The sequence below is a fragment of the Peromyscus eremicus genome, unplaced genomic scaffold (genome assembly GCF_949786415.1).
Source record: "Peromyscus eremicus unplaced genomic scaffold, PerEre_H2_v1 PerEre#2#chr22_unloc_1, whole genome shotgun sequence".
NCBI classification, from domain to species: domain Eukaryota; kingdom Metazoa; phylum Chordata; class Mammalia; order Rodentia; family Cricetidae; genus Peromyscus; species Peromyscus eremicus.
The window spans coordinates 9,737,335-9,798,282 of record NW_026734286.1 but is presented as its reverse complement, the minus strand read 5'-3'; the positions used below and the strand labels follow the sequence as shown (position 1 = coordinate 9,798,282).

At 58.5% G+C, this 60,948-nt stretch overlaps 4 protein-coding genes across 7 annotated transcripts in view; 3 read left to right on the top strand and 1 right to left on the bottom strand.

The window, feature by feature from the left end:
- The first annotated feature begins 3,801 nt into the window (after positions 1 to 3,801).
- On the top strand, positions 3,802 to 11,285 carry Tle5 (TLE family member 5, transcriptional modulator). Of its 2 annotated transcripts, none has more exons than XM_059251829.1 (7): positions 3,802 to 3,936; positions 5,503 to 5,600; positions 8,442 to 8,505; positions 8,979 to 9,023; positions 9,194 to 9,256; positions 9,740 to 9,814; positions 10,345 to 11,285. In XM_059251829.1, the coding sequence occupies exons 1-7, from the start codon at positions 3,910 to 3,912 to the stop codon at positions 10,561 to 10,563; spliced, it is 591 nt and encodes a 196-aa protein (XP_059107812.1). In that variant the 5' UTR covers positions 3,802 to 3,909; the 3' UTR covers positions 10,564 to 11,285. The 2 variants fall into 2 exon arrangements, with proteins under 2 accessions (XP_059107812.1, XP_059107811.1); XM_059251828.1 differs by having other exon boundaries at positions 10,342 to 11,285.
- An 8,846-nt stretch (positions 11,286 to 20,131) lies between these two features.
- On the top strand, positions 20,132 to 36,146 carry Tle2 (TLE family member 2, transcriptional corepressor). The gene is made up of 20 exons (XM_059251830.1): positions 20,132 to 20,437; positions 20,559 to 20,656; positions 20,994 to 21,057; positions 21,353 to 21,397; positions 23,344 to 23,406; positions 25,690 to 25,764; positions 25,871 to 26,048; positions 26,278 to 26,297; positions 27,034 to 27,144; positions 28,096 to 28,140; positions 28,375 to 28,524; positions 30,267 to 30,405; positions 31,061 to 31,221; positions 31,999 to 32,069; positions 32,207 to 32,456; positions 32,776 to 33,023; positions 33,100 to 33,247; positions 34,010 to 34,160; positions 34,995 to 35,071; positions 35,973 to 36,146. The coding sequence occupies exons 1-20, from the start codon at positions 20,414 to 20,416 to the stop codon at positions 36,078 to 36,080; spliced, it is 2,226 nt and encodes a 741-aa protein (XP_059107813.1). The 5' UTR covers positions 20,132 to 20,413; the 3' UTR covers positions 36,081 to 36,146.
- Positions 36,147 to 36,887: 741 nt separating this feature from the next.
- On the bottom strand, positions 36,888 to 44,555 carry Tle6 (TLE family member 6, subcortical maternal complex member). 2 transcript variants are annotated; one of them, XM_059251901.1, is made up of 14 exons: positions 44,374 to 44,555; positions 43,953 to 43,994; positions 42,164 to 42,229; positions 41,831 to 42,080; positions 41,712 to 41,728; positions 41,440 to 41,521; positions 41,258 to 41,331; positions 41,142 to 41,179; positions 40,288 to 40,546; positions 39,955 to 40,202; positions 38,842 to 38,983; positions 37,902 to 38,052; positions 37,262 to 37,338; positions 36,888 to 37,101 (listed from the first exon to the last, which is right to left on the bottom strand). In XM_059251901.1, the coding sequence occupies exons 1-14, from the start codon at positions 44,404 to 44,406 to the stop codon at positions 36,997 to 36,999; spliced, it is 1,584 nt and encodes a 527-aa protein (XP_059107884.1). In that variant the 5' UTR covers positions 44,407 to 44,555; the 3' UTR covers positions 36,888 to 36,996. The 2 variants fall into 2 exon arrangements, with proteins under 2 accessions (XP_059107884.1, XP_059107883.1); XM_059251900.1 differs by having other exon boundaries at positions 41,142 to 41,331.
- Positions 44,556 to 53,923: 9,368 nt separating this feature from the next.
- Positions 53,924 to 60,948, top strand: part of Znf77 (zinc finger protein 77) — a 7,225-nt gene continuing 200 nt past the window's right edge. The window contains exons 1-4 of one of the 2 annotated variants that reach the window (XM_059252006.1): positions 53,924 to 54,189; positions 55,320 to 55,392; positions 56,769 to 56,947; positions 58,866 to 60,948. The exon at positions 58,866 to 60,948 is cut by the window's right edge and continues 200 nt beyond it. In XM_059252006.1, coding sequence (XP_059107989.1) covers positions 56,841 to 56,947; positions 58,866 to 60,636 — 1,878 coding nt within the window. In that variant the 5' untranslated portion in view covers positions 53,924 to 54,189; positions 55,320 to 55,392; positions 56,769 to 56,840 and the 3' untranslated portion in view covers positions 60,637 to 60,948. Of the gene's footprint in view, positions 54,190 to 55,041; positions 55,393 to 56,768; positions 56,948 to 58,865 lie in introns of those variants that run through there. The other variant, XM_059252007.1, reaches the window with a different exon arrangement.

Here is a 60,948-nt window from a genome sequence, read left to right as displayed (position 1 = left end):
AGCCATGCACTGCCTTGAACCCGAGTCCTCATGGAGTGTGGTAAGCCCTCTGCCACCTGAGACTTCCCAGCTGCAATACTTTCGTTTTTTGACACAGGCTCTCTTGGAGTCCAGGCTGGCTTCAAACTCAACTGAGTAGCCGAGGATGGACCTGAACCCCCGACCCCCTGCCTCAGCCTCCTGGGGGCCACCCGGCAAACAGAAGCCCGGAGAAGGACACATTAGGGACCAGGGAAGACCAGAGGGAGTAAGCCAGGCCTCCCTGCTCCCACACAACCCCGGTGTCTCCGCAGACACACTCAGCCTCCGAATTACACTGTCCCCAGGGAGCCTAGACAAGGCCTGTAATGACAGGTGACTCCCCGGGAATTCACCAGCACAACTTGCAGCCCCTGAGAAGGCTGGATGGGGGGGTCCAGTCCAGCTGTGTCCCCCCACTCCCGGCCGGGCCACAAGCTCCTGAATAATGATGATGATAATAATAATAATAATAATAATAATAATAATAATAATAATAAGTGCAGGGGTGGTGGTGCACGCCAGCACTTTGGAGATGGAAGCAGGGGTATTCGATGTTCAAGGTCAACCTCAGCTACTTAAGGAGTTGGGGTCATTCTGGGCTACATGACACCCTTTGTCAAAAAGAAAAATAAATAAATAAAAATAAAGCCAAGTAGTTTGAGAGTTGGGACCTGTCCTAGGTTTTGGAGATGGACGGAATGAAGATAAGATGAGCAGATTAAATACTTAAATGCACGCGGCACCAACAGGTGGGGAGGGCAGAGATCACAGCCCATTGGGTGCCGGAGAAGCGGGACCCCAAGGGGGCCTGCGAGGGTGCAGTCTGGCTTGCATATGCTGTCTGCAGCGCTGGGGATCCCAGGGCCTGTGCTCAGCCAGAGACAAGCACCACACCACAGCCCGCAGGTTTTTTACATAAGGACTCATGTAGCCCAGGCTGGCTCCAGATTCACTAAGTAGCTGAGGCTGTCCATGAACTTCTGATCCTCCTGCCTCTGCCTGCTAAGCGCTGGGATGACAGGTGTGTGTCACCACTTTCTCTGGCTCCAAAAAAAGAAAATGTCATATGAAGTCCTAAAACTATACCCTGTCCACAATCCAGTTTTTTTTTTTTTTTTTTTTTTTTTGTTTTTTTTTTTTTGGTTTTTCGAGACAGGGTTTCTCTGTGTAGCTTTGCGCCTTTCCTGGAACTGACTTGGTAGCCCAGGCTGGCCTCGAACTCACAGAGATCCGCCTGGCTCTGCCTCCCGAGTGCTGGGATTAAAGGCGTGCACCACCACCGCCCGGCCCACAATCCAGTTTTGACTCTGTCTGGATGACACAGGAATCATCCACGGCTTGTGCAAAGGCCCTGGGGCAGGGTTTTTGGAGGAGCACTGGCCGGGGTGGGAGGGGGAAGACTCAGGCCTTAGGCCTGTGGGTGCCTTCTCAGGTTTAAGGTACCCTGCAGTCAGGGCTCAAGAAATGCTCAAGAGGAAACAAATGGACAAAGGAGCCCCCCCCCACCCCCCACCCCCCCCCAACTCTCACCCTCATCCCACTACTCCTCCCCTCCCCCTTCCCCCTTCCCACCCTCCTCCCCCCATCACTCCCACCCCCCACCCTGGCTTGACCTGGGCCTCACTAACTGGACACTGGTCATCGTGCAGCCCCGAGATCCTCTGTGTCCATCGGGGAGGATCTGGGTGTCCCCAAGGACTCGGAGCTGCAGACCAAGTATGGGGTGGGGAATGGGCATCGGAGGAGCCCAGACTCCCCCAGTCTGGCCTGAGCTGTTCTGTTTCGGGTGATGGCTTGAAGCCCCTGTTCTGGGATTTTTAGACAAGGCTTTTTTTTTTTTTTTTTTTTTTGGTTTTTCAAGACAGGGTTTCTCTGTGTAGCTTTGTGCCTCTCCTGGAACTCACTTGGTAGCCCAGGCTGGCCTCGAACTCACAGAGATCCGCCTGGCTCTGCCTCCCGGGTGCTGGGATTAAAGGCGTGCGCCACCACCGCTCGGCTTAGACAAGGCTTTTTTGGGAGGGTCTCGTGTAGCCCAGGCTGACCTCAAACAAACTGCTTCTCGCCTGCCTCATTTGCTTGCCTCCTACGGTGAACGGCGAGCACTTGCTGTGAACCCAGGCCTTAGCTGGGGTGTCTGGGACAGGTGTCACTCAGTGTGGAGCTGGTGGAAGGCAGGTAGGTATAGTGGTCAGCACCCACAGGGCCGCAGACACACAGAGAATTCACATGGCGCTCCAGCCAGTGTCCCAGAGTCACCTGCCTTCATGCCATCCCTGGAAAGGCTCAACACAGTGGAACCCCCCCTCTGCCACCTGCTGTGTGATTTTGGCCAGGACAACTTCCCTGTCTGCCTCCCGCTCTCCACTCCCTTAGGGACACTGGTAGATCCTTCCTGTTCAAGTGTTTACGCCGGAGCCTGGTGCAGACAGGGGATCTGGAGAGACGCTCAGCAATTATCATGCTGGCTGCCCCTGCAGAAGACCCAGGTTCGGTTCCCAGCACCCACACTGGGCTCAAAACTGCCTGTGACTCCAGTTCTGGGGGCCCGATGCCCCTTCCGGCCTCCACAGGTGCTGCTCACACACGGGCTGCCCAGACTCACACTCAGGGATGATGCACGGAATAAATAAAAACCAGAAACAGGAGTGTCCTGACCCAGGTCTGCCATCCCAGCTTTTGGGGGACTGAGGCAGAAGAACCCCAAGTTCAAAGTCAGACAGGCTGGGTCACTTAGTGAGACCCGTGAAAACAGGGCTGGGGCCTGGCTCGAGGGCCGAGTCCAGACTTAAACTCCCGGGAGTGGACCAGGCCTGGCGGCCACTTGTTCCTCCTCCCTAGCTTTGTGGTCCACCTGAGCACAGCAGTTGATGGCATCTGTCCCTGTCTGTCTCCGGTGTGGGACAGGGGGTCTTGCTATACCGCTCAGGCTGGCCTGGAATTGTAGGAATCCTCCTGCTTCAGCGTGCTCTGAAATGTTGAGATAATGGGTATTAGCCCAGGTATTTTCCTTTTATATATTTATGTTTTATTACTTTTTATTATTTTTGAGAAAGCGCTCATGGAACCCTGGCTGTCCTGGAACTCACTCTGTGGACCAGGCTGGAGATCCGCCTGCCTCTGCCTCCCGAGTGCTGGGATCAAAGGCCTGAGCCACCCCCAGTTCCTGTGGCTCTCTTTAACTTTTTGTTGTTTTGAGACAGGGGTTCATGTAGCCCAGGCTGTACCGGAATTCACGGTGTAGATGAGGCTGGCTTCCACCTGCCTCAACCTACCTTGCACTGGGATTTAGTTTTTGTTGCTGTTTTGAGATCCAGTTTCGATTAGCCCAGGCTGGCCTGGAACTCTTGATCCTCCTGCCTCCACACCCCAGTCAGTGGATGACAGGCCTGGCCCCCATCTGTGGGACGAGGGTCACCGTCCCACAGACAGTGCTGAGCAGTGTGGCACCCCCCCAAGCCGTGCCACCCCAACCCTCTCCGTTCCAGAGAGGATGAGGCACATCATAGGCGCTCCATAAATGCACCTTGGAGCCTGAGCGCCCAGGCTGTGGGTCTGTGGCCCGGGGGCTGTGGCGGGCGGGGGGCTGGGGGGGGCACTGAGGCAGGCCTCGGGCCGAGGCTCCGGGCCGCGGCGGGGGCGGGGCACGCGGGGCCAAGGTCACGGGTGGGGCGTCCGGGCCTGCGCAGTGCCGGGCGCGGCAGGTGGAGCGGGAGCCCGGGCGGCACCGCGTCGCCATTACACAATAGCGCGGGCGGCGCGGGCGGGCGGCGGGCGGCGCAGGAGGCGGGACGCGGGGCCCCGGAGCTGCCGATCGGGGACAAAGCGCGGCCGCCCGGCGCCCCCCGAGCCGCCCGAGCCGGGGCGCAGCCCGCGCCCCCCGCGACTGACATGATGTTTCCGCAAAGCCGGCACTCGGTAAGGGGGACCCCACGCGCTGCACCCCGGAGCTCGCCCTGCACCCCCCAGCTCCGCTCACTGCACACCCCCCCCCAGCTCGGATCCCGCCTGTCTCCCCGCCCGGGGCCTGTCCCAGGGGCTCCTCACGCGCCCCCAGCTCCCACAGGCCTGTCCCCCAGCCCGGGGCTCTGTCCCCAGGGTCTTTGCACCCCACAGCCCAGGCCGTGCGTACACCACCGGCCCGGCGCTGCATCCTTCAGCCCGGATCCCTGAACTTTGATCCCGGCCCCGAGCCTCCCCACCCCCTGCCCATCCCGACTCCAAGGTTCCCCCCAGGATCCGGACCAGCCTGTCTCCCAGCCCAGGGCCCCGCACCCCACTCCAGCCGCATCCGGCCTGTCTCCCAGCCCTGGGGCTCAGGCCCAGGGCTGCAGCACCCCAAACCCAGGCCGCGCATGTCCTCCAGCCTGAGACCTTGCACCCCCACCTCTGGGCTCTGCACCCCCCAGGCCCAGCTCACTAATAGCTCCAGACCGGCCTGCCCCCAAGTCCAAGGCCCTGCACTTCCTTCCACCTCAGATCTGCCTTGTCCCCAAGTCTGCTGCCCCGCACCCCCGAATCCAGGCCCCGCACCCCCTGCCTCTCCCTCCAGCTCGGTCGGGCCTGGCGTCACCATCCGGGCCCAGCGCCACCCCCCAGCCTGGCCCTGCGTCCTCCAGCTGCAGGCCCCGCACCCCAGAGGCCTGCCTCCTCCCAGCCCCCATCCTGCACCCTCAGCACCAGAGTGTGGGGGACCCTGCGCCCCTATAATGCCCAGGGTGCCCCTGCCCGGGGCCCGAGCCCCCCGCAACGCCTGCCCCCCCAGCTCCAGGCGCCGTTCCCCCACACACACACACATCCAAGCCAGGGCCCATTTTGCTTCCCACCCCAGCTCCCAACCTTGCCCCCCAGACGCTAACTCTGCTCCCCAGATGCGAAGATCTTACACCCCAACTCCTGACCCAGTGTCCTCAGATGCCAGCCCTGTGCATCCCCTCACCCCCAGGGACACCCCTCGGCCCGCCCCGCCCGCTTACCCCCGCCCCCCCCCCCGGCGCCCCCCTCCCCCCCCCCTACAAGCTCCCTCCCCGACTCCCAGGCCTGTGTTCTCCCCATGGCTTTGGCTGGGGCATGGGGGGAGCCCCACGAGGCACCCCTGGGGCTGGGCAGCTTTGGGGGGGCCCCCTCCTGGAAGAGCACACCGCTGAGGAAACAGGTGTGATGGGGGTACCCCCAGGAAATGTGGGGTGGTAGCTAGGTGCGTCTTCCAAGCTGGCTTTGAAAGGAGGCCGGTGCTTGACGTGGAGGGGCTTGCCGGGGACCCCTCAGGGGGCAGCTGGAGGACAGGGATGACTCCTCTACACGGGCGCCTGCCCCCCCAAATGACCAGCGCTGAAAGCGCCCCATTGCCTGGGGCCTCCCAGCCCCCTCCTGGCTCCCTCGGAGAGTGCTGCCGGGGCCTGCAGAACTGCAGCCCAGGAAGTGGGGCGTGGGCGGGCGGGGCGCTCACCCTCCCGCACCCCCACCCCCACCCCGCACCCGCAGGGCTCCTCCCACCTCCCCCAGCAGCTCAAGTTCACCACCTCCGACTCCTGCGACCGCATCAAAGATGAGTTCCAGCTGCTGCAAGCTCAGTACCACAGGTGAGCCGGGCCAGGGGGGCCGCCCGCACCTCAGAATATGGGAGTCGTCCTGTACTGCGGCCTGGAGGAAGGCTGGGAAGGGTGGAGGCTAAAGGGTTAGCAGTTCAAGGTTGTCCTCAGCCACTTGGCAAGTTGGAGGCCAGCCTGGGCTACATGCCACCCCGTGTTCAAAACCAAACCAGCAGCCCCGTAGTGTGGAGGAGGAAACCGAGGCACGGTGCTCATGGCTTCAGAGGCCGCGTCCCCAGTGAGCAATCAGCCCAGGTTCGCACAGCCCTGCTCTCTTTCTGCCCAGTTGTGGCGTGGGGGAGCTTGCTGGTGTCCCACAGACCCTCCAGCCGGCGGGCTCCCACAAATCCTTTTCCTGTTTCTCATGTGTGAAACTGATCACCCCGAAGCCCAGAGAGGTCAGCAGTTTTCAAGGGGTTGCACAGCACAGAAGCAGCCTGAAGCTGGGGGGTTGGGGAGAGGGTGGCCCGGGATTCCCATTTGACCCTATACCCCAACAGTGAGTGGGCATGGGGGTGCAGGCCCGACATTCCAGCTCTCAGACACACAGGATGGAGGATGGAGGCGTTCGGAGCCAGCCTGGGGTACAGAGCAAACCTCTGTCTCAGAAAACAAATAATAACAACAACAATATAATAATAATAATAATAATAAAGACTTTGAAAGACCTTCAGATTTCTCCAAGAAAAAGGAAATCTCAGATTTTGTGAAGCTTTTTTTTTTTTTTTTTTTTGGTTTTTTCGAGACAGGGTTTCTCTGTGTAGCTTTGTGCCTGATCTGGAACTCACTTGGTAGTCCAGGCTGGCCTCGAACTCACAGAGATCCGCCTGGCTCTGCCCCCCGAGTGCTGGGATTAAAGGCGTGCACCACCACCGCCGGCGATTTGTGAAGCTTTTTTAAAAAATTTTATTATTTCTACTTTTTGATATTTATTTTGAGACAAGGTCTCATGTAGCCCAGGCTTTCCCCAGCTCCTTTTGTAGCCAAGGATGACCTTGAGCTGACGCAAGGAAAGGGTCCAGAGGGGCTTCCTGTGCTAGGCCTGCGAGCTACCTGCTGGGCCACACCCTCCAGCTTTGCCATTTTTGCAGGCCCCCACTCCCCCACCCCCTCCCCCACCCCCGGAGCTCTGGTCTCCCACTTGGATCCGTGGTCTGCCCAGGGCGAGCCTGGCTGACCAGGATCTGCAGGCCGCTGTGCACCATCCCCAAGGCGAATGCCCTCTCTGAGCTGCTGTGAGCTGGGCCTGGGTTCCCTGCGGTGTGGAGTGAGGGTGAGGAAGTCCCCCGTGGAACGACATCTACACTTTCAGAATAAGTTCCCTGGGGGTCATTTTTGTCTTTTCTCTCTTTCTCTTGCTGCTCACCACTGAGCCACACCCAGTCCAGACTTATTATTATTTATTCCTGTGTGTGTGTGTGTGTGTGTGTGTGTGTGTGTGTGTGTGTTAGTAGCCACCGCATGACGGGGTGCCCCTGCAACCCTCACCGAGTGGGAGAACATAACACAAGCCTGGGCATCCCAGGACTGGAGCTGGGATTCGAACTCCAGTCCTTGTGCGTGAACCGCAGTCGCTTGGACTGGCTGAGCCCTGGTGCCAGCCCATTCAAAGATACTCAGTTACTTTGTGAAAACAGGTTCGGCTGTGCGACCAGGCTAGACCAGCCAGGGTGGGTCCTGGCCTGGTGAGGGCTTGAGATGCCCTGTGGCTGCTTTTATTTATCCGTCTGTCTGTCTGTCTGTCTTTGTTGCTGTTGTTTTTTGAGACAGGGTTTCTCTGTGCAGCCCTGGTTGTCCTGGAACTCGCTCTGTAGCCCAGGCTGGCCTGGAACTCACAGAGATCCTCCTGCCTCTGCCTCCTGAGTGCTGGGATTTTTATTTTTTAGATAGGGTAGAATTCGTGGCTATCCTCCTGTCTCTCTCACGTTCTTAAGGTATTTTTTTTTTCCTTGTTTGTTTCTGGATTTAAAAAGAAACATTTCTTACATTTTTTGGGGGTGCCATGTACAGTGTGAAGGTCAGAGGACAACCTGGGGGGCGTGTCATTTCCCTCCTTCCTCTGTGGGTTTCCAGGCCTGGTGGCCAGCGCTGTCAGCAAGCCACAGGCCTTCTGACCCTGCTGACCCCTCACAGTCCTGGCTACTTCAAAGAGGAAGCAACTGAGGCCCAGAGAGGTAGAGCCGCTGGCCTAGAATCACACAGCATGGGAACTCAACTAGGGAGACATCAGGGCTGGCCATGTAGACGGTTCCTGAAGCCATGATTGTTAGAGGGCCTCTCCGGCTCCGTCCCACTCAGCCCTGGCTACCTCAGTCTCTTCAGTGTCTGTCTGTGTGTGGAGAATGTCCCTGGACGTTTGCCCGGCTGTGTGACCTTGAACCGCTCACTCACCCTCTCTGGGCGCCCACTGAGTCACATGTTAAGATGGAGGGTGAGTTCTGCAGACCTCATCAGTCGCTCACAAAGGCACCTCTGCCTTGGTGGTTGTTATTTCCTTGAGAATGCTCTCATAATTTCACAGTGGGGGAAACTGAGGCAACCCTGCTTGCCCAGGGTTGCAGAAAACCCCAGGGGCGTCCTTCAATGCAGCCAGATGTGGTGTTTGGCTGCTTCTCGGTTTGCAGCTCACAGCTGGGGCTCAGTTGGTGATGCAGGCTTGTCGCCCAGCACGCAGGAGGCTGAGGCAGGGGGATCGGGAGTTCAAAGTCATCCTCAGCTATGTACATAGTGAGTTGAAGGCTAGCCTGGGCTACGTGAGACCCTGCCTCAAAAACAGAAACCAAAAAGTTTTTAGCTGGTGGAGGGTCCTCAGCCTCCCTTGTGTGTCCTCAGCCTCAAGCTGGAGTGCGACAAGCTGGCCAGCGAGAAATCAGAGATGCAGCGGCATTACGTCATGGTAAAGTCCCCTTGGGACCCGGGGGTCAGGGCGGGCGACCCCAGACTCCCCACACACTGCAGGTGCCTGCTACCGAGTCCCCGCGGCCGAGGGTGGCCTGGCTGCCAGCCCAGGTAGTGGCCGAGGTGCCAAACCGCCGCCTCGCACGCACCCTGGGCCTGCCAGGACCCGCTGTCCTTGGTGGCTAGCCGGAAGCAACGGGAAGCCACCGCCAGTCCCCTCCCTCCAGGCTATCGGCTCGGCCTCTCTTAACCCTCCTGTGACCAGAGCCCTCCTAACCCCCACAGGACCTGTAGTTCCCTGCAGGGGAGGTTGCTGGGGTCTTAGGGCATTGTGGCAGGGGTCTTGAAGAACAAATAGGAGCTCCTTGGATGGGGGGGGGGGCGCGAGGAATGCTGGGATGTGTGGTGAGAGCCAGGCCACCAGAAGGCCACACCCCTACGGTCCATGACGCTCTTCTCTCCACCCCACAGTACTACGAGATGTCCTATGGACTGAACATCGAGATGCACAAGCAGGTGAGCCTCGGTTCCCTCCACCATCACAGCAGTGCCCTGTGACTCCCAGAGCATTAAGGCCACTCCTCTTAGCCCCACCCGAGGTGGGCCTGGGTGGCCCGCTGGCATGGCCTCAGCCCCCGTCCCCTCCAAGTGTCCCCCAGGTACTGAGGGGAACTCATGTGTTCCAGGCTGAAATCGTGAAGAGGCTGAACGGGATCTGTGCCCAGGTCCTGCCCTATTTATCACAGGAGGTAAGCAAGCCACCGGCAGGGGGCAGTGGGGTTCCCTCTGCACCTTGCTGGGCGCCCTGGGGGCACAAGCCTTCCCTCTCTGAACTTAGCAGAGAGAAGTGCAGCGGGGTCAGACCCCTGTGAAGGGAGGGGGGCTTACTTGTCACCAGGGCATAAAGGGGACCCGGGTGAGCTGGCAGGGGGTAGAAGATGGGGTACCTGGGTGGGCAGGTGGCTCCTGCAGACCAGCTTTTAGAAGAAATCCCCCAAGCTGGATTCCTAACCCTGCCCACCCCAGGCCCTGCCCACCCCAGGCCCTGCCCTCCCCAGCGCCGTCCCCCTGAGCACCTGGGACAGGCTTCCCTGTGCATTCCAGCGGTCGCCCCTGCACAGAAGCTCCCCCGTCCCCCATTTCTTTGCATCAATCCCTTTCACACTTGATTGTCCCTTTGCCTGAGAGAACAGTCACCTGACCCCTCTGTCCCCTCCCCTTGCCTATTCCAGCATCAGCAGCAGGTCCTGGGAGCCATCGAGAGAGCCAAGCAGGTCACGGCTCCCGAGCTGAACTCCATCATCCGAGTAAGTCGGAGCCCCCAGTGAGCGGGGGACAGGTGACCCACGTGGGTTGATGACAGGAGATGGGGGACCCAGGTGGGCAGGTGACTGGCAGGAGACAGATGATGAGGACACAGATGGGCAGATGATTGACAGGTGATGGGGACCCATGTGGGCAGGTGTCTTGACAGGTGCCCTGGGGGGGGGGCAGATAACCCAGACGAGCAGGGGACAGGTAACCCAGATGGGTAGGTGTCAGGTGATTGGATGTGTAGGGGCAGGTGACCCGGATGGTCTGGTGTCAGGTGACCCAGATGGGCAGGGGACAGGTGACCTGATGGGCTGGTGTCAGGTGACCCGGATGTGCAGGGGACAGCTGACCCGGATGGGCAGGGGACAGCTGACCCGGATGGACAGGGGACAGCTGACCCGGATGTGCAGGGGACAGCTGACCCGGATGGGCAGGGGACGGTGATGGGGACGCAGGTAGGCAGATGACCCGGATGGGCAGGGGACAGGGCCCTGTGCTGACCCCGTCCCCCACCCCGCAGCAGCAGCTCCAGGCTCACCAGCTGTCCCAGCTGCAGGCGCTGGCCCTGCCCCTGACGCCGCTGCCCGTGGGGCTCCAGCCGCCTTCGCTCCCGGCCGTCAGCGCGGGCACCGGCCTCCTGTCACTCTCCGCGCTGGGCTCTCAGACCCACCTCTCTAAGGAGGACAAGAACGGACACGATGGGGACACCCACCAGGAGGATGACGGCGAGAAGTCGGATTAGCTCCTGGGGAGGGGGGAGGGGGAGGGGGGAGGGGAGACAGGCACAGAGAGGACTCAGTGTTCCGAGGGCCACGCAGCACACAGCTCGGTCACTACCCAAGCTTCCACCCCCAGTCCTCGTTCCAGCCTTCTTGCTGTGCACCGTGGGCCTAGGGGACCCCAGAGGGACACCCCAGGCTACAGGGAGCAGGAAGAAGTCCCCCACCTGCAACATTCACCCGGGCCACAGCCGCCAATCTTGGCCCAGAATGTACAGGACGCAACGCTAGCTGTCCCTTTCCACCCTGTGCACCCCGAGTCATCCCCGTCCCCCTTCTCTGTTTCCCACACTGCACACCTGCTAAGTCCAGACCTCCCCCCCCACCCCCAGCTCACCCAGCCCGGTTCCCTTGCCCACAAAAGGGACAGAGAGGAAGCTGTGTGAAGGCTCGGGGACTGCAGTGGGTGTGGGCGCACACAGACTTCCCTTCTTCCCTGTCCCGAATAAACATGAGGGATCTGAAGTTGGTTTGTTTATTATTCCTTTTTTGTCCCGTATTCTATAGCTTGTCTTCTAAGAAAGGGGATTTAAAGAAAGAAAAAGATAAAAAGACCGAAGCCCCACGGGTGTCTGTGTATATAGTTAGCTTTGGTGAGTCGTCTTGGTCTCCCCGAGAGAAGGGAGATTGCTGTACTGAGGGTGGGGTCTAGCTGTGCCTTTAAAATAAAGACATGAAAAGGTTGGCCACTGTGTCCCTGACTCTGTCTTGTGGGGTGGGGACCCCTTTCCTAAGGACACCCCCGTCCCTGGACAAAGGGCCCCTCGGGCGAGCAAGGACCCAGAGAGGGTGAGCCACGGACACAGGGTCACACAGCAGAGCCCACGGGTGAGCAGAGGTGGCTGTGGCATCCGTGGGGACGTCACCTACCCCTGCTTACCCTCTGAGAGATGGCCTGAGTGCTCCCTGGATCCCTTCCAAGCTAGGCTGTCCGTGGGAAGGTTCTGGCACGAATCTCCGTTTGCTTTTGCTTGATTTTTTACATTTACTGGTTTAGCGTGTGTGCGTCCACTCAGATGCCTTGCGGAGGTCTGTTCTCCTCCACCACGTGGGCCTGGGAATCTAACCCAGGATGTCAGGCTTTGTCACAATCATCTCTACCCACGGAGCCATCTCAGGGGCCCTGTTTCTGTTGGACTGGTTTGTTTTTTTGAGACAGTCTTCCTGTGTAGCCCAGGCTGGCCTGAAACTCCTCACAGAGATCCTCCTGCCTCTGTGCCACCGGCCCAGACTGCCTTTGTGTTTGGAGGCACGTTATTGCTAGAGCCCAGGCCTAAGGGCCACGAGGCCCAGAGTTCACCCTGGATTTGGGGTGCTGCGGTCACTTGCGTTCTTTAGCCAGAGTCCAAGGGTCTAGGGCAGCCAAGGCTTCTACCTCTGCTCCTGGGAAATCAACTGGAGGAGCCTGGGTGATGGGGACTATCGCCTTTGCCCCCAGGGCTTCTGAGGGGGGGCAGTGTTCTGCCAGCAGCTGGGGATGGGGGGCCCCAGGGAGAGCACCACTGAGCCAGCCTGACCTTGGGTAATTGATCTGCTGATGGGCTGGTCTTGTGGCCTGATGAAGTGGGGGAAGGTGGGGTGGTGTGGGGCAGGATGGGGAGAGGGTGATGCTCCTAGCTCCTCATGCCTAGTGGAGAACTGTGAACCCCCAAGTGCTTCCCCATGTGTAGTCTCCCATCCACTCTGTGTTCTGGGGTCAGCTTGTGGCTAGGGACTCTTGAGATTGTGAGTCCTTACCCCAGGGCCAGGTCTCTCCAGGACCCTGGGCCCTAAGGCTTCATGAGGCTGAGGTCCCAGGTCCCATGGGCCCCCACTCTGTCCCCAGCAAGGAGTGGACACCCAGGCAGTGACTGTCTCCTCCCCCTGGCCTGGGAGGCTGCACCCTAAGATCCGTCCTAGGGTGAAGACGGTAAAGTCAGAAATGACTCCCCTTTCCTGTGGTGTAGACAGGAAAACAGACCCACTGAAGCTCAGGAAACCATACAAGGCTACCGAAGGCTGCTAGGTCCCCTCTGGGTCGCCAGACTTTCTGTTGGGGGCTCTGCAAAGAGAGTAAGTCGGGGAGAGCAAGGCAGCACCCCAAACCAGCACACCATTAAAGCACCTCAGCCACTGATGCTTCAGATGAACAGGAGATGCCCAGAGACTGCAAGCTGCTGGATCAGGTCACACAGCCAAGCACATGTGGGGAAACCCAACTTCTAAAGAGCCATTTAGTGTACGGGGAGAAAAGAGGGGCCGACGGTAGTGCTGTGGAGAAGGGGGGACTGAGTGGTGGGCAGGGGGCGGCCACCTCCTCCTTCATTGTCTTCCTCCTGCTGTTTCTGAGCTCACCATCCCCGATGCCCAACAGGACTCCCTCGGTGACAGCACTTGGCCCCTGTGGCACCACTGCTTCTCCAGGGTCCAGAGCGTCTCCGGAAGATGCTCAGCGCTTGGAGAGAAAAAGGCTCAGGATCTCAGGACAGAGGGACATGGGGGTCCTTGTGTGATGTCGGGGCAGCACACGATCAGCCGGGGCGGGGACGCAGACTCCAGACACACGGAGCCCCATGTTGCTGCTGCCGACTCTCGGGGTCCTCCTGCAGCTCTGGCTCTCATTTGCACCCCCTCCTCTGTTCCCTCAGGCTGTGAAGCTCTTTATTCTTTGCTGTTCCTGCTGGGTCCCTCCTCCTCTTCCCACCCTCCCCTGCAGACTGCTCCACTGCCAGGCCCCCTGGGCCAGGCCACTGGCTGCCAGCCAAGCCCCAGACAACCTTGACCGCCTCCTGCAGCAACCACCTTCCTCCTCTGCCCTCCCCTCCCCTCCCCTCCCTCTCCTCCCCTCCCCTCCTCCCACGTCCTGTCCACCCTCCTCTCCTCTCTCCCTCCTCCTCCCCCCTCCTCCCCCGCCCGCTCTAGCTTCATTTCTCTTCCTCCGGCTTACCCAAGCCCTCCTTCCAGCTCCCCCTCCATGGCTGCAGGGCCTGCTGGGTGGCACTCCGGCCTCTCTGCTGTGGCTTGTGTCAGGGTGTCAGTGGCCCCCAACCCAGGGTCATGCAGAGGGAGACCTCACTTTGCTGTTGGGTCCCTGACAGGTCCCAGGGTCCAACGACCCTCAAGTCTGACTACCCTGCAACCCAGGAGGACGGAGGAGGGACGAGGCCCAGTAGGTGTAACGGGCGTGACTTCCTGGGTTCATCTCCAGCAACAGAAAGGCAACCCCCCCCCCCAGAAAACCCTAAACCCTCAAAATCGTCTAACCCAACCCCTACCCTGCAGCCATGTTCTTTTCCTGGCCGACTTCAGCATTTGTCAGCATCTATGTTGTGGCAGGCCCTGACTCCCGGCACCCCTCCCTCAGGGAACCCACAAAATGAAGGTGAGGGCAGGAAGGTAAGAAAGCACTAGGTGATTTCACAATGACAGGAGGAGGTGACAGGAACCACTGGCCCCAGGACCGCAGGTGACCAGGATGTAACCGCCTGTGGAGCACCTGTGAGGGGCAGCAGAGACCGGTCAGCTTAGGCCTGACCACGCCCCCAGCCCCTCACTGGGGGTTCTAGGCGGGGCTCCACCCTGACCACGCCCCCAGCCCCTCACTGGGGATTCTAGGCGGGGCTCCACCTGACCACGCCCCCAGCCCCTCACTGGGGATTCTAGGCGGGGCTCCATCCTGACCACGCCCCCAGCCCCTCACTGGGGATTCTAGGCGGGGCTCCACCCTGACCACGCCCCCAGCCCCTCACTGGGGGATTCTAGGCGGGGCTCCACCATGACCACGCCCCCAGCCCCTCACTGGGGATTCTAGGCGGGGCTCCACCTGACCACGCCCCCAGCCCCTCTATGTCCTTCTGTACCAGGTACAAGGGCCCTGATGTCCCTGCATGGTTAATTACCAGAGTCCTGTCACACAAAGCTGAGCAGCTTGGGAATTTTTCTGAAGGCAATGAGGAGCTATGGAAGGTCTTGAGCTAAGGGGAGAAGTTTAGGTGGGATTCACATTTAAGTGGGTGATCACAGATATTGGGGAAATGAAGTCACCGTCTCTCTGGGGTGTGAGGTGTGGGTGGCAGCAAATGGCCCCTTATTGTGGGGAGTGTAGAATGGTCACATTGGTTAAGCATTTTCTTTTTTGTTTTGTTTGTTTGTTTTGGCTTTTCGAGACAGGGTTTCTCTGTGTAGCCCAGGCTGTCCTCGAACTCACCGAGATCCGCTTGCCTGTCTCCCGAGTGCTGGGATTAAAGGCGTGCGCACCATGCCCTGCAGTTAGGCATTTTCTAATCCCACTGTAAGTCTTTTTTAGAATGCCCAGGTTAGGGAGGGGGTCTGGAGCGGGGTCCACTTGGCGCAGGGTTCAGGGTTCAGGGTTCAGAAGCCCCGTTTGTCTATCTAGCGGCTCAGTTACTGCCTACCAAGATGCGGCTTCCTCCATCCTCAGCCAACCTCGGTGCCTCCCAGCATTCCCAGAGGCAGCCCACCCTCCCTCCACTTCCAGGTCGCAGCAGAAAGAAGCAAGGGGGCCCACAAGCAGAGGTCAGAGCCCCCCCAATTTTAATCTGACCAGCAAGAAGCAAGGGGGCCCACAAGCAGAGGTCAGAGCCCCCCCAATTTTAATCTGACCAGCAAGAAGCAAGGGGGCCCACAAGCAGAGGTCAGAGCCCCCCCAATTTTAATCTGACCAGCAAGAAGCAAGGGGGCCCACAAGCAGAGGTCAGAGCCCCCCCCCAATTTTAATCTGACCAGCAAGAAGCAAGGGGGCCCACAAGCAGAGGTCAGAGCCCCCCCCAATTTTAATCTGACCAGCAAGAAGCAAGGGGGCCCACAAGCAGAGGTCAGAGCCCCCCCCAATTTTAATCTGACCAGCAAGAAGCAAGGGGGCCCACAAGCAGAGGTCAGAGCCCCCCCCCCAATTTTAATCTGACCAGCGTTTAGTTGGGGAGATTTCTAAGAGCCAACTCCTATGTTCTCTGCAGAACCCCAGCATAAAACACTCATATTTAGGAAGCCTTGGGGAATGTTCTAAGCAGCTCTGTGAGTCCAGGCTCAGTCTTGCCGGGGCTCCAGCCCTCCTCAGAGCCCTGTCATTAGCACAGCCCAGGTTACGGCAGGGGGCATCTCTCTGGCAAAACCAGGCACTAAGTTTGGGGGAGGGGTGGCGCCCCCATGTTCTTAGGGAGAAAATGATTGTGTGTGTGCGCGCGCGCGCGTGTGCGGGATTTTCTTTCTTTCTTTCTTTCTTTTTTTTTTTTTTTTTCCCCTGCCAAGCCTGGCGGGGAACAGGGGCTCGGAGGTCACCCGCGAGCCCGGGCCAGCAGGAGGGGGCCGGCCTGGCTGGTGGCCCAGCGGCTCAGCTGGGGGCGCGGGGAGGGGGAGGTTGGCGCTGTCGGGAGCCAAAGGCTTTGGCCTCCCTGAGGGAGCCGCTTTCCCGGCCCGGGTCGGATCAATGGGCTGTAATTATACCGCGCCGGGCCGGGAGCCGGCGGGGAGGGAGCGGGAGCTGGCAGGAGGGAGCGGCGGGCGGGGCGCGGGCGGCGCGGGCCCACGTTACTTTGATTGACAGCCCGAGCGCGATGCGGCGCGCGGGCGCTGCTGGGAGACGTAGTTTTCCCCCGTCCAGAACCCTTGTTCGCCCCTCTCCGTGCATTCGCCACCCTGGTGAACTGAGGCACGCCCCGGGCGCACGTCCAGCCTCCCAGCTCCCTGTAAGCCCACTCCACCGCCACCCGTGATTTAATGGGTTAAACGAAATAAACCTGGGGCGCGAGCTGGGATTAAAAAAATAATGATAATAAAATCAAATGTCCTCCATTCCCTCGGCATCCAAGGTGCCTTCGAAACTCTTTGCCTCAGTTTACCTATGTCTAAGACAGGCCGAAGGACGCTTTGTCTGCCGAGCCTGGCAAGGTGGCCACTGAGGCGAGGGGCTTATTTTTATATATATTTCTAGTATAAAATGTTTTGAGACAGTAACCCGTGTTGGTGTCCACCTCGCAACCATCCTCCTGCCTCAGCTTCTCAAGTGCTGGGATAGCAGGAATCCGCCACCACGGCCGGCTGAAAGGGCCTTTTATTTTTATTTTTTTAAAGGGGGCTTTTATTTTTAAAGGGGGACTCACGATGCTTAGGGACCACCACGCGGGTCCCCTGCCTCCCAGGGCGGGGGAAGCCGCGCTCCTCGGCTCCCCGGGAGCTTCCCATTGGCCCAGCGGAGCCCACCGCCTCCTGTCATTGGCTGCTGGGGACATGGCGCTCATTGGCCAGCACCCCGGGTGACGTCAGAGACCCATGTGGGCGCTGCGGGCGCCGATTGGCTGGTGCGCCCGGCCAACCGCGGCGGAGATAGGCCGGTCCCCGGCAGCGGGGCGGCCAGTCTGATTTAAGGTGGACCGGGCAGTCCGGGTCCCGGCGCCCAGGCACGGCTTTTCCCTCTCTTCCCCGCTTCTGGAGGACCGCCAAGGCAGGGGCGCACTGCGAGCCGCTGCGCCCCCCTCTGCAAAGGGGGGACCCGGGCCCAGGCTGACTCCGCGCCGCTCCCCACTTCCCGGTGTGGTGGGATTCAGCCCCGTGGGAAGCCCCGGATCGCCACCCCTGCTTCCACGGAGGCGCGGGGTCTGTGGCTTCCCCGGACGCACAGCTGCGGGGCAGTGGTCCCCTCCTCCAGGAAGTCCCCGCGCGCCCCCGGGGCCTCGCTCTGGCCTTGGGTTCCTTCCCGGCTGTGGGAAGCTGCGGACCGTGGCCTTGGGCTCATCTTTGGCAGACAGTGTGGGGCAGGGGAGGGGAGTCCAGGAAGTGCAAACCCACGAGAAAGTCCCAGAGGCAGAACTCAAGTCAGGTCACGTGGGACAGGGGTCCTGGAGTAGGGAAGGTGCCCGGTGTGGCCTGCGCACGCGCTGCCAGGAAGGGACTGTGTCCCGGGGAAATAGGGAGCCGCAGACAGGAGCAGGTTAGAGCACCTAGGGCGCTTGACTGCTGCGTGGGTCGGGGGCCGGGCTGCCAGGACAACAGTGTAAGCGTGGCGACACGCACCTGCGACCCTGACTCCCCAGAGGAGGCTGAGGCCAGCCTGGGGTACCAATAGCAGCAAACAGGCTTGACTTGGGGAGACAGCGAGGTTTGGCCAAGGCGACGGCGCAGGCAGAGGAGATACAGGGGTCCCGGGCCACCTGGCGCCTGGGCACGGGGTGGGGCACACTGTTTTCTCAGACTCCCCAGGAGCCAGGAGTGTGCCCAGACTTCTGGTGTGTTCCTCGGGTCTCGCCCCATTGCCCGCTTTAGCTTTGAGCCAGGCCCCTGGGGGTTGGGGGGTGCGGCTCGTCCTGACAGCCTAGGGAGGGACTCAGCATGGGGACAGAACGACCTGCCAGGAAAAATGATCAGTAAGGAGCAAACCGATCTGGCAGAACCGGGACCGGGGAGGAAGATGACATGTGCCAGAGCAGCAGGTGGTAGGTTCTCGACCTGTGGGTCCCGACCCCTTTGAGGTCGCTGAAGACCACCGGAAAACACAGATATCCACATTACGATTCATAACAGTGGCAAGATTACAGTTATGAAGTAGCAACGAAATCGGTTCATGGTTGGGGGTCACCACAGCATGACGAACTGTACTGAAGGTTTGCAGGAACATTGAGAACCACTGAGGCAGGAGATGCTTCAGGGGGCCCCAGGAGAGGTTCGCAGGGGAACTCTGAGTGGTGGGAACCGGGAAGAATGTTCCACTGCAGAAGGGACTGTGCACTGTGCAGAATCTGCAAAGGCCTGGGGAATGAAGCACGCCTGGGATGCTGGAGGGCATAGTGGTTCAGATATTGAGGGTGCTCCACCCCGACCACGCCCCCAGCCCCTCACTGGGGATTCTAGGCGGGGCTCCACCCTGACCACGCCCCCACACCTCACTGGAGATTCTGGGCGGGGCTCCACCCTGACCACGCCCCCAGCCCCTCACTGGGGGATTCTAGGCGGGGCTCCGCCCTGACCACGCCCCCAGCCCCTCACTGGGATTTTCTAGGCAGGGGCTCCAGGGAGTTACCGAACACTCACTCTTAGAATGCCAACTCCTGGGTTTTCCTTCCTGTCACTCACCCCCCTTACCCCCCTGCGGACTTTTTAAGGTTACAGTGTCGGCCTCACTGAGCTCTCTCACACTTGTGGCACCAGTGGCTCCTGTTTGCTGGTCTCCATCATCGCTTGTCTAAAGTCTTGCTTTGCACACGCAGCTTGTGACCAGCCAGCCGTGATCTTGGCTGGTTATGGCTCATCTCCCAGAGTCTGATCAGAGAGGGCGGCGATCCGTCCTTTCATCCTGGAAGTCCTGGGTCTCAGCTAATATCCTCCCCCTGGAGAGCACTGCCCATGAGTCTCTCATAAAGGCCCTTGTTCCCTGTAGTTGGCTTAGCTGCCCACAGAGGTCCAAACATTAATATGAATGGGGTGGTCTTCCCCTATGATCGTGTTGCCCACTTTCCCAGTGCATAGCAGTCCACAGTAGCACCAGGCATATGTTTTTGGATTGACTTAATGATGGGCCAGAGATGAAGTTTCTTCTCTGTGAAACGGGGTAAGAGCGCTCTTGTTCTGCCAGAGTTGGAAACAAGGGATGGTCCCTGGGAGGGGTTCCCTGGTGACAGGTGGCTTCTCAGCTCTGGGAAACACACTTAAGCTTGGTGTCAGAGCTGAGCCTGATGGCACAGGCCTGTCGTCCCAGCCACTACAGGGTCTGAGACATGAGGATTCCAAACCCAAGTTCTGCAGGGGCCACTGAGCAAGACCTGTCTCCAAAAGTAACAGGAGGGTGGGGGCGTGGTTTGGAGCCTAGAATCCCCTATTGAGGGGCTGGGGGCATGGGCAGAGTGGAGCGCGCCCCCCCCCCCAAGATGTTCTAGTGCCTAGGTTCGATCCCCAGAGCTGAGGTCCTGTGTACTAATTTGAGGTGTCTGGCCCCCTTAGGAGCCCCATCTGATAGACCCAGTGGTCTGGTGGCGGCACCAGCATGCAAGTCAAGAGCTCTGTCCGGTCCTGCACCTCTGATGCTCAGAGAGGCCACTCGTGAGGTCCCCACAGCGGGGCAGCATTGGCCGGCGAGCACAGCCGGGGTCTGCCCTCCCTAGGATCGGTGTGTGTCTCTGCTTCGCCTTTGAGGGTGTTCGTCCTTCATGGGGCACCGTGTCGCTGGCTCAGAGAAACCACTTGCATCCCCCAGGGCTCCCGGAGTGCACAAGGAGATGGTTTTTTTTTTTTCCTCTTTCATTTTTTTTTTTTTTGCGTGGGGGTGGGGCGGGAACCTAGGCGCTAACTCAAGCCTCAGTTTCCCCCAGCGGGTCTGGGAGCCAAGGAAGCAGACCGGTGCCACCTTAAGGCGGGTCCCGCCCGCGGCTCCCAGCCGAGCCCCGCGGAGGGAGGCGGCTCCACAGCCACCGCGGCCACCGGCCACCAGCGCCGACCCCGGGCGGCGGCCACGGACCTGCGGCGGGCGCGGGTTGCAGCTGCCCCCGGGCTGGACGACCCGGGCGAGCTGGCAGGAGGCGGGGCGCAGCGCGGGGTCCGGGTCCCCTGCCCCCGGCAGGCTCTCCCTGGCTGCTCTTTCTTTGCGTGAAAATCCCTCCCCCAGCTCCCGCTTCTCTCTCAGCTTCTCCAGCCTCAGTCTCGCCGCACCCCAGCTCTAGCTTAGCACCCCAAATTCTACCCCCTGCTCTGCCCAGCACCCCACGTTCTACGCTCAGCCTTGGGTTTGCACCCTAAATTTCTCCCCCCAGCTCCACCTCTGCACCCTAGCCACATCCCCAAGCCTCCACGAAGCTGGGGGGCCCCTTCTCCCACCTCTCCATCAGCAGGATGTACCCCCAGGGAAGGCACCCGGTAAGTACGGAGATCCCCATCTCTGGCTGCAGGAGGGGAGGACGAGGGAGGGGACCCCTGCCTGCTGGTGCCCGGGAACTCACCCCCCACACACCGTGTCCTTCCCCTCTGTCCCCCTCAGACCCCGCTGCAGTCCGGCCAGCCTTTCAAGTTCTCAGTCCTGGAAATCTGTGACCGGATCAAAGAGGAATTCCAGTTTCTCCAAGCCCAATACCACAGGTGAGGGGGGCCCCCCAGCTCTAGGAACTGGGAGGCCCCCCAGGGAGCGGGACCTTGTGGAGGGGGCGTGGTCTCCAGGGCAAGGGGCAGGGCTCACTGGGCCCATTGGAGGGCTTCCTGGTGGAGGTGGCGCTCCCTAGGTGAGGTGAGTGGGTTCTGGGAAAGCCTTCCCTGAGGAAGGGTTTGATCCCACCCAGGAGGGTAGGCCTGGGGTCACCAGAGCGGGGGACAGTTTTTAAAGAAGTGGGGGGCAGGCACCCCCACCTGTCACTGTGGAAACTGACCCACGAGGGGTGTGGCGAGGTGGCCCCCTTTCTTGTCCAATCTTCCTGTCCAGCCTCAAGCTGGAGTGTGAGAAGCTGGCCAGCGAGAAGACAGAGATGCAGCGGCATTATGTGATGGTAGGGTCCCCGCCCTGGCTGCTCCTCCTCCTGCTCTCCCTAAAGAGGGAAGCCTGGGGTATCAGGCGCTATTTCTATGGGTGTCCCCCGAACCCTCGGTCTTGGGGACTGCCTGCTTGTCCGTCTCTCTGAGCCCAACTCTGGCCCACCTTCTGGGTTCCCCTTCTGGGTCCCCATGGGACTCAGGGCTTTCATGTCCTGCCCTGATACTCCCCACTCCCGAGGCTGGGGCAACACTCCGTGTCCCCAGGGTGGGGCTGGCTGTCCACACTGGCCAATGCTGTCTCCTTTGCAGTACTACGAGATGTCCTACGGCCTCAACATTGAAATGCATAAACAGGTGACCCTTCGGGGACGGGGGTCTGTGGGAAGGTGCGACGCACATCCTCGGGGGCAGAGGTCATCCTCAAACATCTTCGGAGGCCTCAGAGGGCCGCCCCAAGGCCAGGGGAAGAGATTTTAGTCTTGTAACAAAAAGTATTCTCAGCATCTAGGGATAGTGGCCTGAGCAGGAACAGCAGAGGGAGTGGAGTGTCCCCATGGAGGAGGGCCTGGGCTGTAGGCCAAGGAGGTCTTGGAGGCAACTTCCATTCCAGCAGGGACTCCATTGCAGAGCCAAATCTCTGCAGTTGTGTGATAGACCCCTGGGAGCCTGTGATGGACCTGGGAATCTGTGGTGGATCCCGGAAGCCTGTGAGCCTGTGGTGGACCCTGGGAGCCTATGGTGGACCCTGGGAGCCTGTGGTGGACCCTGGGAGCCGGTGGTGGACCCCAGGAGCTGGTGGTGGACCCTGGGAGCCTGTGATGGACCCCAGGAGCTGGTGGTGGACCCTGGGAGCCTGTGGTAGACCCCAGGAGCTGGTGGTGGACCCTGGGAGCCTGTGGTAGACCCCAGGAGCTGGTGGTGGACCCCAGGAACTGGTGGTATTCTGTGTGTGCTTCTGATGAGTGGCCTGGAGTCCTGGGATGACTGTTCTCTCTGTGCTTGGCCTGCTACCATGACTCAGCCTGGCTCTGCCTTTTGGAGATAGACCACAGGGTTTTGTGTCAGTCTCTGGGTGTTCTGAGATGGCTCTCAGGGTTCTGAGTTCTGAGCTAGCCATGAAGATTCTGAGCTAGCCCTGAAGATTCTGAGCTAGCCCTGGAAGTTCTGAGCTAGCTCTGGAGGTTCTGAGCTAGCCCTGGAGGTTCTGAGCTAGCCCTGGAGGTTCTGAGCTAGCCCTGGAGGTTCTGAGCTGGCCCTGGAGGTTCTGAGCTAGCTCTGGAGGTTCTGAGATAGCCCTGGACCAACAGGATAGCAGGAACAGCAGAGGGAGTGGAGTGTCCCCATGGAGAAGGGCCTGGGCTGTAGGTTCTGAGATAGCCTTGGAGGTTCTGAGATAGCCCTGGAGGTTCTGAGCTAGCTCTGGAGGGTCTGAGCTAGCCCTGGAGGTTCTGAGATAGCCCTGGAGGTTCTGAGATAGCTTTGGAGGTTCTGAGCTAGCCCTGGAGGGTCTGAGCTAGCCCTGGAGGTTCTGAGGGCTCAGGGTTCTGAGATAGCACTCCAGGTTGTAAGGTTAACCCTGTGAGCTTCTGAGGCTCCAATGAGTGGCACTGGGGTTCTGAGATGTACTCTCCATTGTGAAGATTGACCCCAGAGGTCCATAGTCAACCCTGGGTCCCCAGAGTGGCCAGTGACTTTGGGGGTCCTGAGGGTTCAGAGACCTGTAGATGAATGGATTCTGCTCCTGAGGACCTAAGATTCCATGGCAGAGCCCCACACTGGGCTCGCTGTGTAGATGCAGAGTGGACTAGGGGCAGGATGCCCTGGGGGTCGGCCTGCTGGGTTTCTGTGGGTCTCAGTGCTGATGTGGGCAGCAGGAGGGCTGGTCCCCTGGTCCGTGCAGTAAGCACCCTTCCCTGGTGAAGGACACAGGCAGGTCTGGTGGGGGACAAGAGGCAACCACAGAACACCCTCCACCTCCAAAGACTTGAGGAGAGGTGGGGTACTGCAGCTGGGCACACACACCCTTCACACAGCTTCTCTGGGGCGTCGTTAGGACCCCCGGGCTCAGACAGTGACCACAATGCCTCTGAGATCTGTCCGTCTACGTTCCACACTTCTGAGGGCTTCACGGGGGTGGGGGGATGGGGGGGTGTCTGACTTGCAAGACCACAGCCTCCATTTCCCCATTGCATCAGGAGGCCACGACTCCCCAGTCAGTCAGCTTCGCACATGCTCAGGACACTGGGGGTCGGGGTGGAGGAGGTGGCTGTTCCCTCCAATCCCATCCATCTTGTCGCTAGGCTGAAATTGTGAAGCGGCTCAGTGCGATCTGTGCCCAGATGGTCCCGTTCCTCACACAGGAGGTGAGTGCGGCTGGGCAGAGGATGGGAAGGGACAGGGTGGGTGTCCTGTGGAAATGGAGGCCACGCTGACGCGGCCGAGGACACTGGCTGACGGCGCAGACTAGGGACTTTCTGCTCATGTGTCTGCATGCGCGTGCATGAGGAGGCCGGAGGTCAGCTTCCGTGTCCTTCCCCAGGTACCATCCACCCCCATTTGCTTTTACTACAATTTTATGTATCTATTTAACTTTATGTCTGGGTGTTTTGCATGCGTTCATGTCTGTGTACCATGTCCATGCAGTACCTGCAGAGGCCTGAAGGGGGCGTCTGGTCCCCTGGAGCTGGAGTCACAGGCGGCTGTGAGCTGCCTTGGCGGGGCTGGGAACCGAACCCGGGTCCTCTGTAGGAGCAGCCCGCTCGTTAACCACTGGGCAAACCCACTATTTATTTTTTGGGAGGGGGTGCATGGGCCACAGCACACATGTGGAGGTCAGAGGCCAACTTTCAGGAGTGGGTCGTCTCCTCATACCATGTGGTTTCCAAGGATGAAAGGAAGGTGGTAGGGCTTGGCTACAATCGTCTTCACCTGCTGAGCCATCTTGCCCCGCCCCTACCCCCTTTTAATAGACAGGGACTCTGTCTGGCCTGGAAATTTGCCAAGTTGGGGATGCTGTCGGATCAGTGAGCCCCAGGATCTTCCTGTCCCCTCGAGGAACTCGTGCTGGAATTACAGGCACACCCCACACTCCACAGGGGCTCTTGGGGACTCGAACTCAGGTCCTCATGGTTGCAGGACAAGCGCTTTACTGACTCAGTCATTTCTCTAACCCTGGCTCTCTGCTCTGGATGGTTAGCTAGGGTACACCTGTACCCCACGGCTCACAGGCCTGCGCTGTGTGACCTTAGGCAGGACACATGCCTCTCTGTGCTTACCTCCTGCTTAGGGGATCCTGAGGGTTAGGTGAGCAATTACGGGCCTATTCCTTACAGAATGGTGCTCGGTGGGATGGGCCACACGCAGGCCACGCTGCAGGTTCCCACTCCCAAGTTAGCAGGTCCAGGGCCGGGATGTGGGGAGAACGGGGAACACCGCTTCAGACCGCAGAGTTGGGGAGTTCTGGGATAGGGGGTGGAGATGGGGGGGGGGGTTTGGCCGCCCAGCCGTGTGAGTGAGCTACATGCTGCTGAGCTGCGCGCTTGAAATGGTTCAGAAAAGTAAGACTTGTTAGGTGTTTTTAGTAGAGTGATTTTGAAAACACAGAGTCAGCGCGGACAGAGGGGACCTGGGTAAACATCAGAAAGCTCTGTGGCCCCTGTGAGCAATTCCTCAGTCCTGCTGACTGCGGGACCTTGGCACTGGCCATTGGAGATGTTCCTCCAGAGACGTGAGAACAGGTACTACCTCAGGGTGGGCACCCTACGCAGCCAGCGTCCTCAGCTTTCCTCCGTGCGACCTACTGCCCCTCCCCCGAGGGTGGGCAAAGATCTCCTCACAGTGGGGCCAGTGTCCCATGCCGGGTCGCCAGCCATGTGTGCTCAAAAGTATTGAATTCATCCGTATTTAATGCTGCAGTGCTGGGGATGAACATGCTGGGTGGGTACGCTCCTGAACTGCTTGCCCAGTCCTAGGCTGCCCATTCTGGGGTGGGTGCTTGGTATGTGGATGCTTGGTATATGGGAACTTGGTATGTGGGTACTTAGTACATGGGTACTTGGTACATGGATGCTTGGTATTCGGGTACTTGGTATGTGGGTGCTTAGCACGTGGGCGCTTGGTACACTGGTGTTTTGTGCGTGGGTGCTTGTTTACGCAGCTATCTGTGGGGGTGTGGCCGGCACCCTGAGGAGGATGGGAGCGTGCCAGCAGCCCTCAGGGTCTGGAACCGGCCGGAACCAGCCCCAGCCAGACTCTGACCGTCAGTCAAGGTGTATTCCTGTATTTGTTTCCTTTGTAAAGGAAGCTGGGTGACTCCTGTCATTCCAGCGCTTGGGAGGCCGAGGCAGGAGGATTGCTGGGAGTTTGAGACCTAACTAAGCTGATCATGAGACGGAAAACAACCAGAGAGGGGCCGGGAAGGTGGCTCAGTGGATAAAGCTCTTGCCACACAAGCATGAGGACCTGAGTTCAAATCCCCAGCACCTGGGAGGAGCCAGGCACAGGGGACAGGGGGACCCTGGGCTGTGAGACCTGGACTCAAAGCTAGGTGGGGGACAGCCAATACCCGCCTCTGAGACAGAGAGCTAGGGACAGAGAGAGACAGACAGACAGACTGGGCCTCCGCTCAGCGTCCCCTTCGCCCGCAGCATCAGCAGCAGGTTCTCCAGGCCGTGGACCGAGCCAAGCAGGTGACCGTGGGGGAACTGAACAGCCTCCTGGGGGTGAGTCACCCCAGCCCACCGCCTCGGGGACGCCCCATTCGCCCTCTGCGCGCCCCTGTCCGCGCCCCCTGCCCCCCCTGGCCATCCTCTCCCCCTTCAGCAGCAGAATCAGCTGCAGCCGCTGTCTCACGCCCCCCCTGCACCTCTCACCCCGCGCCCAGCCGGCCTGGTGGGCGCCGGGGCCTCGGGGCTGCTGGCCCTGTCCGGGGCGCTGGCTGCGCAGGCCCAGCTGGCGGCGGCAGCCAAGGAAGACCGCGTGGGTGTGGACGCGGAGGGGTCCAGAGGTGAGTGGGTGGCCCCGGGTGACGCTGGCAGGGACCATGACCGGGAGGGTAAGGGATAGTAGGGGTTGCGGCCGTAGGGTTCAAGTTTCCTGCTGTGTGCCCTTGGGACACCACTAACCCTCTCTGGGCATCTCCCTGGGAGGGTTCTGAGCTGGGAAGGAACTGTTCTGTGCACCGTGGTGTCTAACCCCGAATTCTGTTTTCTGGGTTTTCTGCCATCTTCTGCCAGTGGACAGAGCGGCGAGCAGGGTGAGTTCACATGGCTGTGGGGGGCGGGTGCACGGGACCACACTAGAGCCACCCCACCTGGTGTACGGGGTGCTGGGGCTGGAACCCAGGGCCTGGTGAAGACAGGGTCTCACTCCGCAGCCTCAGCCGGCCTCTAGTTCTGGGGTTGTGTACCACCAAGCCAGCTGTGGTTTGATTAATTTGAGGCACGGCCTTGCTTTGTAGCCCGCACTGCTGTAGCCGGCGCTGCACCGAGCCCTCTGCCTCAGTTCCTCAAGTTCTGCTGTAATCGGTGTGCCTCAGTAAGACCGGCCAGGGTCATCACGCAGGCACACTCCTTGCTTGGCTCAGGCTTTGTTTGAGGGTTCGCATCCCCCAATCTCAAGTGGTTGGCTATGGGTGTTTGATGGATTACAAGTCCCACTGTAGTGCATTTTCATGGGACTCAGTTTCCCCATCTGTACAGAGCCAGAGAATTCAGCACTGGGGCTGAGATAGGGTAGATTTTCCCCCTAGAATCCTCAGTGAGGGCCTGGGGGCGTGGTCAGGGTGGAGCCCCGCCCAGAATCCCCCTGTGAGAGGCTGGGGGCGTGGTCAGGGTGGAGCCCCGCCCAGAATCCCCCAGTGAGGGGCTGGGGGCGTGGTCAGGGTGGAGCCCCGCCCAGAATCCCCCAGTGAGGGCACTCAGGGTTCGCTGGACAAGAATGTAGTCTGAGAACCCACCTTACACCCTTTACCCCTTCCTGTCTCCCTGCAGAGTGCTTCCCCCTCCCCTCCGGAGAGTCTGGTGGAAGAGGAGCATCCTAGCGGCCGAGGTGGCAATGGGAAGCAGCAGAGAGCAGAAGACAAGGATCTCTCAGGACCTTATGTGAGTTCGGGAGAGAGACGCAGAAACTGGGGTAGACAGAGATGGACCTGGATTCGCCCCTGAGCAGATCCTTGGGAACTGTGTCCATGATGCTCACTCTATAGCCTTCTGTAGCCTCCTTTGTGGAGCACCTGCCAATCAAAAGACACTTTGTCCTACCAGGCTTCACGGCTAAGTGTCTGTAGCCAAGGGGACATGCAGCTGTTTTGATATATTTCCACCGTGAGCTGCTGCGGGTATTGCTCAGAGGTAGAACACCTGCCTAGAATCTTCCAGTGATGGGAATGGGGGCGTGGTCAGGGTGGAGCCCCGCCTAGAATCTTCCAGTGAGGGCTTGGGGGCGTGGTCAGGGTGGAGCCCCGCCTAGAATCTTCCAGTGAGGGGCTGGGGGCGTGGTCAGGGTGGAGCCCCGCCTAGAATCTTCCAGTGAGGGCTGGGGGCGTGGTCAGGGTGGAGCCCCGCCCAGAATCCCCCCGGGAAGGGGCTGGGGCGTGACTTAGGGAAGGAAGGCTTCTAGGATGCCACCCTCATCAGCACAAGGGGTGTGAGCTTGGGAGGGAAGCCAGAGACGGCACTTCTGTAGACTTCGGTTCAGGTTGGCACCCTTGGCTCCTCCCTGTGTATCCAAGTGTGATCTGTCCTGCTGTCCGGGTCAGGAAAGGCGTTTTCAGCATCTGGGAATGAAGGTGGAAGTTGGTGTTCCTCCAGAGGGCGGTGGGAGCGAGGTTGAAGGAAGGCCTCCTGGGCGAGCATGGTCAGGCTCCCTGAAGGCAGCGAGGCTGAGTGCAGGGGAGGTGGTGGGTCAGAGGTGGACAGACAGACCTGCCTGAGAGATGTGTTGTGGAGTTGAGGCGGGAAGGGGGCTGGGCATGGTGTGGAGGCAGGGGCATGACGGGCTGTGTGCCCCCCCCCCCCGTTGTCTCCCCGCCCCCCCCCCCCCGTCCCCCCCAGGAAAGCGATGAAGACAAAAGCGATTATAACCTGGTGGTGGATGAGGTGAGACGCTGGGGTTGAGCAAGGGAGGGGGACGGAGGGGAGGGGGAGAATTCCTGTCTCTGGATGCCTGCCACAGCGCCGGTGGGAACACTGAGGCCCACAGCGGAAGTGGGCTGCCCCCTTCCCTGGCTTCAGACTCCAGGAGTGAGGTCCCCGGGTGAGTGGGGAGCCACGTGGCGGCCGTGGGAGTCTTCTTCACCCACTCCCCGCTCAGTGTCACCTCCTTGAATTCAGGACCAACCCTCAGAGCCGCCCAGCCCTGCGACCACCCCCTGTGGAAAGGCGCCCCTCTGCATTCCTGCCCGCAGGGACCTCGCGGACAGCCCGGCCTCCTTGGCCTCCAGTTTGGGCTCACCACTTCCCAGAAGCAAAGACCTAGCCCTGGTACGAAAGAGGGGTGGGGAGGCTTGAAACTCATTTTATTTATCCCGGGGTGGCCTGGAAACAGACAGAGTGCCATGAGCAGATCAGCCAGGCAAGGGGAGCCCAGATTTTCCCATTCGTTGGCGTTTGTGTGCTTTCTTTTTTGTGTGTTTGGTTTGGGTTTTGGTTTGTTTCTGAGACAATATTTCTTGGCTACCAACTCTTCATGTCGTCTAGGATGGCACTGAATTCCTGGTCCTCTTGTCTGAGGAGGGACAGGTGACTCACCACAGCTGACATTTCTTCTTGATTCTTTGGGCCCCTCGTTTTTTGTTTTTGTTTTTCTACAAGACTCTGCAGGGTCTCAAGGAAACATTTTCAAATCAACTTGGTGGCCAAGCTGGGTGAAGAAATGGGACCCAGCTGGGTCACTCACTTCCTGCAATGGCGGGCACACCCCCCAACCCCCACCCCAGTTCTGGGTCCCGGCTGGTCTGAGTGCCCCTGGAATTCAGCAGAGGCCTCCCCTCCCCCACCCAGATGTCCCCGGAAGTCCGGGCTACCTCCCGGGGGTCTTGCGCAGACCCTCTGCCCTCTCTTTTACCCGGGGCTAGAGATGGTCTGTGTCTAGGCCTTCCAGCCCCTGCAGGTTGCCATGGCAACTGCCAGCCATAGTGGGCTCCAGTGTGTGTTACCCAATCCCCTCCCCACTCAGGGAGACCTTAGGGGTGCAGGGCAGCTCTAGCCGGCTGGAGAAGCCCCCAAAGGTGTCCCTCAGCCCACCAGGGTCAACTCTGTCACCAGGATCACCAGAGGATCCGGAGTCCAAAGTCATTCTCCTCTGTAGGCGGTTAGCTCAGGGCTAGCCTCGGCTACCCAAGCCCTGTCTCCAAAACACATCTCCAAAAAGAGGAGGCCTGGCTGGCGGTGGCCATCATCAAGTCTCCCCTGGGGGCCCTAGGGACAGAGGTGGATGATGTGCCCCAAGTGGGGCCGAGGACCTCTGAGGCCAAAGGGTCCGCTGCTCTGGCAGTCTATCAATTTCTTTGTTTTTTGAGACATGGTCTTACTATGTACCCGAGGCTGGCCTCCAACTCACAGAGATCCCCCTGCCTCTGCTTTGGAGCGCTGGGATTAAAGTTGTGCACCATCACATATTGTCTAGCTTCTAAGTTAAAATTTTTTGTTTTGTTTTTTTGAGACAAGGTTTCTTTGTGTAGCCCTGGCTGTTCTAGAACTCCCTCTGTAGCCCAGGCTGGCCTCGAACACAGAGATCTGTCTGCCTCTGCCTTCTGGGTGCTGGGATTAAAGGCGTGCGCCACTACCAACCAGTGAACATTTTTTGAAAAAACGTGTGTGTGTATGTGTGCGCGCGCGTGCATATGTGTGTGTGTGTGTGTGTGTGTGTATACACAAGTGCCATAGTGCACACGTGGAGGTCAGAGGTCAACTCTGGGGAGTCATTTCTCTCCTTCTACCATGTGGGTTTTAGGGATTGAACACAGATTGTCAGGCCACAATCACCTTTATCTGCTGAGCCATCTTGCCAGCCCAATCGCCTTTGTCACTGTCTCTGGGGAGCACATTGCTGTCCCCAAGAGTCCCCACCTGTCTGCATGCACCCTCCACCGTGAACCCAATTCACACCCACACTTCGGGGGTGTGCTCACCGAGTGCCTGAGAGACAAGCTGGTCCCCGCCCACTCCCCTCCTTGGCTTCAGAGTGGCCTCTGCAGTGACTAGTGACCCTTTGTTCTCCACAGAATGATCTCCCCACAGGCACTCCTGCCTCCAGGTCATGTGGTCCCTCTCCACCCCAGGACTCGTCCACCCCAGGGCCCAGCTCTGCCGGTCACCTCTGTCAGCTGGCGGCTCAGCCAGCGCCATCCACAGACAGCATTGGTGAGTCCCCGCCTGCCCAGCATACCTCTGTCCCAGAGGGACCCTCCAAAGTAGAAAGGATGAGAGAGTTGGCGGTGGTGGCCCACACCTTTAATCCCAGCACTTGGGAGGCAGAAGCAGGTGGATCTCTGTGAGCTGGAGGCCAGCCTGGTCTACATAGTGAGTTACAGGAAAGCCTGGCTACACAATGAGACCCTGTCTGGAAAACCAAAACCAAAACCAAAACCAAAACAAAACAACAACAACAAAAACCTCCAAAAACAAAAAAACCCTCAAAAAACAAAGAAGAAAAAGTGAAGAAAAGATAGAGAGGCTGACGGATGGACCCCAGATCCCAAATTTACCACCTGGAATGGCTTATAAACCCAGCCAGGTGCTGCCTCGCTCTGGGCCTTAGTTTTCTTGTCTTGGCTGCTGCTCAGGCTAGGAAACTGAAGCCCTGGGAGACAAACTGACCCCCCACTTAATGATTGCGACACAAGCCTGGGCCAGCACCAGCTGTGTGACCTCAGGCTAGACACCCGATCCTTCTGAGCCTTGGTTTCTCCTCCCACTGAGTCTGGGTTTTTGAAGGATGTGTGGGAGTTCATCAGCTGAAGGACAGGGGAAATGGGATTTGGGTGTCTGAATGTGTGTCCTGGCCCTTCTCACTCAGCCCTGAGGAGTCCCCTGACCCTGTCCAGCCCCTTCACCTCGTCCTTCAGCCTGGGCTCCCACAGCACCCTCAACGGGGACCTCTCCATGCCCGGCTCCTATGTCAGCCTTCACCTGTCCCCCCAGGTCAGCAGCTCTGTCGTGTACGGACGCTCACCCCTGGTGAGTCCTCGGGGTACAGACTACCAGGATGGTCAGCAGAGCCCGGGGATCTCTGGGGGCGGGGTGGGGGGCAGAGGGAGAAGCCTACTTCATCCAGAGAACCAGAATTAGTAAAGAGAGGGGCTGAGACTGGGACTCAGTGGTAGAGTGCATGCCTGGCACCCACGAAGCCCAGGGCACCGTTCCCGGTGCCGTTTAACTGGGCATGTGGCGCATGGTGCATGCCTGGCACCCCAGCACTGGGGAGCCGAAAGCAGGCGGATCAGGAGTTCAAAGCCAGCTCATGACACATAAGTCTGTTTCAAAAATGAATGGGGGTGGGGGTGGTGGCGCACACCTTTAATCCCAGCACTCGGGAGGCAGAGGCAGGCGGATCTCTGTGAGTCCAGGCCAGCCTGGTCTACAGAGTGAGTTCCAGGACAGCAGAGAAACCCTGTCTTGAAAAAAGCAAACAAAGCAAAGCAAAGCAAAGCAAAACAAAACAACAACAACAACAACAACAACAACAAAAAGGGGGTGGGGTGGGAACAGGAGGCTTGGTCCAGCCTGTACGCGGGAAGATGATCTGAGCCTCGCCCAGGTTAGCACATGTAAAAAGGAATGCGGCTGGGTTAAAAAGCCTGGCCTGGGAGGTTGTTTAAAAAGTCCAGTAGCATCAAGCTTGCAAGTGTTTCTGCTTGCTTGGGGAGGGGCCGAGGGGCAGATGGGCGTGGGATGGGACCTAGGTGAGGGGGTGCGGGCGCCCCTACCTTGGGTCACGTCTCTGGCCTCTGGCAGATGGCATTTGAGTCACACCCGCATCTCCGAGGCTCGTCCATCTCCTTGCCTGGCATCCCCGGGGCGAAGCCGTGAGTAGCACGTGGGCTGCGCTACCTCCAGGGTGTGTGGGGGGCATGGGCCCCTGACTTCCTGGGAACACACTGGCAGCTCGGGCACCTGTGCTGGGGTGGGGTTGGCCTCCCACCCGTGTCCGCGACCTCCTCAGGGCCTACTCCTTCCACGTGTCTGCGGACGGCCAGATGCAGCCCGTGCCCTTCCCATCGGATGCGTTGGTGGGCACCGGCATTCCCCGCCACGCGCGGCAGCTGCACACGCTGGCCCACGGCGAGGTGGTGTGCGCCGTCACCATCAGTGGCTCCACACAGCACGTGTACACGGGCGGCAAAGGCTGCGTGAAGGTGTGGGACGTGGGCCAGCCGGGGAGCAAGACACCAGTGGCGCAGCTGGATTGCCTGGTGAGGGTGGGGCCTGCAGGGCTGGGCGGGGTCAGTAGAGTCAGGGCGGGGCCTGTAGGACCAGGGCGGGGCCTGTAGGACTGGGCGGGTCCTGTGGGGTTAGGCGGGGTTTGCAGGACTGGGCGGGGCCTGTAGGACCAGGGCGGGGCCTGTAGGACTGGGAGGGTCCTGTGGGGTTGGGCGGAGATTGCAGGACTGGGCGGGGCCTGTAGGGCCAGGGCGGGGCCTGTAGGGCCAGGGCGGGGCCTACAGTAAAGGTAGGTCTGTGGAAACCCGCGGCGGCCCCAACCCTGCGCTGGCTTGCTTCTCACTGCGGCAGAACCGCGACAACTACATCCGCTCCTGCAAGCTGCTGCCGGACGGGCAGAGTCTGATTGTGGGCGGCGAAGCCAGCACCCTGTCCATCTGGGACCTGGCAGCACCCACACCGCGCATCAAGGCGGAGCTGACCTCGTCCGCCCCGGCCTGCTATGCGCTGGCCGTCAGCCCCGACGCCAAGGTCTGCTTCTCCTGCTGCAGCGATGGCAACATCGTGGTCTGGGACCTGCAGAACCAGGCTATGGTCAGGTGTGTGCGGCGGCCAGGGACGCGGTAGGGGACACACAGGTGGATGTGGGCATGGACGCCTGCCCTCCACCCACAGGCAGTTCCAGGGCCACACGGACGGGGCCAGCTGTATAGACATATCGGACTACGGGACCCGGCTGTGGACTGGGGGCCTGGACAACACTGTGCGCTGCTGGGACCTGCGTGAGGGCCGCCAGCTCCAGCAGCATGACTTCAGCTCCCAGGTGCACCCGCAATCCCACCTCCCCCAGGGTGCCCCTCCCTGGCCCGGATAGGATAGGACGCGGGGTCAGTGGGGAGGGCTGGGTGGGTAAAGCGTTTGTCTAGCTAGCAGCATGAGGACTTGAGTTCAAATCCACATGAAAAGCCAGACGTGGGGCTGGAGAGATGGCTCAGCGATTAAGAGCACTGGCTGCTCTCCCAGAGGACTTGGGTTCGATTCCCAGCACCACATGACGGCTCACAACTGTAACTCCAAGATCTTTTGACACCTTCACATCCAAAACACCAGTGCACATAAAAAAAAAAAAAAAAGGCCAGGCATTATGGTACCTGCTTGTAATCCTGGCATGTGGAGACAGGGGGATCCCCGGGGCTGGCTGCAGGGCCAGAGGTTCAGTGAGAGACCCTGCCTCAAACACTAGGTGTGGTGGCACATGTTTTCACGTCTTTAATCCTGGCACTGGGAGGCAGAGGCAGGTAGATCTCTGTGAGTTCCAGCATGGCCAGAGCTGCATAGTAAGACCTTGTCTCAAAAATCCAAAATAGTATCAAGGCAAAGAGCGACTCACTGCAGTGTGGTCCGCCCCCCGCACTCCCAAACACACACTCAGAAGCAGGCCTTGGAGGCCGGGCTCAGCCCTGGACCCTGAGCGGCTCCCTCTGCTCAGAATCCCGCAGTTCCATGTGCTAAGGAAGATGTGACCCCCGCTAGCAGCGATGTGGGGCACCCCTAGGTCTCAGCGCTCCCTCCTCTCTTGGCCTAGATTTTCTCGCTGGGCCACTGCCCCAACCAGGACTGGCTGGCCGTCGGAATGGAGAGCAGTCACGTGGAGGTCCTGCACGTGCGCAAACCTGAGAAGTACCAGCTACGCCTGCACGAGAGCTGTGTGCTGTCACTCAAATTCGCTTCCTGTGGTACAGGCCCCGGAGACCCCGTGGGGCAGTAAAGGGAGGGCGGGGCACCCCCAAATGGTCAAGTTAGAAAGGCAACCATTTATCCAGGCCTGTCCACCCAGCCACTTATTGAGGTCAAAGCCAGTTTAGGTAAATGCCCAGACACACAGATGTCTCAAAATAAATAAAAGGATGGAGAGGTGGCTACCAGGTGAGGTAAACACGCCTTTGAGCCCAGCACTCAGGAGGCAGAGGCAGGTGGATCTCTGTGAGTTCCAGGACAGCCAGGGCTTCACAGAGAGAAACCCTGTCTTAGAAAAACAAAACCAAACCCACCACAAAAAAGCTACTGAAGCCGGGCGGCGGCGGCGCACGCCTTTAATCTCAGCACTTGGGAGGCGAGGCAGAGTCAGGCGGATCTCTGTGAGTTCGAGGACAGCCTGGTCTACAGAGCGAGATCCAGGACAGGCACCAAAAAAAAAAAAAAAAAAAAAGCTACTGAAGTCATTCCATGTTGACCTCTGACCTCCACACATCAAAGATAAAAGTGTTTTTAAAAACATGTTTTCCTCATGCTAGCTGCCAATACAAAAAGACTCAGCCAATTGTTTTTGAGACAAGGTATTCCCTGCAAGTCTGGGTTGCCTTCAAGCTCACAGCAACCCTCCTGCCTCAGCCTCCCCCATCTATGGCTTCTCTGACTAAAGTAGCCAGTGGTTTGGGGTTTGACTGGCAGCTCTCAGCTTTTTGACACTGCAGAGTAGCAGGCCGGGGTGGAGTTTCAAAGAGCCCAGGAGCAGAGCCCCTGTCCTGGGAGGTCCTGGTCCGTCACCACCAATCTTCTGTCCCGCCCAGGACGCTGGTTTGTGAGCACAGGCAAGGACAACTTGCTCAACGCCTGGAGGACACCCTATGGGGCCAGCATCTTTCAGGTAACCACAGTCCCCAAGCTGGTGACCACCTCTGTAGTCTCGTGTCCTGGACATTTCCTGCTGTGGAGCCCCACACTTCAGGTTCCGTACTGAGCACAATGTCCCTGGGGTCCATGCTGCTACAAGTGTCAGAGTGCTCCAGTTCATGGCCGAGTGATAGTCCTGGAAGTGAACGGACCATGCTGAGGGCGCTGGGGGCTTTTCATCCACTCCAGCGACAGTGGGTGACTCCTACCACAGCGCACATCTGTTTCCCTCTGGATGATTGCCATTTCATTATTTCATTAGATGAAGTGAAATTTGAAAAAGGGCCTCACAGTCCTGCCCTAGTCACCTGAGGGTGGGATGGTGGGCATGTGTGATACTGTGGATGGAGCCAGGGTTTCACGGATGCTGGGTGAGCACTCTCCCCAGTCAGCCCCAAGCCTGGACAGCAGCTTCTAAGTCTCAAACTTTTGGATGCAACATAGCCATCTTCCAAATTTCCCATCCTCCCCAGCAACCTCCAATCCTGAGTACTACTGTTCTCTCTTGAGGTAGCGATGTGGAACCCCTTTATATCAACCCTTCGCATGTCAGGATACCGCTGACCCCTTGAATATGGTGACAAAGATCTGTGATCCCAGCACTTGGGTGGGACAGAGGCATGGCTGGTTTGAGGCCAGTCTGGTCTAGAGAGAGAGACTTGGAAGGGGAAATCAGGTGATTGTAAATGTGTGCTTTGGTGTCAAGCCTGCTGAAGTCAAGCCACGATGAGTCCCGTCACGCTCGCCCCCAGCTAGAGGGTGCTGGCCATGTCCACATCCATCAGCCTTTACAGTCCCCCAAGCACCACGCTTCCGGCTTATGAACTTCATGGTGACCATGTGGCTGCCCCTCACCTCCGCTTTCTCTGTCCCAGTCCAAAGAGTCTTCTTCCGTGTTGAGCTGCGACATCTCCAGGAATAATAAATACATCGTGACGGGCTCAGGGGACAAGAAGGCCACCGTGTATGAGGTGGTGTACTGAGCCCATGTGCGTGCGTCTCCAGGTCACCTGCCCGAGGATGGCCACTCACTGTCCACTCTGCTCATACCCCGGTTCCCTCCCTCCTGGCTGGGTGGGGCTGGAGGCCCTGGGGAAATATAACTGTATTTATCGACTTGCTTTGTGTGTGCGTCAAGTGATCAGAGGCCGGGGCCAGCTGGGTGTCAGTCCCTATTGGTCTTTACCCTGATTTCCAAACAAGGTCTTGAGCTCGCTGGCATGGTAGGCCTATCATTGAGCCCCAGGGACTCTGCTGTCTCCACACCTACAACTGGGATCACAGGTGTGCCACTTTTAACACATGGGATCTAGGGATCTGAACTCAGGTCCTCAGGCTTGCCTGCAAGCACTTTACCAACTGAGTGATCTCCCTAGCTCTGTTAAAAACAAAACAGGGCAGGGTCCGGCCTCTGTGTAGCCCTGGCTGTCCCAGAACTCACTCTGTAGACCAGGCTGGCCTTGAACTCGGAGATCCTCCTGCGCCTGCCTCCTGAGTGCTGGGATTAAAGGCGAGCAAGAGGATGGCTCAGAGCCACAAAGTCCTTCCAAAACTTGGGTTAAAAAGTGATAGGACAGCTGGGCAGTGGTGGCGCACGCCTTTAATTCCAGCACTCGGGAGGCAAAGGCAGGCAGATCTCTGAGTTCAAGGCCAGCCTGGTCTACAGAGCGAGATCCAGGACAGGTACCAAAGCTACATAGAGAAGCTTGTCTTGAAAAACCAAAAAAAAAAGGGGGGGGGGATAGGACAATATCCCTTCAGAGGACAGAACAGACCATCTCTGCCTTTTCAATTGCTTTATTACATGTGATGAGGGGTCGGCACACCCATGGGACCCTCACACCCACCACCACCCACCACTGTGCAGCTGGGAGAAAGAGAAGATGGAAGTTGACGCTGTCAGTACTTGATCTGGTACACTGAGGCACAGTCCCCGGATCCCGTGACGATCAGCCTGCCATTGGCTGTCACGTCACAGCAAGTGACAGTAGCAGACTCAGGGACCTGTGAGACAGCAGGCTGAGTGAGCCCACAGGATCCACCTGAGCCCAGCTCCTCTCCGCCCGGAGTTTAGGATCGCCCCCCCCCCCCCCCCCCCGTGGGGATGCCGCCGAGGATCCCATTGACATCAACTCCCCCAGGGTCCCACCCTGCACAGGAATACCTGGAATATTTTTGCTCCCATGGGCATGCTGTGGATGGTGACAAGGTCGTCCATCCCCACGCTCACCCACCATTGGCCTGGGAGGAGGTCGGGGGGGAGAGTGAGGTTACAGAAGACCCCACGCACCTACTGTCACCCGACAGCCAAGTGTCTGTCACCCCAGCACTCAGGAGGCCGAGGAAGGAGGACTGAAGAGTTTGAGATGAGGACCAAAAAGGCAGAACAAATGGAGTTTTCCTGTTCTGCCTTTTGTTGTTCTGTTTGCTTTTGGTGTTTTAACAAGAGTCTTTCACAGGCAAGGCTAGCCCCAAACTCCCCATGTAGCAAAGATGACCCTGAACTTCTGATCCCTGAGGGGGTTTATGTCAATAGGTGGTGTTGGGGCCAGGTGGTGGTGGCGCACGCCTTTAATCCCAGCACTAGGCAGGCAGAGGCAGGAGGATCTCTGAGTCCAGGCCAGCCTAGTCTACAGAGTGAGTTCCGGGACAGCCAGGGCTGCACAGAGAAACCCTGTCTTGAAAAAATCAAAAAGTGTGCAGTATGGTGGGGTGTCAAAGCACTGACCGGGCACTGAGTCCACAGAGCGGAAGCTTCTGGAAGGTCAGTGACTGCAGTGCATGGTTGTTCTGGGACTCCTTACCGTTTGGGGAGAACTTGAGGTCTAGGATGGTCTTGTCCTTGGTGCCCACAGTGAGCGCCTCACTCTTTTTGCTGTTGTACAGACACTGCTGGCCGTTGGCCAGGCCCAGCAGCAGCCAGTCTTCCAGGGGATTGCGAGACAGGCTCATGATCTGGGGTGAACAGGGCAGAGGTGCAGAGATCAGACCCCAACCTGGCAGGTGGCAAGGGCCGTTTCCCGTCACAGTCCCCGTGCCTCCCTTTACAGGGTTAAACAGGACCGTGAAGAATCCGTCTCTCTCCCTTTTTGGTTTTATTAAGACAAAGTCTCACTCTGTAGCCGAGGCTAGCTTGTAATGACTCACTACATAGCCCAGGCTGGTCCTGATCCCCAGCATAAAACATTTACGACGACAGTCTTTGAGACAAGTCTCATGTAGCATAGGCTATCCTTCAGGTCCCTGTGTAGCTGAGGATGACCTTGAACTTCTGATCCTCCTGCCTCTACCTCCCTTGTGTTGGGATGTCAGGCATGGTGGGGCACAATGCTGGAGATAGGACCCAGCACCCTAAGAAAGAATTCTACCCACTAAACGCTGGCTTACTTTCTCTTTTGAGACAAGGTCTCACTATGTAGCCCAGGATAGACACTTTTCATCCTCCTGTCTTGGCTTGAGTACTGGGATGAGAGAGTGTCTTTGCCACCATGCCCATTATAACAAAAGGTTGTCTTGTTTTTCAAGACAGGGTTTCTCTCTGTGCAGCCCTGGCTGTCCTGGAACTCACTCTGTAGCCCAGGCTGGCCTCAAACTCAGAGATCCACCTGCCTCTGCCTCCCGAGTGCTGGGACTAAAGGTGTGGCCACCACTGCCTGGCTGACAAAAGATATCTATCTATATCTACCTGACCTGGGATGTCGTCCCCCGCCCCATGTCCGTCCAGCCCCAGCCGGGTCTGTGCACCTGGGACTGAAATGTGTGTTCCTGCAACACCTTGGCCGTCCGCAGGTCCCAGCATCGCAGACAGGCGTCCAGACCTCCCGTCCAGACATTGTCACCTTTGACCACAAGGCTCTTGGCTGCACTGACAGGGCCTTCGAGGTCCCTAGCCAGAGAAGACAGCAAAGGAGGTGAGCCTAGCCTTGGGGCCCATGTCCCTGAGGTCCCCCAGTCCCACTGCCAATCCAACCTGCAGGTAGCCCTCTACCTTTGGCGAGAAGGGGACAGTGACGTCATCCCAAAGTCCCTGCACCTAATGGGTAACTATGTTCCAACCAACACGAGTGTGCTGGCACACACCTATAATTCCAGCCCTGGGAGGCTGAGGCAGGACTGCCACGAGTTCTAGGCCAGCCTGGGTATATAGTGAGAACCTGTCTCAAACAGAGGGAGAACCAAACAGCTACTCAGGAGGCTGAGGCAGGAGGATTGCAAGTTAGAGCTATACTGGGCTACATTAGTGAGCTCAGTTATCAGCCTTGCAAGTGTCACATGGTCTGACCTCAAGAACCGAGCAGGGCTTAGCAAGGTGCACCTGTCACCCCAGCACTGGAAAGACTGGGCTAGCCTGGTCTACAAAAATGAATAAAAACAAAAGTGTTGGCTCCCAGGTGGCTCAGCAGGTAAAGGTGACCCAAGTTCCATTTCCAGGAACCCATTCGATGGAAGAACAGTCTCCTGCAGGTTGTCCTGAGCCCCTGCTAGGCACCATCCACAATACAATGCATGTGCAAGGCACACACAGCGCTTAGGAGGTGGAGGCAGGAAGACCAGAAGTTCAAGGCTGTCCTCTGTACTTGAGGCCAGCACGGGTTACAGGAGAATTATCCTAAACAAAAGGTCAAAAGAGGACTAGGGTGGGTGGGGTGGAGCCCCGCCTAGAATCCCCCAGTGAGGGGCTGGGGGCGTGGTCAGGGTGGAGCCCCGCCTAGAATCCCCCAGTGAGGGGCTGGGGGCGTGGTCAGGGTGGAGCCCTGCCTAGAATCCCCCAGGGAGGGGCCCGGGATGTGGCTCTCCTCTGGAGGGGGGTTGGGCCATGAAAAGCCTCAGGATGTGTCCTCAGATCCGCGTCCGCACCTGACCACTCCCTGACTCCGTAGGTCCCATATCCTGACCACGCCGTCCGTGAAGCCAGCGAAGGCCATGTTCTCCTCCGAGCTGGCCAGGGCCTGGCAGGACAGGCCCTCACAGGGCAGCTGGCACTTCTCATACAGGGACGGGGCTGCCAGGTCCCACACGCTCACGCCAGGCAGGTTGTGTCCACCCGCGAACAGGGTCCTGCTGTTGGAGGACAGCTGACAGGTGCGCAGGTACGCCCCGCTGGCCTGCGGAGGGCGGTGCCCATGAGCAAGCGTCCATCCGCCCTCCCCCCACCCCCTCCCCGGCCCGGGCACCTTCCCTGCCCAGCACCTGGTTGCCGCATTGCAGGTTGCTTTCAGGGAATCCGTCCTCCGCCACCTGCTTTGTTAGGCACCACACCTTGACGCCACTGCGGCTACAGGTGAAGACGTGCCTTGTGAAGCAGCTCACGGCCAGCGCCAACAGGAGCTCCTGGTGTTTCAGCACGCGTACCTTCTGCAGGGCTTGGGGGAGAGCGACCATCTCCACTTGTGAGAGCGATGCATCAGGCCTCTTCCAACTGTATTCCAAGTCCTCGGAGTCCCAGCACCTGCGGACAGGGTCTCAGGGTGTGAGATTTTCAAGACACAGTCTTATTGGTCCAGGCTGAACTCCCCATGTGGCCAAGGCTGGCCTTGAACTCCTGATCCTCCTGCCTACACCTCGAGTGCAAGGAGACACACTCTAATTCTTCCCACAGCCACGTACGCTTCCCCACTCTGTCTAAAATGCTTTGCACAATTAGACTAAACTCCTATGCACCCTCTTATGGCCCTAATTATTATACTTCCTCTTCCAAGTCGTCTTTCTCCAACTACGGGATTGGGAAAATCTGTGTTGAGATTTAAGTGAGGGATTCCTTCTCCAACCTTTTAAAAATTGTTATTACGTTTTACTTATTAATTTGTGTGTTTGTGTGTGGGGGGTGCTGGGGTCAGGATAACTTGTGGGAGTCAGTTTTCAATCATGTGGATCCCAGGGATCAAATTCAGGTCCAGGTTTATCAGCAAGCACCTTTACCTGCTGAGCCCTCTTGTCGGCCCCTCCCCCTTCCACCACCAGTGAGGACAGGAGTGGGGGAGGGAGGGGCAGGGGTGGGGGACGGAGGGGCAGCGTGGAGGTAACTTTGCCCTCTCCCTACTCACAGGGGCTTCAGAAATGGACCAGCACTTTTAGAAGATTCCTGTGGTGCGAAGAAAGAAGCTGATCCTGCTGCTTGTGACCTCCCCCTCGCCAAGTCTGCATCCGGGTACCTGCTCACCTGGGTCTCCTGTTGGGGCTGGCTGATGTCCTTTTGGGAGTCACCAAGCAGATCCAAGGGAGTCAGGACAGGGGCTGTATGGACAGCAGGGTTCAGGGGCACCCAGGAGCCTCGGCCTCCCCGTGGCCCCGCCCCCGTGGCCCCGCCCTCCGTGGCCCCGCCCCGTGGCCCCGCCCTCCTACATAAGGAACTCAGGCTGCTGCTGCGCTTGGGTTCAGGCTCCAGTTCCAGTTCCGAGTCGCTCAGGCACGAGCTCTTCCTTTCCTGGGAGACAGAACTGGGTCAGCTGGGGGACACATGACCCAGTGGGACCCCGCAGACGCCTGGGGGTCCCCGGGCTGCGGCTGGGATCCTCCTGGGGAGGTCAGAGTGTAGGGGTGAGGTGGAGGGGACGGGAGGGGACACTGTAGGGCGAACTGGCGTGTGTGGGGGGGTCTCAGCCAAGGGTACTCACCAATCTCAGCGGCTTCTCTGTCGCCATGACAACAGGCAAGGAGGAGAGAGATGGAGAGCAATGAGGTTTGCCCGGACACCCAAGGCGCTCCCCGCAACCCCTGAGTGAGGGACCCTCACCCCTCTGTGCCTGCTCGTTGTCCTGGCCATCCGTGAAAAGTTTCCAGAGCTCCCAGGTCAGGGTGTCTCTCCAGAACTGGGGCTCCTTGTCCCACACGGGCTGTGGGTCCTGCTGCTCCTCAGCCTCTGAGAGGCACTGCCGGCGTCTGGTGGACGGCTGAGGCCCCGGGGTGGCTTTGGGTTTGGGCTCCTCGGGGGCTGCGACCTCTGGGCTCTGCTTGGCTTCTTTCTTAGCCCAGTCCTGCTTGGCCTGGACAGAGCCCGTGGGGACTCGTGAGTCACACACACCACCGACTGGTGCCCGTGCCCTCCAGCTCCAGGGTGGATACTCACCTTGACCACATCCAGGATGTGCGGGGAACTGCTGAAAATCTCCATCAGCTTGAAGAAGTCTTCCACCTAGAACAAGTTAGGATTGCACCTCGCTGAGGCACTGAATGTGGGGAAGGGGAGCGTGTGGCCACGCTTGGCACCTGACAATCCCTCTGTACACAGAGGCAAGCTCTGCCACTGGGGATAAACTGCCATTGGGCACAAACCACCTCTACACACCCACGCACAGTAGTATACACCTGTCCCTGCAGAGGCTAAGACAGGAGGATCAGGAGTTCAGGGTCATCCTTAGCTACATACTGAATTTGAGATCCTGTCTCCAAAAAACAACAAAACAAAAAACCCAAATCCAAAACCAAACCAAAATCTTCAACTAAAAACGCAGTTAGCACCACAAATAGGGCTTGGGATGCCGCCCTTGATGTACAAGGCCCTGGGACTTTTCCCCAGCATGGATTAAAGGCCTTAGTGTTTGCACATAGGGAAACTGAGGCCCAGAGACTCAAACAGCAGCCTTGCTCCTTCCCCTTTGAGCTTTTCCCGAGCCTGCCCCCCCCCTCCTCCCCCTTGGAGGGCAGGGTCCCAGGGAGCTGCCTCCCAGGGAGGGGATGATGGATTCCAGGGCAGCACCAGCCTGGGGCTGCACAAAGCCCAGGGGAGCCCTCCCGATCTCCCCCTGGCTCATTAATGTGCAATTTACCGGCACTTTAGTGCGCCAGGCGCTCAGCGTGAATGGAGGGAGAGTTGTCTCTCCCTCCTGCTGCTCCCAGGGAAGTGGGGGGGGGGTTGGTGCAGGAGGGACCCGGGAGTGAGGCTGGGGGGGGGCGGTTAAAAGCAAGGGAGCTGGGGAAGCCAGGAGCTACAGGCAGTGGCTGGCCGCACGCACCTGTCAATCATTCCCTCATGACTAGAGCCCAGCCCCCCATTCACCCTTCACTCTTGCACCTGATGCCAGATCAGTCCCCTCGCTCTTCCAACCACAGCCTTCCAGGGCTCCTACTGCTCACCGGGCAGGGGTAAAGGCCCAGAACATCCTGCAGCCTCCCAAGCCCTGACCTATGCCCGCGCCCCCCCCCCCTTCCCACTGCTCCCACACAGGGCCCCTGCAGATGGCCGTTCCTCCTCCTGCCGGGCAATGTCCCTCTCCCAAACAGGAGCATCCCTTCTGCCCCTGCTGACCTACTCAGTGCACCTTCCTGACAACCCTGAGCTGTAGCCCACACCCTGCCCACGGGGCTCCTTCAGTCTCCGGGCCTCGCTCTTTTCCCAGCACCTCTGCTGGCCTGGCGTACGGTGGGTGGCTGCTGAGGCTGCCGAGGGTCTTGAATGAACAACCATGTTCTGGTGGCTTCCTGCCCACCCATCCCCGGCTGCCCACCCCCTACCCACACCCCCCCTGAGCTGCAGTCCTGGCCCTGGCTCCCCGCCAGTGACATCTGGCCCCGGGCATCGCCTCCTTCCTGCCAGTGCCCTTGAGAAAGGGGCCAGGTGGTGGCAGGGGAAGCGGATGAGGACGCACGTGCCTTGGCTTGGGCAAGGGGTGGGGGTGGGAGGGAAGAGCGGGGCGCTCCTCTGAAGGCCTGTCTCCCGCTCACGCATGGGACCTGTGCATAGATAGCCCTTACCCAGGAGCTCCAGGGCACCTGGGGCCTGGGCAGGGAGGATGAGCCACAGCTAGATGTGAGGACTCTAAGCCAAGTCCCTCCTACCTGTCTCCAGCCCTCTGTGGCTCCCACCTCCCTGGAATCTTATCTCCACCCCCCACCCAGAGAGAACGCCCCCAGCTCACCTGTTTGTAATGGTCTTCAAAGGACTGATTGATATTGGACACCTGCAATCACAGCAGGGAAGGGTGGGTCTGTGACCCTGAGCAAACCCCCTTCACCTCTTGGATCTTGTTTATTTCACTTTGGAGACAACAGAGGCCCACAGAACCCAGCCTGGCCTTGAACTCACTATAGCAGAGGCGAATCCTCCTGCCTCATCTCCCTGTGCTGGGATGACAGGTGTGTACCACTTAGCTGTTTATTTTTAAATAGACTACTACTAACTACATATATCGCCTTCAACTCCCTCATGCAGCCCCTCAGGGCCCTGCCTGCTCCTCTGCCGGCCGCCTCCTCTCTAGTTCACACACAGGCCTCCTCCCTGCTGCCCACACCCCCCTCCTGCCACAGCTACGCCCCTAGGCTGCCACTGGGGTGGCTTACCAGGTTGGAGATGTTGTCTAGCTGGATCATCATCTCAGAGATGACTCTGATGGGGGGTGGGGGGTGGGAAGCAGTTGAGGATCCTTCTAGAAAGAGCCCCTGTATCTGCCCTAGGGCAGAACCCCACAAGGACGAGCCACCTAGTCCATAGAGGGAAGGGGCCACCCCAAACTCCTAAGTCTGATGCAGGGCTTTTGCGCATGCAAGGCACGTGTATTTTGCCATTGCTTATTGGAGACAGGATTTGGTGGCTGTGTGGCCCGGGCGGGCCTGGAACTCGTCATCCTCCTGTCTCAGTCTGCACCACTACAAAAATCAACACCCTGGCTTAAAACCAAACCAAAGTGAACACTTCACTGGGAACCAGCCTTCCCTGCCCTGGTGGATGCGGGGGGTGGGGGGGGTGGGGTGGGGGAGGGGGGGAGAGAAGGGGAAGGGGGAGGGGGGAGGGGGAGGGGGAGCCTGAGGAAGCTGTCACCTGTTGAGGTCCTCCGGAAGCTGTTCCATGATGGAGGAGTACCTCTTCGAGAAGCTGGAAGGCTGGAAAGGTCAAAGGTCAGAACCATAAAGCCTACGGCACCCCCAACTCCCAGATACGCCCTCCCCCAAGGTGCCCGGTCAGGTCCAGCTTCTCGAAGCCCCTGAACTCTTGGGTTACAGGACCAGCCATGCAGGGGGCACAGAAGGACCTACTAGATCTAGACCCTGGTTCTCACCTTTCCTGATGCTGCGACCCTTTAAATACAGCTGCGGTGACCCCAACCATAGAGTTACTTCGCTGCTACTTCATAACTGTGATTTTGCTACTGTTACAGACCATAATGTAAACAGTTGCTATGCAGCATATCGGATAATGGGGTCTCGGCCTACGTGTTGAGACCCTCTACCCTGGAGTCAGCTCCTGCACAGCCCCTAACATGACCTTGACCTTTAGGGAAGGGAGGAGGAGAGGGAGGAGGGGACATCAGCCTATTTTTTTTTTTTGTTTTTTGAGACAGCGGCTCAGACTGCACTGACTCCCAACTCAGATCCATCGCCTGCCTCTGCCTCCCGAGTGCTGGGATTAAAGGCGTGCACAATTTAATCACAGTATAGTGCCAACAGACCAGCATGGTAGGCGGGGCTCCACCCTGACCACGCCCCCAGCCCCTCACTGGGGGATTCTAGGCGGGGCTCCGCCCTGACCACGCCTCCAGTGGGCGGGCCCTCACCCTGCACACCAGACCAGGTGACATCTAAGTGCTAATCACCAGTGATTGACATTTGGAAAGCCTGTTGGCCTCGACTTCCCGGGTTGTTTTCACCTGCGCAGTGGGGTCGCAGTGCAGATGCTGTGTGAGGCTGTCATCCTAGCTAGGTCTGCAGAATTGCGAGTTCCAGGCCAGGCTGGGACAGTGAGACTCAAAAGTCTCCAACCCCCATCCCCCAATAACCCAGTGTGGAGAGAGGAAGCCGACTGCACCCCTCACCACCTCTCTCACCAAAATCCCGCCGACGGCGCCATTGCTCTGGCTGCAGGAAGTCATCTAGTAGATTCTGGAAGTCACAAGTCCTGCAGGGAGCAGGTTCAGTTTAGACAGAAAAGCCGACCCCCGTCCATCCCTGTGGCCTCCCCACCGTCAGGACCCAGCTGCAGAGGAAGCCCCTTCCCTCTTCCCCATGCTGTCTGCATTGCTTAAGCCCCGTCTCTACCGCAGGGGCTACAGTTCCAGAACCACCCTCAGCTAAGCATGGGGTGCTCATCCCTTCAGATACCGAGAATAGAGTACCGGGAGCAGTCATGGATGTGGTAAATCGCAGAGGGTTTTGAGGGACGAGTAGGAGTTTGCCAGGCGTACTAATTAAGTATGCATGGGGTGTACATAATATATACACACACTCAGGCACACACGTAAAACGTTTTTAAAAGAAGAACTTCGGAGACGAATGACGTTTGGTGCACTCTCCCATCATTCAACCTGAGCAAACGCCTCGCTTAGGTCAGTTTTGTGCGGGTCCACGCCCCTCCCAGCTCCCCCACCCGCGCAAACTGCCTGCAGGAAGCAGGCTGCCCCCACGCACCACCTCAGAGGACCGGGAGGCCCAGGGGATCCCAGAGGAAGCCGCAGAGGTCAGCCAAGTTCAGGCCGGGAGGAAGCCCCTCCTGCTGGGCCCCGGGCCATTTGACCCCTCCGACCCCGCCCCCTCCCAGGTCCTGCCCCACCCCGCCCGGGGCCACGCCCCCACCGGCACCCACCCAGGGAGGCCCAGTCCGGCCCAGGCCACAGGTGCACGTGGGCTCGGGGCTGTGCGCGCCGCCCCTGCAGGCGCTGCCCAATCAGGAGGCCGGGAGCCCACGTGGGCCGCGAGCCCGGCTGCTCATTGCTGAGCTCGTGGCCCGGCTGTCAATCACGCAGTTCCAGGGCTCGCTTTAACCCTCGCGTTCCCGGTGTGGTTTGCTAGCTGGGAGAGGACTTCGGAGTGTTTGGTGAAAAGTCTGAATGTTTGGGGCATGCGCGAGGGGTCAGCAGGTGGAGGTGACTGCAGCCAAGACCTTTGAGTTCAATCCCTGGGACCCACATGTTAGAAGGTGAACCCACTCTTGCACACACACAGAGACACCCCGTATAATTTTTTTTTTTTTTTAAATCTGGGTGAGCTGGAGAGATAGTTTAGGAGTTGAGAGCACTGGCTGCTCTTGCACAGGACCCTGGGTTCGATTTCCAACACTCATGCAGTGGCTCAGAGTGGTCGTGGTCTGTAACTCCAGTTCCAGGGCATCCGAAGCTCTATTTTGCCCTCATGGTGCACACATACATGCAAGCAAAACATCCGTACACATAAAATAAAATGCAAAAAGATTAATTCAAAGCCGGGCAGTGGTGACGCACAACTTTAATGCCAGCACTCAGGAGGCAGAACAGAGGCTGGTGGATCTCTGAGAGTTCAAGGCCAGCCTGGTCTACAAAGTGAGTTCCAGGACAGCCAGGGCTACACAGAGAAACCCTGTCTCGAAAAAACAAACTACAAACAAACAAACAAAAAACCCCAATAAATAAAAATAAAATTTAAAAAATCTAAGTGCTCAGTTTTGAAATTCTGGGGTGTGCTGATGGAGTGGGGAGCCATAGCTTGAGAATCCCCAACGTTCCCATGAGGAATGAAGCTTCTAGTGTCCTGTGAAGTGACACTGACCTGCTGTGTGGCCCAGGCTAGCCCTGGCTCCTCTGCAAGCCGAGGCTGGAGGATCCGGACTCAATTTGATCTCAAGGTAAGAAGTAAAAAAAGGGCCACAGCCAGGCTGGCACGTACATGCCCAGGACCCTATTCCCAGCAGCTCGTGAATCCGGCATGGTCAGAGACACCCAGCACTGGCAGGTGGAGGCAGGAGGGTTAAGAGTTCAAGGCCATCCTGGGCTACAGAGAGAGTTACAGACTAGCCTGGGCTACATGAGACCCTGTCTCAAAAGAGAAAGAAAGGTTGAGGGCACAAAGCTATACCCCCATCATCCGAATTCAAGGGCGGAAGGTGGACAGAAGACCCAGGGGTGAGCTGAAGGTGGCCCTGGGGTAAAGTGGACCCTGTGGACCCCCTTCCCCCAACCCCAGGTCCGCTCCAGCCGCAGGTGAGGGGTGTGAAATTAAACCACGGGCCTCTGTGTATTCGGAGGCAGGGAAGTGACAGTGAGTTTGGGGCCAGCCTGGGTTCCGTTGTAAGAGCAGGTCTAAGTGCTGTGAGAGGGCTCAGCAGGCGAAGGGGATTGCTGCCAAGCCTGATGCCTTGAGTTCCATCCCTGTGCTCCACACTGCTGAGGGCAAGCATGCATTCTCATTCCCAGGCTGGGTCCTCTGACCCCCCCCCCCACACACACACACACGAGCACACACGAATAAGTAACTGTAACTCAATTAGGCCTGTAACTTCCCCTTTATTACAGAATTAATTAATGTGTATAAATATTCGCTTGTATGCGTGTGCACCACGTGTGTGCCTAGTACCCTCAGAAGTCAGAAGAGGGTGTCGGATCCTTTGTAATCTGTAACTGGAGCCGCCACGTGGGTGCGGGGACTCAAACCCAGTTCCTCTGCAGGTTACCAGTGCTGGTTACCGCTGAGCCAGCTCTCCAGCCCTGCACACACTTATATTTTTCTCTTTTCCCCGGTCCTGCTCTTGACCAGGGCTTCTGCACACACTAGAGCAGACCTCACGCCCTCATTATCCATTTCAGCCGGACTGTCCCTGCAGACAGAGGACAGCGGCCCCTGCGCCCCGCGCTGAGTTGAAGCGGGGTCTCTCGCGCCCTCTGGCGGTCATGATTATCATGACACCTTGACTACTTTACAGGAGATGGCGTCATCTCTGAGGCTTCTGCAAAAATATTCAATCATTGTGTCAACGCTGGCCACCATCCACGTCTGAAAAAGTCACATTGCCTGGGCTGGGCATGGTGGCGCACGCCTTTAATCCCGGCACTCGAGAGGCAGAGCCTGGAGGATCTCTGTGAGTTCAAGGCCAGCTTGGGCTACAGAGTGAGATCCTGCCTCAAAACACCAATACTGCTACTACTACTACTAATGAATAATTGATAAATAATAAAAATAAGTAATAAAACAATAATAAATCGAGGCACTCAGAAGGCAGAGACAAGCAGATCTCTGAGTTCGAGGCCAGCTGTTCTACAGAGTGAGTTCCAGGACAGCCAGGGCTACAGAGAAACCCTGTCTCAAAAAAACCAAATAAATAATAACTTTTTGTTTTTGTTTTTGTTTTTTCCTGAGACTGGGATTCTCTGTGTAGCCCACGCTGGCCTCAAACTCACAGAGATCCACCTGCCTCTGCCTCCTGAGTGCTGGGATTAAAGGTGTGCACCACCAACACCTGGCATTAACAACAAACTAAAAAAAAAATCCCTCTTGTCTTTTTTATTTCAGCCCTTGAGAGCCAGGTTGTTGTATATGCTATTCATTGCATTTAATTATTTTATTTACTTTCTGTTATGATCTTAATTTTTAATATTGATTTGATCAGTTTTAATTGTGTGTATGGTGGGCTGTGTGCATGAGAGTGCAGATTTCTGCGGTGGCCAGAGAGGGCGTCTGAGATCGTGCAGCTGGAGTCACGTGGGTGTCTGTGGAGATACCATTGCCAGGGGTGCTGTGGGATGTTCTGTATGGCAAATGTGTTGCTGATTAGTCAATAAATAAAACACTGATTGGCCAGTGGCCAGGCAGGAAGTGTAGGCGGGACAAGGAGGAGAATAAAGCTGGGAAGTGGAAGGCTGAGTCAGAGAGACACTGCCAGCCGCCACGATGACAAACAGCATGTGAAGATGCCGGTAAGCCACGAGCCATGTGGCAAGGTATAGATGAATGGAAATGGATTAATTTAAGCTATAAGAACAGTTAGCAAGAAGCCTGCCACAGCCATACAGTTTGTAACCAATATAAGTCTCTGTGTTTACTTGGTCGGGTCTGAGCGGCTGTGGGACTGGCAGGTGAGAGAGATTTGTCCTGACTGTGGGCCAGGCTGGAAAACTCTAGGTACAGCCCTGGGTCTGCCTGAAGAGCCGGAAGTGCTCCTAAGTGGTAATTCATCTCTCCAGGACCATTTTCAACGTACTCTTACTATTTTGCATTTTATATTGTTTATTGTATTGTCTTGTTATTATATTGTTTATTGTATTGTATTTTCATTTCATTTATTGACTTAATTTTTAATGCTACTGTATCATTTTATTATTTTATCGTATTTATTTTCTTAAAAACTTTTATTTATTGCAGCTTTTGTGACAAGGTTTCTCTGTGTAGCCCTGGTTGTCTTGCAACTCGCTATGTAGACCAGGCTGGCCTTGAACTTACAAAGATTCGCCTGCCTCTGCCTCCCGAGTGCTGGGACTAAAGGCGTGCGCCACCATGTCCCAGCGCATTTTAGTTTATTTGAAAATTTATTCTTATGAGAATGCACGAGGACTTTGTGATCCTCCTGACTCCGCTTCTGGGAATCACTGTAGCTGGGTTCCCAGAAGACGGTCAGATAGGTGGGCAGGGCGGAGGGAGAGGAAAACAGCCAGGCTGGCGCATCTCCCCTTAGGGCAGGCTGGTCAGGGACAAGTCCCTGAGGCGGTGCCCCGCCCCAGTCCCCGACGCGGTGGCCCCCGTGTCCCCCGTCCCCGTCTCAGAGGCGACGGCCCCCTCTGTGTCCCCCACCCATCCAACGTCCCAGAGGAGGTGGCCCCTGTGTCCCGCCCCCTCTCCGGCTCCGAGAGTTCGAGGCTCTGCTTGGCTCGCGCCTGCTCCCGGGTGCAGTCTGGGGAGCAGGCTTTGGTTAGGGACACGCCAGCACTTTGGGTCGTCACCGCGGGGGTCGCCACTGTTCTGGAACCTTTGCGGGGTTCAACCCCAGCTCGAGGTGGTGCGCGGAGGGGAGCGCGGGCGCCATCTGCTGGTCGGAGCCGACACTGCAGGCTTCCGGAGAGGGAAGGGGCTGGGGGTGGGGAATGGCCTGGGGGTGGGTTAGGGTGGGGAGTGGGCTGGGGGGGTGAGGGGTGAGTGCCTGGGGGGATGGGGAGTGGGCTGGGGGGATGGGAGTGCCGGGGGTGGGTAAGTGGGGGAGTGGGGGGCTGGGCCTGCAGAGACCTTGCCTGTCATCCGACAGGGTGGGAAACAAAATGAGAGACATTGACAGAAAAGCCCGTCAGGAGGAATGCGTTGGTCACACTGTGAGCTTTGCAGGGAATGAGGTCCCACGAGGGAGTGCGCTGTGCGTGTGCCTGCGTGTGCGCGACCTGCGCATCTGTGCACAATGAGCAGTAACCCTACCGGGAAACGAACCCGGGTCCCTGCAGGGGCAGCCGGTGCGCTAACCGCTGAGCGTCTCTCAAACCGATCTATTTTGAGTTCATGTGGGCGTGAGGGTCGTAGAGAACCAGAGGGACGTGAGAATTGACACCTGCGGGGCTCAGGCCCCAACGTCCACCCCCTGGGACTCGAACCGCGGGCCTCAGGCTGGGCTGCAAGCGTCCCCACGGGCCGAGCCAGCCAGCGGAGCCGAGTCCCAGCATCATCGATCGGCGACCAGAGCATCCGGGCATCCGGAAAAGGCCCGCCGGGCGGAACGCCGCTCACAGCCGCGCCCCGGGGGCGGTGTCAAGGCTAGCCCCGCCCACCGGCCGTCTACGTCTGATGGGCTCCTGACAGCCGTACCCTCCAATCGCATTCGAGCAGAGGCGGGCACTGGCGGCTCCGGGGTCGGCTAGTGGAGGGTTGAGCGGCCCCGCCCACCGTCAACAGTTCACCAGCCACATAGTCAGACTTTTTTCCGGTTCCGGGAAGACAATCGGAAGTTCTTCCGGACCGAAACCGGAAGCCGTGGGGAACCTGGGCAGGATGCTGAGGATGACCGGAATTGGATGTTAGGGCCGACTGTAAGGTGTCCGGAAGCGGAAATATGTTGCTCCGCCGCCACGGTCTTACTCCTCGTCTGACTTACGTGCCCAGAGCCGCGTGTACGCGGTGGCGACGCCCACGACCCGAACGTCAAAGGTCGAGGACGGAGGTCAAAGGGCAGGGAGAGAGCTTCCGGTGCCGCGGTCGCAGGCGCGAGCTGCGCATTTGGTCGTAAGGGGGAGGTCCGCGCAGGACGAAACGCGTGGGTTCCCACGCGGCCACGCGGGGGACGCGACGCTGCTGTTTCCATGGGAACTGGCGGCGACTAAGCCGCGCATGCGCGTCAGCCCGGCGCCCGGGACAGCGCCGGTCGCTGTTGCGAGGTTATGAGGAGCACCTGGGGGTGTGACCTGCACACGAGAATAAGTGTTACAGATAGGGAAGGCCGACGGGGCGCCGTGCGGAGGTGTCTGCGGCCAGCGCGATGGGCTGAGGCCGAGCCCTGGCGCCCACGGGTGCCGGAGTCCTCCGGGGTCGTGTTATCGCTTTATTGCCCCCACCCCACCCCGAGATGTAGTGGGGTCCGGGAGGGGGTGCGGTCCACCCCCCCCAGATGTAGTGGGGTCCGGGAGGGAGTGCGGTCCACCCCCCCCGAGATGTAGTGGGGTCCGGGAGGGGGTGCGGTCCACCCCCCCCAGATGTAGTGGGGTCCGGGAGGGGGTGCGGTCCACCCCACCCCGAGATGTAGTGGGGTCCGGGAGGGAGTGCGGTCCACCCCCGCCCCGAGATGTAGTGGGGTCCGGGAGGGGGTGCGGTCCACCCCCCCCAGATGTAGTGGGGTCCGGGAGGGAGTGCGGTCCACCCCCCCCGAGATGTAGTGGGGTCCGGGAGGGGGTGCGGTCCACCCCCCCCAGATGTAGTGGGGTCCGGGAGGGGGTGCGGTCCACCCCCGCCCCGAGATGTAGTGGGGTCCGGGAGGGAGTGCGGTCCACACCCCCCAGATGTAGTGGGGTCCGGGAGGGAGTGCGGTCCACACCCCCCAGATGTAGTGGGGTCCGGGAGGGAGTGCGGTCCACCCCACCCCGAGATGTAGTGGGGTCCGGGAGGGAGTGCGGTCCACCCACCCCGAGATGTAGTGGGGTCCGGGAGGGGGTGCGGTCCACACCCCCCAGATGTAGTGGGGTCCGGGAGGGGGTGCGGTCCACCCCGAGATGTAGTGGGGTCCGGGAGGGGGTGCGGTCCACCCCACCCCGAGATGTAGTGGGGTCCGGGAGGGAGTGCGGTCCACCCCCCCCGAGATGTAGTGGGGTCCGGGAGGGAGTGCGGTCCACCCCGAGATGTAGTGGGGTCCGGGAGGGGGTGCGGTCCACCCCGAGATGTAGTGGGGTCCGGGAGGGGGTGCGGTCCACCCCCCCCAGATGTAGTGGGGTCCGGGAGGGGGTGCGGTCCACCCCACCCGAGATGTAGTGGGGTCCGGGAGGGAGTGCGGTCCACCCCACCCCGAGATGTAGTGGGGTCCGGGAGGGAGTGCGGTCCACCCCCCCCCGAGATGTAGTGGGGTCCGGGAGGGGGTGCGGTCCACCCCGAGATGTAGTGGGGTCCGGGAGGGAGTGCGGTCCACCCCCCCCCTAGATGTAGTGGGGTCCGGCAGGGAGTGCGGTCCACCCCACCCCGAGATGTAGTGGGGTCCGGGAGGGGGTGCGGTCCACCCCGAGATGTAGTGGGGTCCGGGAGGGGGTGCCCCCCCAGATGTAGTGGGGTCCGGGAGGGGGTGCGGTCCACCCCCCCCCCCCGAGATGTAGTGGGGTCCGGGAGGGTGTCCGTCCCCGCTGAGCCTCTGGCAGGGCTGACGGCCGTGGTCCGGATGCCAGGTCTGCACGTGCGCGGAGGCCAGGGCGGCCCTGAGTCTGGAGTCCTCTCCTCCTCCTCCGCCCCCTCTCCTCCTCCTCCGCCCCCTCTCCTCCTCCTCCGCCCCCTCTCCTCCTCCTCCTCTGCCGCCCCCTTTCCCTGTGCTCGAGACAGCGTCTCACGGCACCTGCGACGTGCGCCTGAGGCTGGGGGTCCCCGGCGCCCCGCACAGGCACCGCCGTGCCACCCCGGCCTCCTAACCGGTGACACACTGGCCCTGCACCAGGACCCCGGCCTTGCCCAGGCCCTTCATGGCCCTGCCTGAACGGGGAGCCCGGCGGCCACCAGGTTAGCCCAGACGCAAAGATCACGTGCCAGCAAGGGGCTGTCAATCAAGTCTCCAGGGGCGTGGCAAGGAAAGTCTGGTTCGGAGCGGAGCCCAGCAGCACCTGTCCGTCAGGCCGCGGAGGGCGGGCCCCAGGAGAGCCACCCAATCACAATGCAGTCTAGCCCGAGGCCAATCAGGGTCGGGAGGCGGGGCGTGGCGGCTGCCGCTATCAATCTCCACAAACCGCTGCGCCGGCCCGGGCCACGCGGAGGCTGGTGAGTGGGCCGCGGGGGGGACACGGCCCCGTGGCCAGGAGTCGGCTCTGGGGCCACTGTGTGGGACGAAGGGGTTGGGAAACTGGGCTGAACCCTCCCGACACGCGGCAAAATCGAACGTGTGCAGTGCAGCCCAGCAGCGGCAAATCCGAGGCAGTGGGATTGCCACAAGTTGGAGGCCGGCCTGGGCCACAAGAATAAATTACCGGGGGGGGGGGGGGGGGGGGGGGGGGGGGGGGGGGGAGAGTCGGGAACAGGGGACGGGTCTCCGGCCACCGAGGTGGTGTGGGAGCACGGACACGAATTTAATGGTTACGCTCGCAAGCCTGGGAAGAGTTCCCCAGGGCTGGGAGGGGCAGCAGCCCACACCGTGACCTGCCACCAGCCTGTCGTCAGGAGCCCCGGGTGCCTTTGTTGGGAGGCTGAAGAGACACTCAGGACTTACAGCCCAGGGTCTGAGTTTGGTTCCTAGCACCCACACGGCGGCATAGTTGCCAGTTCTGGGGGATCCAGCTCCCCCTTCTGCCCTCCATAGGCACCTGGGTTCAGGTGCACAAACACACGCACACACAGACTTTTGTTGTTGTTGTTTTCAGACAGGGTTTCTCTGTGTAGCCAGCCCTGGCTGTCCTGGAACTCTCTGTAGATCCGCCTGCCTCGGCTTCCCTACTGTTAGGACTAAAGGCATATGCTACCATGCCCGGTTAAATTTATTTATTTTAAAATTTGGAATCCATTTGAAAAGAGTCCGGCCAGCATTCGACAGTATGGAATACAAAGTCTCACCGAGGAAACAAGAATTAGGGGACATTTAAAATTGATGATTTTGGGTTTTTGTTGTTATTTTTTTTTTTTTTTAGAGCTAGGGTCTCTCATGTAGACCAGGCTGTCCTTGAACTCGCAGAGATCTGCCCAGTGCTGGGAACAAAGCTTTGGCCACTCGTGAGGAGGCCAGAGGTCCAGATCCTGTGTTTTCCTTCATACTCTGCTTTCCTGGGCCACCAACCAGCTCCCAAATCATGACACAGTGACTTATTATCAGTTGTGAATGCTCGCTCAGCCTAGCATAGGCATGCTTCTGGTAGCTCCTTTAACTTAACCTGGTTTTCTTTATCTACTTTTCACCTCAGGGCTTGTTACCTTCTGTGTATCCTACTGGCTCTGCGTCTCTGTGGCTGGCGGCTGCCTGACTTCTTGCCCCAGGTGCGTCCCTCCTCCTCCTCCTCCCTCCTCCTCCCCCTCCTCCTCCTCTTCCTCCTCCTCCTCCTCCTCTCCTCCCCCTCCTCCTCCTCCTCCTCCTCTTCCTCCTCCTCCTCCTCCTCCCCCCCCCCTCCTCCTTTGCTCCTGCTCCTCCCCCTCCTCCCCCTCCTCCTCTCCTTCTCCACTCTCCCCTCCCCCCTCCCCCTCCTCCCTCCTCCCCCCCTCCCCCCCTCCTCCCCTCCGCTCCTGCTCCTCCCCCTTCCCCTCCCCCCTCCTCCATCTCCTTCTCCACTCCTCCCCCCTCCTCCCCTCCCCCTCTCCTCCTCCCTCCCTCCTCCTCCTCCTCCTCCTCCTCCTCCTCCTCTTTTTGTTCTTCTCTCTCAAGCCTAGATCTCTCCTCCTATTTGTTCTCTCTGCCAGCCCCCCTTATCCTTTCCCTGCCTGGCTATTGGTCGTTCAGCTCTTTATCAGACCATCAGGTACCCTAGACAGGCAAGGTGCAACAGCTTTTCACAATTAACAAAAGTAACACACCTTTACACAGTTAAATATTCTGCAGCATAAACAAGTGTAGCACGCCTCTGCCTCCTTAAAATATCTACAACATTAAAGTTTTAAGCTCATTTATTATTCTTCACATCTTTGTGCAGGTCGAAGACGGTGGCTGTTTTCACCCCTCACCCATCCCCAGCCCTTGTGCGAGCATCTAATGACCATCAACTCCCCTCCCCCCTTTCTCTTCTTTCTTTCTAAATAATTTATTTATTTTTATGTGCATTTGGTGTTTTACCTGCATATATGTTTGTTTAAGGGAATCAGGTCTCCTGGAACAGGAGTTCCAGACAGCTGTGAACTGCCATGTGGGTGCTGGGAATTGAACCCAGGTCCTCTGGAAGAGCAGCCACTGCTCCTAACCACTGAGCCATCTCTCCAGCCCACAGCTCCCTTTTTTTTTTTATGCTCCCCAACTTGTTTTCTGGGGCACGGCCAGCCATCCCGCTCCGTCCTCCCTGCTGGGGACTGAACTCAGGTCCTCATGCCTGAGTGGCAAGCGCCTTACAGGTTGATCAGACTCTCCAGGCCCAACACTTGATTTCGTCTGCAGTTTTGGGTTCACCAAGTTTTGTCTGTGTGGGCATTCTAGCAATGTGAGGTCCTTACGGACCCCCCCCCCCTTGCTCCCCGCCCCTCTCCCCTCCTTCCCATCCTCTCTCTCTCTGTTCCTCGATCTCTGTACCAGTGATAGAGCTGAGGACCTCACTCACACGAGGCAAGGGCTCTCCCACCAAGCCACACTCGCCCACTCACAGTCCTGGGTGGGCCTGTGCCAGGAACAGCAAGGAGGTCCGTCTTTCCTCATTTTGCCATTTCTTCGTCAGAGTGGCATTGGTGCTGTTTCAGATCCCTAACGGTCGAGGTGAAGACAGGGGTCTAGCCCATAGCAGCATCGCATGGAGAACAAACGAATCGAACGGATCGACGGTGACATCATCAAATACGCAGGCCGCCAAACCTATGACTCTGCAGACAGGCAGCAAGGCCAGGACAGGCATCTGAGGTGAGGGCGCCCCACGCCGAGGCCGGAGATCTTAGTGCTTGTGTACCCATGGGGCTTGCTGTCCAGTCTGCGGAATCAGGAGCGGAGTGTGACTGGGGAGACTCCAGCTGGTCTCTCCCCTCCACACACACAGATTCATTTGCATCTGGACATGCCATCTTAGTAGATGTGAATGGACTCCAGATGTGAGGGAAGTGTAGACTTGATAATCAGCACACGTGTGGTGGTCCGTGGTGTCAAGCTGATCAGATGAAGCCGTAGCAAGACATCCCTAAAACTCCCTTCTGGATGTATCTGTGAGGGTGTTTCCAGAGGTGCCGGGTCATGTGGACACCAGTTGTCTTAATTAGGGCTTCTATTGCTGAGACCAAACACCATTTCCAAAAAGCTAGTTGGGGAGGAAAGGGTTTATTTGACTTACACTTTGCTATCACCGTTCATTTCTAAAGGAATGCAGGACAGGAACTCAAGCAGGGCAGGAACCCGGAGGCAGGAGCTGATGCAGAGGCCATGGAGGGTGCTGCTGACTGGCTTGTTCCACATGTCTCAGCCTGCTTTCTTAGAGAACCCAGGACCAGCAGCCCAGGGATGGCCCCACCTGGGCCCTCCCCATTGATCACTAACTGAGAGAAGAATGCCTTACAGTGGATCTCATGGAGGCATTTCCTCAACTGAGGCTCCTTCCTCTCTGATGACTCCAGCTTATGTTGGGTTGACGCAAAATCAGCCAGTACATCAGTTTATTAATCCTTTGATGAATTCAAAAATGTAATGTCAGGAGGCCAGGCATGTTGCATATGCCCTTAGTTAGCCCCAGGACTCAAGAGACAGAGGCAGGTGAATGTTGGTAAATTCGAGACCAGCCCGGTCTCCATAGCGAGTTCTAGGCCAACTAGGGCTATGTGGAGAGACCCTGTCTCCAAACACAAACTATTTGTGTCTTCAAGGACTGAACTCAAGCCAGCCAGCAAGCTTGCCACTGAGTGCCTTTATCCACGAAGCCGTCTCCTCGACATAATACAAGTATTTTTAAAAATTAAAAAATGCAAATGTGTGTGCACAGAGAACTTTCTTTCTTTTTTTTGTTGTTGTTTGTTTTGTTTTGTTTTGTTTTTTGAGACAGGGTCTCTTTGTGTAGTCCCTGGCTGTCCTAGAACTCATTCTGTATTCCAGGCTAGCCTCGAACTCAGAGATCCATCTGCCTCTGCCACCATGCCCAGCCAAGAAAGTATTTTGTGAGTCTGGTAACAATGTCACATATCTGAATCATAATTCATTCGAGTTTACTCTCAGGCCATAGATGCCATCGTTCATTGCTCTGATGGAACATGCGGTGGGAACATCTACGTCAGGCAAGACAGGTAGTGCTCTGGGGTGGCTCAGCGATGAAGGTGATTGACATGTGTGCCTGGCAACCTGAGTTGGATCCCTGGAATCCTTGTAAAGATGGAAGGATGTCCTCTACATACCCATGATACCCCGGACAAGATTTTAAAAAATAGACACCAAGGCAAACAGGGCTGAAAGTGTGCCTAGTCTGTGACAGTGTCAACAGGCGCCAGTCGGTAGGCCGTGTGAAGTAGCACACACCTGCTATTCAGAGCTCAGGAGACTGAGGCAGGGGCATACAGAGTTGGAGGCCACATAGCAGGCAAGACAGTTTGTTTGTTTGTTTTTGTTTTTGTTTTTGTTTTGTTTTGAAACAGGGTTTCTCTGTGCAGCCCTGGCTGTCTTGGAACTCACTCTGTAGCCCAGGCTGGCCTGGAGATCCGCCTGCCTCTGCCTCCTGAGTGCTGGGATTAAAGGCGTGCGCCACCACTGCCTGGCACAAGACACTATCTTAAACAAAACTCTGAACATTGAAGTTATGTGTCATCCATCATGACCCCTTAACTGTTCTTCCTGCTTTGAATGGCAGTCCTTTGGTGGACGGACCCCGTGGAGATGGAGGTGGCCCCAGCCAGGCCGAGGCTCCGGATGGCAGTCCTTTGGATGGACCCCGTGCAGATGGAGGTGGCCCCAGCCAGGCCGAGGCTCCGGATGGCAGTCCTTTGGTGGACGGACCCCGTGCAGATGGAGGTGGCCCCAGCCAGGCCGAGGCTCCGGATGGCAGTCCTTTGGTGGACGGACCCCGTGCAGATGGAGGTGGCCCCAGCCAGGCCGAGGCTCCGGATGGCAGTCCTTTGGTGGACGGACCCCGTGCAGATGGAGGTGGCCCCAGCCAGGCCGAGGCTCCGGATGGCAGTCCTTTGGTGGACGGACCCCGTGCAGATGGAGGTGGCCCCAGCCAGGCCGAGGCTCCGGATGGCAGTCCTTTGGTGGATGGACCCTGTGCAGATGGAGGTGGCCCCAGCCAGGCCAAGGCTCCGGATGGCAGTCCTTTGGTGGATGGACCCTGTGCAGATGGAGGTGGCCCCAGCCAGGCCGAGGCTCCTGCTGTGTCCTGTAGTGTCCCAGATGCAGGCGGACCCAGTGAAGGCACAAGGTCCAAGAAAGCCTCCAAGAACCAGAAAATGCCTTTCACCAGACACGCGTCACCTCCCTGTGAGGGCTGTGGGAGTTGTCCTTTGTGCCAGCCCCCGAGGATGGAGACTGAAGTCCAGGAGAGCGCCTACAAGCGTCAGGACTCCAGGAAAAAGTCTGAGAAAAACATACAGACTCCTAGCAGGACAAAGATTCTGGAATGCATCCAATGTAGGAGTGTGTTTTCCTGTCCCTACTCCCTTAAGAGACATATGAGGAGTCACAAAGGCGAGAAGAGTCACGCCTGCGACACGTGTGGGAAGACCTTCAGCTTCCACTCCTACCTCAAACGGCACATGAGGACGCACACCGGGGAGCGGCCCTACCGGTGTGAAGAGTGTGGGAAAGCCTTCAGATCCCCCTCCCACTTCCGGGATCACATGAGGCTGCACACGGGAGAGGGGCCCCGAGAGTGTCTGAAGTGTGGGAAATCCTTCACCTGTCGGTCATCCTTCCGAGACCACATGAGGACGCACACCGGAGAGAGGCCGCACGTGTGTCAGCACTGTGGCAAAGCCTTCTCTTGCTACTCCTCCCTCAGAGAACATGGAAGGTCACACAGTGAGGAGAAGCCCTATGAGTGCAAGGAGTGTGGCAGAACCTTCCGGTATCCCGCGTCCTTGAGGGTGCACTCGAGGAAACACGCTGGGTTCGAGTCCCTCCTGTGTGAGAAGTGTGGGAAAACCTTCAGCTGCCACGCCTACTTCCAGACGCACCTGAAGATGCACAGTGGGGCGAGACCATACACGTGCGCGCAGTGTGGGCGGACCTTCGGCTTCTTCGCGTCCCTCCGCATCCACGTGGGAACACACACCGGGGAGAGACCCTATGAATGCCCGCAGTGTGGGAAAGCCTTGGCTTCTCGGTCTTCCCTTCGTGAGCATGTCAGGACACACAGCAGCGAGAAGCCGTATGCATGTGAGCTGTGTGACAAAGTCTTCAGTCACTCTCAGTATTTCCACAAGCACATGAAATCCCACAAGGACGGGAGGCCCTACCTGTGCAGCAGGTGTGGGAAAGCATATCGCTCTTCCTCATCCCTCCGGGCACACGTGAGGACACACACCGGGGAGAGACCCTATGAGTGCAAGCAGTGTGGGAAAGCCTTCATGTCTCTCCCAGCCCTTATAGGACACATGAAAATTCATGCTAGAAAGAACATGTAAGAGGCCACCACTGGAGTGTGGCCCTGTGATGGGGTATCAGACAAAGATATCCCAGGGTCATAGGCTCAGCCCACACAGATAGATCACCATGGGTGTGAAAAGTGTCTTCTGGTGAGTGGAGAAAAGCACACTGGGAAGAAACATCACTTGGAGGCCCCAGGAAAACCTTGGCTGTGTCACCTCATTGTTCTCTTCTTTTTTTTTTTTGAGGCAGGGTTTCTCTGTGTAGTTTTGGAGTCTGTCCTGGATCTCGCTCTGTAGCTCAGGCTGGCCTCGAACTCACAGAGATCTGCCTGGCTCTGCCTCCTGAGT

Coding starts and splice junctions, on each gene's coding strand:
- Tle5 (XM_059251828.1), top strand. CDS start 3,910: ATGATGTTTCCGCAAAGCCGGCACTCG. Junction 5,601..8,441: donor CTGCAAGCTCAGTACCACAG/GTGAGCCGGGCC, acceptor GTGTGTCCTCAG/CCTCAAGCTGGAGTGCGACA. Junction 8,506..8,978: donor TGCAGCGGCATTACGTCATG/GTAAAGTCCCCT, acceptor TCCACCCCACAG/TACTACGAGATGTCCTATGG.
- Tle2 (XM_059251830.1), top strand. CDS start 20,414: ATGTACCCCCAGGGAAGGCACCCG. Junction 21,398..23,343: donor ACATTGAAATGCATAAACAG/GTGACCCTTCGG, acceptor TCTTGTCGCTAG/GCTGAAATTGTGAAGCGGCT. Junction 34,161..34,994: donor ACTCAAATTCGCTTCCTGTG/GTACAGGCCCCG, acceptor TGTCCCGCCCAG/GACGCTGGTTTGTGAGCACA.
- Tle6 (XM_059251900.1), bottom strand. CDS start 44,406: ATGATGATCCAGCTAGACAACATCTCCAACCTG. Junction 40,203..40,287: donor ACCTGCAATGCGGCAACCAG/GTGCTGGGCAGG, acceptor CGCCCTCCGCAG/GCCAGCGGGGCGTACCTGCG. Junction 38,984..39,954: donor CGGAGTCAGGGAGTGGTCAG/GTGCGGACGCGG, acceptor TTCTCTGGCTAG/GGACCTCGAAGGCCCTGTCA.